Genomic DNA, 72,089 nt, shown 5'->3' with positions numbered 1-72,089 from the left:
ATGTCCTGCATTGAAATTACATAATAAAATATCAAAATTCTACTAAAATAACCAATAAACTATAACTAAGAATAGGGTAAAATATATGGTATAATATGGACTCATCAATGATATTTATAGGATGATTTATAATATGAACGGTTCTGATTATAAACATGAAATTCTATAAATTGACAACGAACAATTTTGAAATTTTTTGAGTAAAAGCTCCTACTCATCTTTGAGTAGCCAAGTATTACTCCCAGAAAAAATCCAAAACGAAAAGTTAATCATTGAGAATGCTATGGAGATTCTGACAAAAAAAAATGCTAATGACATTCTTTTAAAAGATGGATTTCAATGGATTTTCTATCATCTTTTTTTTTTTTTCCACAATGTTAATGTTTGGGACGGAATTAATACTCCCAGAAAAAATCCAAAACGAAAAGTTAATCATTGAGAATGCTATGGAGATTCTGACAAAAAAAAATGCTAATGACATTCTTTTAAAAGATGGATTTCAATGGATTTTCTATCATCTTTTTTTTTTTTTTCCACAATGTTAATGTTTGGGACGGAATTAATGTCTGTAAGATGACAGACGGTCTATAATTAAAGAGCCTCACTTTAAGGATCGAGTAGGGCCAGCATGAATAATATGAAGTGTTTTCTTAGAAACTTCTCTATGTTGCATTACAAATTTCAATTGTCACATTGTTCTACAAAAGAAAAAGAATAATGATAGAGGCTACAACTAGTGTTTAAAATATTGGTATCGATGGAAATAACGATGAATATATCGTATATTGATATTGATTGTCTTCGATGTAAATGATGAAAATTTGCTTAAACACATGAAAATTTAAAATTATTTTTTAGGGAATGTCATATGAAGTCACAACACACGTATGAATCAAGAATGAATGATTAGATACTGTGTAAACAATAAGTATGTAATATGCGAGAAGAAAAACTTCCTTCTAATGGCAAGTAATAAGATAAAGTATTTCACTAGAAAGAATAAATTATACATAACTTGATTGAAATTTTTGTCATGAAAGCAGTATAAATTTTGTTGAAGTAAACTAATACCATAAAGAAAGAAGGTTTTTATCACAAATGGTCCCTAGAATTGACCTACTCCATCAAGATAGTTCATGAAATTGAAAATCAATCCATGTAGTCCCTCACAAATTAATGTGGTCATTCTGTTAGAATTCCGTCAATATTTATGTTATGTGCTGACGTGACATATAAATAGGTCCCACAAGTCTAATTAATTATTACCATGTGGATTAAAAATGTTTAAAGAATAAAAAACAATTTTTAGTTTTATATAATTAGAAACTTAAAAAAAAGAAGAAAGAAGAAGAAGAAGAAGAAGATGAAATGTTCATCTTCTTTTTCCCCTCCCACTCGAGCAACCTCAACAACCCATCCCACCTTGTCGCACATGAAACCGCAGTGGACAATTCCCTTGTAGGTGCTACTCTGGTCGAACTGGAACCGGGTCTTGATGACGCTGATGGGTTGAAGACACACAGCCTCCATTGCCTCCAAGCAAGCTCGACAGCGCCTTCACATATAGCAGAATGGGCGGCTTTTTGGATGGCGGTGGCAGTCTTGTTGGATTGGGAGTTTCATCCATGTTTTTTGAGAATTCAATTGCAAATTTCAAATTGAATTTGAAAAGAAATCTGGATTTTGTGAATGAGGAGAAGAGAAGGAGAAATTGGTCTTCAAGGTGAATTAGCAGGCATAGGGAGAATAATTAGAGGTAACTATTTAGTGGTTAAGTATGTGGATTAGAATGATACCATGTTATAAATATGTTCTGCAGATTTTTTTGGACTTGGATTTCTTTTCATCACCTAGAGAGGTTATTTTACCAAATTTAGGTGGCCTCTGCGTGTTTCTGGATGTGATGGGCCATCTGTTTGGTTGCAATTACATGTGCGACGGGGTGGGGACTGGGGTGGTTGCTCCGGTGGGAGGCGAAGAAGAAGATGAACAACTTAAAAAAACTATTATTTAAACATTTTAATTCATATAGTAACATTTAATTAGACTTGTGGGACCAATTATGTGCTACGTCAACACATAACAGAAATTTTGACGGAATTATAACAGAATGACCACATTGATTTGCGACACCCATTTTCAAGGACTACATTGATTGATTTTCAATTTCAATGATCATCTTGATGGGGTGAGTCAATTTCAGAGACAATTTGTGATAAAAACATAAGAAAGAATTTAGAAAATAAATAATATATAGGCTCATGGATATTTCTTGCAAACTTTTTGCAAATTGTCTACAAACACTGGATATTTCCTGAAAATATTGAGAAAAATGACTGATTTATGGAAATATCACGGATAAGGGGTCAAGTTTAGACTTCACCCTCTCTTTCCATATCGTTCCCTGAATTTTTGAATATTTCCGTGGAAATATTAAGCATATTCAGGATATTTCAAACATTGGCTACAACTAGCTAGTCAATGTGTAAAAAATTAAAAATACTTCTCTATCCTAGGATCGAATCTACTCTTTCCTTTTCACTTATCACATGATAGTGTACAACGTAAATTGCATGATAAATTAGAAAATAACCTTTTATTTTTATTACATAAGATTATAATTCTTTTTGGAAATATCAGAAACATGAGTTACGTGGTGTATTTTTTTACGTGTTATAATAAATTTTTATTTATAATAATGATAAAGTTAAAGTTATATACAAATAACCAAATACCATATACAGATAAAAAAGTTGAGTAATGGTGGAGATCAGAGGAGCAATTAGTTCAAATCAAGAGGTTAAAAGCTTGAAAATCACAATTGTAGTTGGTAAATGATGAGGAACATCTCGCTTCTCTAAGATATCCACCCTCCCCTTGGTTTTGTCAAAGATTCATGTGCAACGCATGTAATGGGCAGGATGAGTGTGACTTGACAAATATGTTTTTAGCTTTTGCATATTATTGAATATTGACCATAAAAATAAAATAAAAGGCGATGATAATCTCCTGTTTATGTGCAAGCATAATTAGTACCAATCCAATTATCATAAGCATGCTTTTTACTCTCAAGGCTTTCTTTGACGTAAAGAATCTACATCATCATGCATACCAGCTTTTCTTTCTTGTTTGCTGGCTGGCTTGAAATTCACAATCGACGTCTGTATTAAATTATTAATGCTCAAGGTTTACCAAAAAAAAAAAATTAATGCTCAAGACCCAACTAATACAAAGGTACTTTTGCGCACAGTTTTCACTTGTTGAATAAAATGTAAATGTCTTCATTTTAGCAAGGATATCATTAATGTCTTCTCATCTCATTTGACCAATGATTTTCTTTTGTATATAGGACTACCTAGATTTAGGAGTTAAAAACAGGGGTAAATCTCAGTTTACTATTTTTAAATTTCGTGGTTTTCAACATTTGATACATAAAATTTTTTTCGTCCCAGAGTCATACCTAAAGTGTTAATTTTGGAACAGTCTCATACATCTGTTAGTCTGGATGTTAAGTCTTTCGTTAACTGATGACGTGGTGTCCATATGGATAATGATTGGATGCCACGTGTTATTAAGATCCACATGAAAATTAAAAATTCAAAAAAAAAAAAAAAAAAAAAACCACCCATCTTCTACCTCTCCTCAACCCCTTCCCTTCCTTCTTCCCTCTGCAACTTGTACCCTCCCTTCTCCCCTCTACAACCCCCACCCATCCTCCCTCCATTCTCTCATCTGCAACCCGCACCACCCTCCTTCATCTCCTCTAATCCATAGCCTACCTCAGCTTATTTAGCCACCACCGTAATCGCCGCAGCGACATCAACAGCAAAACCACCATCAGCAGGATAAACTGCCTCGTCGCAGCCAAAGTGCCAACAGCAACAAGATGAAGGGGTTGTTCAAGTCCAAGCCCAAAACCCCCGCCGACATAATTTGGCAGACCCGAGATCTCCTTGTTTATGCTCAGTGCGCTCCCAATTCTCGTGAAAGCAAATGTGTGGAAAAAGTACATATTTTCCTTCCATTATTGAGTATGTCAATCAAAATCGATTCAATTCGATCCGATTGAAATTTTGATCAGATTCTTCCTTGCTTCTATATTCTATTATCTTAAAACATTGAGAAAATTGGGATCATTGGTGTTTTCGATGAGCAAAGTTGATTGGGATCGGTTCAAGATCAAAGTTTATATTTTTGAAGTTTTTTGTTCATACGAATTTCATTGAAATTGATGATTTTGAATTATGAAATCGTTAAATTGGTTTGTGAATTCTTCAGTTTCATTAGTTTTTTCAAATGCAAATTGTGATCAGAGGAGATAAGGGAGGGTGGTGCAGGTTGCAGAGGAGATAAGGAGGGAGGATGGGTGAGGGTTGCAAAGGAGAGAAGATAGGGTACGGGTTGCAGAGGAAAGAAGGGAGGGAGGGGGTTGGGGGGAGACGGGTGAGTTTTTTTTTTTTTTTTGAATTTTTAATTTCCATGTGGACCCTTAATGACATGTGGCGCACAATCATTGTCCACATGGCACCACGTCATCAGTTAACGGGAGGCTTAACAGTCAGACTAACGGATGTATGAAATTGTCCCAAAATTAACACTTTAGGTATGACTCTGGGACAAAAAAAACTTAATGTACTCAATGTTAAAAATCACAAAACTTGAAGGTCGTAAACTGAGAATTACCCTAAAAACAGATTAGGAATTGTTTGTGACGTGTCTTTATCGACTATACATAGAGTTTAAATTTTCTGCACATATTTTGTGTGTAATATTTAGTCTTTATCTGTCTATTATTGATTGACACGTATAAATAAATTGAACTTTCATTAACTTTGTTGTTATAAACATAACACGTATCAATCAATAATAAAAGCTACAAAAAAAGCCGCACACAAAATAGAAGCAAAAAATTTAATCTCCTAAACATTGTTTAGAGTTTTTAATACGTGTTTACTAGCTAGCTCTTAATATATATATGTGTGTGTGTGTGTATTTTAATGTTAGAAGAGATCATAAAATTGACTTTCCTTTCTCCAATGTTTTACTAAGCTGAGCATCTGCAAAGCTAAATGAAACAATAATTGACTACTCGAAGCGAGGAACTGGAGCGCATATTAATAGTGCCAAGGCTTTGCAATTGATCAAGGATTATGAACTTTTTTTATGTTATTGTTATTAAGGGAATGAAGATGATTCGAAACTATTACAATAGTTTAGAAGAGGGAGAAGTTTCGAACTCGAAACGTATGGATAGAAGCTCAACACTCTCTCCACGAAGATATTGGAAAAATCACAATGGTACTTTCTCCATTCCTTGACAATCAAGACTACAAAGCATGTACGTACTTGCAAAGTTTGGCTGCCTTCTCCATTCCTTTATCATTCTTTATAGTTTATGTAGATTTGTGTTACTCCCAATGGGGATACTTACGCATCTTTATCGTCATGCCGTTCTAAGAGTTGTAGCTTTCTTTTTTAGACATGGATCAAATGTTAATCTCTTTGTTTACTATAAACTCTTTTTGCCTCGTAGGTGCATTATCATTGCTCTAATCTTTGAACATACCTCGGTCTACTTTTTCATTGTTTGGTATTCAGTCTACCTGACGTCTCGAAAGCAGGGCATTAGTAGTCAATATATATATACACACACACACGCACACAGGCATATTGGCGCGCTCAAACCCCTAGATGAGCGATTAATGTACCAAACTATTGCTATTTTTTGTTGAGGTTGTGAGATTCTGTGAAGTGTTGGGTTTTCACTTAAGGATCATAGTTTGAACTCTCTCCTCTTCTAATTTAAGAAATAGTTTCGAATTCTTTCCTTCCCGAAAATAATAATAAAAAAAAATTACTCCTACTTTTTTACTTTTTGAGTAAATATTATTTAGAGCATGAGGAATATTTTAAGTTGAAGTTTGAGTAGTTGAAGTAAACTTTGTTCATGCGCCCTTGAGATATTTCCACTAGTATGTTTGTACGTGTACCATATTCTGTTTCCCGCAAACTCTAATGGCGTGTTTACAAACCCATCACCGATATCAAATTGCAGAATTAAATGTCGATTAAAGAATTCAATTTCTCATTTTGAATGAATTGGACTCCTTGATTGGAGGTGGTTATCCAATTCCGAGAGTATGGAGGAATTGGAACCAATTTTTCTTACCCATTATGTCTTTAGGTCTTTACTATAATTTCACTTTTGATGGCTACCACTATCCACTGCTAGCAAAGGTTTTTTTTTTTTTTTGAACAAACGATATTATCTACATTAACAGGGAAGGGGTGAGCTTGGACTCATAATAGACTAACAATAATGTGGTTCAAATTCACCTTTGGCGACAATCAAACCTAAAACCTCTCACTTACAAGTGAAGAGGAAGACCACTAGAATGTAGTACTAAGTAGCACTAGCAAAGGATCTTTTGCTGGGTTGATTTTTTTTTTAATTTCATGTTTCTTTAATAAACATATGAATTTAAAAAATTACAAATAATTAATGTTTTTTTTAATAAACGATATTATTTACACTAAGGGAAATGGGTGATCTTAGCCTCACAACGGGCTAACAATAATATGGTTCAAATTCGCCTTTGGCGAGAATCGAACCTAAAATATCTCACTTACAAGTAAAGAAGAATACCACTAGACCGTAGTACTAAGTGGCACGAATAACTAATGTTTATAAGGTAATTATTTTATTAAGGTTTTATTTTGTTCCAAAAAATAATAAGGTATTTTAGTATCATAGTCACTTATATTCTTATTCAAGTGAATTAGTAAACAACTTATGTGAACTCAAGTTCATTCTTATTCTGATTTCAAAATATTTAAGTAAACAGTTTCAACTGAAATCTGATTCTGACTCCTCGTCATTCCAGCTTATCCTCAATTTAATTCCTCCTCTATCGAATCTTCCTATTTTGATCACGATTACGTAAACGTGCCATTTTACACATGTTCTCGCAGTGTGTGCACTCCACCAAAATGGTGGAAAGTAAACAAAAGAAAAGCAGTCCATCTTGGTATGGATTTATGTTACCTTTATTAAAGGTGTTAGATTAACATCATCTGAAGAAAATATACTAATTCCTTTCTCGATGTCGGCGTGGGGTTAAAGATAAACTCGATCTTGATTATCATGAGATCAAGCATACGTGTCATTCAACGTCCATCGCGCTTTCGGGCATAAAGCTTTGAATTATGGAGAAGGATTATCTCCCCTCCTAATCTCTCTCATCTTCATTTTTTTTTTATTTGAACGGTTACGGTTTAATCATATCAACATCTTATATTGATTTTTTTATAAAGACAAAAAGCAATAGGTGAGAGAAGGGGATGAGAATAGGAGAGGAGAGAATCATACTCCTTCAATTTTTGCATCATTCATGGGTAACATCTCCTATATATTGATAAATGTCATCAAAAAGTTCAAATGGTGGTTTTGAGGTGGGTAGAAACTCTAAGGCGATGTTTGGGTGATAGAATTTTACTTAGGTTTTAAGGGATTAATGTTAAATTAGTTAGAGACGAATTATAAAATGTGAGCATGAGAAATTAGAAATGCACAATATGAGTGTGATTTCAGGGATTTACGAGTTACTGACACATGCCGTTATAATTAATGCTCTTATGATTAATTTCTAATCTCTCATATCTAATACTTTGTAATCCATTCTTTACTAAATTGACGTCATTTTTTTTAGAATTTGAATATTCCTCTTGTATCGTCTAGTATAAATATATTAATTGTAATTAAAAAAAAAAAAACTTAACCTCAATCTCTTTATATTTGAAAATTCCTCACCCAATAATAACCTAACGAAATTGTCTTAAAACATAATATTTTAGAATTTCAATGGAGGAGCTTATACAAACCCACACAAAGAAAAAGATAGTGGTAATCATTGAGGCCCCATTGATTAGCAATGAACACCAAATAGCGAGTCTTGGTCAACTTTGAGTAAATTAATTAAAGGAAAGTAGGAAATCCAAGAAAAACATTTATAGGGTTTAGCCTTTTGAGCAAGTTATAACTGGTCTCATAATTCACAGTGGACCTTGTGGCCAAGCTGCATAAGCTGTAGTGATTAGGTCACCCAAAGGAATGTGCTTCATGAATTCTATTGGACCACCATGTGTACGGGCAGGTGTCTGTAATAAGTGTAGAGTACTGCTCTTCCACACTCCCATATGGCCAAAAGTTGAAGATGAAATTGTTAAGATTTTATATAGACGGCCGCCTCAACATGAGATTTTGCCGGTGGTTGCCTCGACATACTAGCCTTTTTACAAGCGCTCGTATGTGCATAGATTATTTTTCTTTTAATCACGTGTTGTCCAGGTTTATTCATTTTAAATTTGCTTTAATTTAGTGTGAGGAGCAAGAGGATACTAAGGAGCAAATACTTTTAAGTACGTAGTCTTGTGGAAGGATTGTATCATGTAATTAATTAGGATATCTTTCTCGTTTTAAATAAACCTCCAGTTATATCCAAGATTTTGGAATTCATGTGAAACCAAAAGTTTTGAGGTCCCTCCTTCTTTTTTACTGGTGAGTTTATCAGAATATTGGGCTTTAGGGTTTCTCACATGGAACCAGTTGATTCAATTTTTTTTATTTTCTTGATGGAACCTGTTGTAATATGAATGGATGACAAAATTCACATGACCCACTACTAGGACATATTACTCACATGCCTTGTAAATTTCATCTTTTTGCCCATTTTCAACAATCACTATCAATCCTACCATTCTCATCTCGGGCAAGCTGCATAAAACTTGGACATCGTCTCCTACATTGCATTTTGGCCTATCAAATATGTTACAAACGGTAATCGGGAACTGCGTATGTACCAGCCATTGTTGACTCCAGCAGCCTGTGGTTCTCTACCTTGGTTCTACTTATCAGCGAAGAGGCGGAATGTGTATCGCAGGGCTTGCTTGTAGAATCTTGGTGCGCAGATTTTCTTTTCAAAAGTTGTGCAGAAGTTCATAACCCGTTTTCAGTTATCTAATAATTTAGTAAGTGATGTGAATGATTTCACGAAGATAAAACAAATGAAGAAATGGTAGTTTGACTTGTAGATTACCTCAAAATATTTTCTTCAATTTCCGGCAGACGAGATTCTTCAACAAAATTGAATGTATCAAAATTGATATCACAACTGGATGCCACTATCTTGTAGAATAACTGTATGGTGGGAGGGGGGAGGGGGGAGGGGGGAGGGAGAGAGAGTTCAAAATGAAAGCAAACCGCTGCTTGCATAAATGTTGTGTGCTTTGTAACATTTAGCTATCAAATACTAGTCTCCATCTGTTCAAACTTTCACCCAAAAACTCTCTCTCTCTCTCAGACAAACCCTAGCCGTCTACCCCACCGTCGCCGGCCTCTTGCTATGGCTGGGGGCCGGTGGTAGCCTCTTCCTTTCTTTTCCTAGCTCTTCCCCCCTTCCTCTTCCCCATCCCAGCCATCCTCCACACCTTGCCATACTCGATTCTTCCCACCACCTCACGCCGAACACTCCTTCCCGGCCTTTACCTACCTCCTCTCCCCTCCCTTGCTTCTCTCCCACCATTTTGGGTGCAGATTTCCATTGATCTATGCCCTATACCCTAACCCTGGCCATGCCCTTACAAGATTTCTTTGATTTGGTGCTCGTTCTCTTGGTGTGGGGTTTAGATTTGGGCTGCAGATGGGTTGGATCCCCCTTTGTCAACTCGTTTCCATGGTGGCGTCACCTTCCTCTATGGGTTTGATGGGGTAGCGTTTGGTACGCAGATGGGAAGGAACGGAACGAAACGGGACGGGATGGGACGGGATGGGACGGGATGGGACGGGACGGAACGAAGATTCTGTGTCATGTTTGGTACGCACAGGACGGAACAGAACAGTTGTTACGTTCTGTGTTTGGTACTCGCAGGACGGAACAGAACCTAAAGATTAAAAGACTAACTTACCCATGCATGCCTTACAATAAGCACAAGAAAACCCCAATTAATTAAAAACCAGAAAACTTTCAACAAGCTATCAATCCTAGATTATCTTGGATGTAAGCTGCACAAAGGTTAAAGATAGGACCAGTAATTTTGTGGGCAATTTCAGGATTGAACATAATCTGACTTCGATGATCTGGTCGAAGATAATGAAATTCTTCGGGCAGATGGTAGAGGTTTGAAATTCAACACCAAGGAAAGGTTTAAAGTTTACTTCTTCAATTCCAAATCAATAGTAAATGCCCTCACTCTTCCACAGGAAAAACTAAATGGAAACAAAATCCCAGAGTCAATCAAACATTATCCAACACTTCGCACAATTAAAAATTACTTGAACAGAAGCTAATTACACAGAAACACCCAGAAAATAGACAATCAGCAGAATTAAAAATTACTTGAACAATTAATCCCAATTCAAAACCCTAGATTATGAATCCAAACCAAACTAGATCATTCATTATATCGTATCATCCAATCCTTTCAAGCTCCATCACCAACTGTAACTTTTTTGTGTGCAAACTCTTCTCTTGATCAGCAGCAGCCACCCTGGTAAGATCTAGAGCCTCTCGAGCCTCTTCCTTGCGGAATCGGAGCTGGACAACCTCGCCCTGAATTTCAAAAATGTCATTCTCAGCCTCTATGCGCTCCATACGTCGTCGTCGTCGTTGTCAGCCTGGCTATGGTGACGGCGCCGGAGAAACCGAGAGGCTACACAATCACAATGGTGACGGCGCCGTCCCATGTACCAAACACACCTAAGAGGAGAGTTCCCAAGCTATAGGGGTAGAATCGTCTCTGAAATTGGAGAGGTTGAGGTAGTTTCTACCGCATGCGACAGGGTAGACGACGAGCTGGTCCTCGAGGATGAAGGAGCCGTACTTGATCACTTGGTGGACGGCGATAAGGCACTTGAAGGTGACGGCTGAGTCGTGGGTGGTTTGGAGATGGTCCATAAGAGATTTGACGGCAGCGGTGGAGTGTGAGCTGTTGCCAAAGGTGAGGAGATTGGTGAGGTGTTTTGGGGTGGGGTTGTGAAAGGGTCGTGGGTTAGGAGGCTCGGGAGGGAGAAATGATAGTTTTTTAGGAGGATGAAATGAAGACAGCGGCAGAGAGAAGAGAAGATTGTTTTTAGGGTTTGTTGAATGATTTAGATGGTGTAATTTTTGAAAAAGACATGGGGTATATTTGTCTTAAAATGGTAAACATTGTGTTCCACAGACGTGGAACAAACCCATTCCAGGGGGGGAGGTGGGACGCAAAAACACCCAAAATCTATCCCATGGAACAGCCCGTTCCACCCATTTTTGGCGCACCAAACGCGGGACGGAACGCCTCGTCCTGTTCCGTCCCGTTCCGTCCCATGTACCAAACGCACCCTGGATGCACAAACTTGTGCTCTCAGATCTGGCATCTTGGCTTGTGCGGCTCGACTTGTACGTCTCGATGCGGTTCGATTTGTGCACCTCAGTCTGGGCTCGGCTCGTGCGCCTCGGTCTGAAACTTGTAGGTGGCCTAGGCTTGAGTGCCTTACCCCCCACTGTAATGAGTTGCACAACGGATCCTTTCTCGGTGTTGTTTAGTTGTGTTTCACTCACCTTTTGTGCATTGTGGTGGCGCTGTTGTTTTGGCTAATTTGGTCTTCGCCTATGTGCGTTGTGTGTTGTTAGTCTCGTCTCTTAGTGATGACTTGATGTGGCCTCGCTCTAATGCGATAACTTTTTGTGGCCTCACAATTCAGCGATGACCATTGTGGCTACCTGTATCTCTATGTTGCAGCTATCGTTTATTTCAACAGATTTGTACAAGTAGTTTTTGTGCACTTGGCGAATGAATGTTTGCGCTTGTGGTTGTCTATTACTGGTTTATTATTTGTATGTTATACAAATTCATTCCAGATCAATTTATTGGTCACTGGAATTTTGTACTGAATGACATCCTTGTAATGTTTGTGTTGATTAATGAAATATTACGCTATCGTTCCTGTCAAATAAAAAATAAAAAAATAAAAACTATCAAATACTAGAGAAATTCTAGGTACCTTCATCATAGTCTCAATTTTTCCACTTCTTCCGAGAATATGCAGAGGTTGATTCACAACACCAGTTGAAACTAGTGAGGGCTCAATCAACTTAATCAATTCCATTGTTGTTCTCCAGTCTTGTAATCTTCATTCCAAGTTCAATTTTCAGTTTCTTAACTAACATAAAAGAAGTCGCCCAAAACAAAAACTAATACAAAAAAAGAACTTAAGGCAAAAACATAGAAACTATATTTAATTCCACTGAAGCAAATTTAATAACTGGGAACATAAATGAAGCGAAAAGCTTGCAAGTATAGAACATGGAACTACAGAATATGGACATATGACGCTAAGAAAAGTTATTCATCAAACATTATTGTTTGGGCAATTTTTGAAATGTACAGTTCCATCTTATGTAAGGTAATGTTGTATCAGTCAATTAGCTGCTAAAAGTGTGCATATTGATACAATGTTTGGATGAATTCCATCTCACGCAAGACTTGTACAGCTTCATCTAATAAACCATTCCATAAGCATTAATCAGCGTGTTATAGCTCACAGATTTGGCTTCAAGTTGTTTTTCTTCATCATGTCAAAAACGTCCCCGGCCATTTGAGGTTGCCGTGATCTTCCAAAAGCATTGAGCAGGGATGTATAAGACAAAACATCAGGCCGGAAACTACTTTTCTTAATCTCATTAAAAACTGATACGCCTCTTTGCTCATCCCATGTGAAGCATATGCACCTAATAGTGCATTATATGAAACAGTGTTAGGTTTTAGCTAGGGCTCCTGCAAGTATTGTACTGAATACAGCTGTGTGCAATTTTCTATCTGCCCGGACATAGAATACAGATGAATGTCACAATGGCAGGGCCGCATTCATCCAATGCTGTATTGTTTCATAACCTTAATCTCAAGATTAAAATTACAATTAAAAGTTAGAAAGCATTTAGGAAGTGTTATCTAACTAGCCTAACAAAATGCGATGGTTTGACCTATAAAGTTAAGGTATTCCACGAGAAGAAGCTTGTTTTCTGTATGGAAATTAAAGAGCTATGAAGCTGCAGGGTATAACAGCTCAAGAAGTTCCATTCCAGACTAAATTGAATAGGTGAAGACGTAACTCAATCAACACTCAGAAGTTCCATCTGATTTTTTTTTTTTTGAACAAATGATATTATCTACACTAATGAGCTTGCAATAATGTGGTTAAGGATGGACAAAATACCCATGGGTATGGGTAACCATGGTTACCCGTCCATTTAAAGTTGACGGTTATGGTTATGGGTAACCGTTTAGACAAATAAAAGGTTATGGATATAACCGTTTATCCATGAAATTTAAATGAGCGGTTATAGGTATTATCCACGGTTATAACGGGTATCAATTGGTTATGTGTAATATTCGCGGTTATAACGAGTATCCATTAACCTATTTAATTTAATATATGTAAAATTTAAAAAAAAAATTAAAAACCCTCAGAGAACTTACAACTTGTAAGTTACAACTCTGTCGCTCTCTCTCTCCGTCCCTTTCTCTCTCCGTCACTCTCTCTCCGCCTCTCAACTTTGACTCGACCACACCTCGACGACCTCGCTCAGACAACCTCACCACCCTCCTCGACCTCACCTTAGACAACCTCCTCACCTCAAAATCCGGCCACACCCACATCACACAGACCATCTGATCTCTCTCTCGACTTCGTCACTCTCTCTCTCCATCACTCTCTCTCTCTCCGTCGCTCTCTCTCTCCGCCTCTCGACTTCGACTCAACCACACCTCGGCGATCTCGCTCAGACAACCTCACCACCCTTCTCGACCTCACCTTAGACAACCTCCTCACCTCAGAATCCGGCCACACCCACATCAGGTAAATTTTGGAATAAATTTAGGGTTTGAGATTTAGGGTTTGTGAAATTTAAATTAGGGTTTGTGAAATCTAGTCTTGATTAGGCATTGTTCTTGATTTTATTAAAAATTTGCATTGTTCTTGATTTTATTAAAAATGTTGGTTGATTTTTAGTTTAGATGTCTAAAGTAATTCAATTTCTGGAGAGATTTTTAGTTTAGCTGTACTCTCATCTAGTTCCAAACCTTGTTGATTCGACTTGATTCACCTGATGGTTGCTATGTGACCGTTAGTCCGTGTACCCTCAAGTTAATATAGGAAAACCGTTTGGTAACCTTTTTCGTTTCTAGTTTTGATACGTATTTCCTTGTTAGAAAGAGAGGGGAAATATACGGGAGAAAGGGGGAGCGAAGAAGGGGAAAAAAAAGGGTGATGAGAAGCAGTTGGAAGAAATGTGTAGAGAGTGCACATAAAATGGGAACTAGAAACGATTTTGAGCTGCTTTTGTTTTCATACATTATCTTTCATTCTCCCTCCCCTTACTCCTGTCACCCTTATGTACCAGAAAATACTATATATTTTCCTCTGTTGCAACTTGCATCTATCACAAAGTATAACCAAATAGTATATTGACCTTGGGTTTTATGACAGTATAGTGTTCTTTTGTTCAATTGCTTTCCTGTTTTTCTTTTATATTATGAACTCTATATCTTCATTTTTTTTCCTGCTTAAACATTTCATCATTGTTCCGTGGTGGTGATGTTTGTATGCATCCGTCCACATTCTCTTACACGACATATAAGCATTTTTCATGTCTTATCAAGTAGCCTAAAAACACTAGAGTATTTCCCCAAAGAGGGAAAAATAGAAAATCTTGCTGGTCTTTACTTGTATAGAGACACTCTCAGACCATTAGTTAGTATATGGTGTGTGGACACTCCCTAACTAATAGCGTTTGAATTGGATCGATTTTCAAGCATAATCATTCCCTTTACGTTCTCTTGCCTCAACTTTTTGATATCTGCATCTCGTTTGTTATATGTACACTATTTTCACCTGTAATATAATTTGTGAATTGATTATCTGTATTTGTTTCAGCAAGAACTCTTTTCGTATGAATTATTTGAAGATCTTTAGATCTTCAAAAAGTCTTGTATCCAACTGTTTCAACTAGTTCCAAGATGGAGACTCAAAGCGAGAACCATGATATTGAACCCATTAATCTTGATCAAGAATTGGACCTAAGTGAATCAAGCTTTGATGACACTGGTAGGAAGAGAAAAAGAACCTCAGTTGTCTAGCAGCATTTTGAGGAAAAAAGTTTTTGTGGGGAGGTGAAAGCTGTCTGTAACCATTGTAAAGCTTTTTTTTTTTTTATCTTTCGCCAAGTGACTGAGTTAATTTATGGGATCAAAGTATCCCACATCAAATCTTTATTTTCCAAATGTGTGTCATATTAGGATTGCAATCTGTAAGTGGCTTGAGTCTGACCATGTTGAAGTTAAGTTAATGGCAACAAAGATGTCAATCAAGTTTGAAAAGTATTGGCATAAAATTCATGGTGTTATGGCAATTGCAACTATTCTGGATCCAAGGTTCAAGATGAAATTGATCGAGTATTATTTTTCTCTTATTTATAAAGAGAATGCTCCATCGGAAATTGAGAAAGTCTTTGACTTGGCTGTTAAGTTGGTCAAAGAGTATGAATTGAAGCATAGACCTGGGCTTCGGTCATCTGAATCTTCTTCTTCAACTAATTTTCCACCACAGTCATGTGATTTCAGAGTTGGTGATCCTTTAACATCTTATGACCAGTTTGTTATGGATTCTACCATCGGTAATGAACAATTTGACTTAGACCTATATTTGGGGGAGAAAGTCTTGCCTAGGACTCAAGATTTTGATATATTGTCGTGGTGGAAGACAAATGGGATTAAATATCCTATTTTGCATCAGATAGCTTGAGATATTTTGGCTATTCCTGTATCTACAGTAGCTTCAGAGTCTTCATTTAGTACTGGTGGTAGGATTATTAGTCCACACCATAGCTGACTTCATTCAAGCACAGTGGAAGCACTCATGTGTTCTCGAGACTGGTTGTGGAGTCAGATGCGAGGTACTTACTGTAAAAGTTCATATAAATTATGTATATGTTCAAAAATGTACTATTTTAGCCTAATTTTAATTTTTACTATTGAACCAGATTCAAACTCTACTTGTGTTGAAGATTCTTCATTCGGTGATGATACTGATGTGAATGTGGTAAAAACTAATCTTTATTTTTGTTTTTTACTTTGGAGTTATTGGTGATACTCATTCAATTTCTGCATACTAATTCAATTATACATTTCTTTTGTAGGCCTCTTTTGGTGACAACGAGTCGATGATACTTTGTGATTGAACGTGTTTGAAAGTGTTTAGTTTCAGAATATTTTGGAGCTTTGAATTCTAGTATTCAAGATAATGACTACTTTTTGTTTTTAGAAGCTTTGCTTTTTAATCATATGGATTATAATTAAAGACTTGCTTGGGTGTAGCAGAAAAATATCGTTCGTAAACTATTATTTCAAATATTAGAATTATATGAGGACTTAAATGATTAAAATAGGGAAATGTATGCTAAAATGTACTTATAACAGTGTTTAATTGTCAGAAAATGAAAATTATGACAAATTTTTCTTTTGTAATTTTCAAATTGTTAAAAAATTTAATGTAGACGGGCGAAAAAAGGGTAAATGCGTAAAAAAAAGGATAAACGGGCGAAAAAACGGGTAAACGGGTAAATGGTTATGGTTATGGTTAAATGGGTAAATGGTTATGGTTAAATGGGTACACGGTTATGGGTATAACCATTTATGTAATTACCCAATGGGTAAACGGTTATGCGGGTATGAACATAAACGGTTATGGGTAAATAACCGCGGTTACCCACCCGCCATAATCGTTGCCCATCCCTAAATGTGGTTCAAATTCACCTTTAGCTAGAGAATGTAAGACCTCTCACTTACAAGTGAAGATAAATATCACTAAACTATGGTATTAAATAACAGTTCTATCTGAATTTTAAAGCAGTAAAATTAAGAAGTCGAATATGTCTTTGTCGATTATATGGAGACAATGTCGCCGTTGCTCACTTTAGATGGAGTGACTTACACTACTAGCAAGCTGATGGCTCTTCATTTCTTTGTAAAGCTTTAATTTATAAGGTTTTTTCACTAAACCCCACTAGTCATGAGGGTGGTTAGACTAATTGTGTAAAAAAAGGAGTCTGTTTTCGTTGTCCCAATCACGCTGTGTGTTCCAAATTCATCATGTGACGCCATGCCAAAAACTTCACACACATTAGTCAAGCATGTCACAGTGGGATCCCAAAAGGTGTGGGTGAGTAATATTAAGGGTACAAGTTAGAAATACAATTAGTAAGTTTGTTAGTATTTGGTTACAGTTGTTAGGTTTTCTTTTATAAAAATAGAATTGTGTATTCTTCATTTTTCAGTTAATACAAATCATATTTCTCTCTCTAAACTTTCTCTCTAAAATTTCTGTGTTCATCATTCTTCATTTTCCTTCTTGATTTTCTCTTCGATTCTCAAATATTTCAATGTAGTTAACATGGTATTAGAGCCGCCAGGCTCACGCCATGGATTATGGTGGTTCCTCTTCCTATTATTTTTCATATGTTTCTAGCTTAGTTCTTTTCAAATTTTCATTAGATGTTCGGATAAGTTTCTGGGTGCTTCCGTGATCATTATTTTACTTTTGGTTTGATTTTTCTTGACTGTGATCAGAGATTTCTCTACTCCGTTCTCCACTTTGGATCAGAGTAATGTTAATCAGGGTTGGGATATTATCCAATCGTCGGCCTGTGATTCCAATTCCAACATGGTTTCTGATGTTCCTGATGCCAAGAACATGGTCGAATGGTCCCATATCATCTGTTTACTGGGCTCGAGAAGGTTCGTTTCTTTCTCTGTCAGGTTGAACTTTGTTCTTGATCGGATTCTTGGAGATCATAAAGGTTTGAAGCCTGTGACAATCTTTCTTCCGCCAAGCTTGGAGCTTGAAGTGTATCTTTCCCCTTTGCTCGAGAAGATTGTGAGGTTTCATATTATGCCTTAGAGGTATACAACCAGAGAGCTTGAATCGATGCCTGCTAGAACACTGCTCAGGACCTTGCTTCAAGATCAATGTTTGTGATATTTGGGGGATTTGGATTCAAGAATATTGGTCATTGCTACTTCCGTTGTGCTATCTTGAATGGTTGTTGATCTCCAGTGTGTTTTATGGGTTTTGTCGCTCAAGAACTGAAGATTCTACACTTAAACTGTTTGTTTGATTGTCTCAGTGAAAAAAAAAATTGTTTTAATTTGTGTATTAAGGTCAATTTCCATTTACTGATTCGTAGAATTGGAAGGCCAATTGCCATTAATTGATTGAAAAGAAAATGAAGGTTGATTGCCATTACTGAAAGATTGATTCTTTGATTGATTGTTGGGTATTTTACACTCAAGAAGACCGAGTGCCAAGAGTGTATTAGTTTTTTATTCTGGAAAAAAAAATTGTTCATTTGTTGAAACTGTGTTCATTGGTGAAGATATGGCGTCAAGCAATGTTAAAATTGAAAGTCTTTTGGGAATCAACAAGGTGAATTGTCGTGAAATGTGAATGAAAGGTGTGATCTTAAAGATGGGTTTTGATGGTTTTGAAGATGGGTTTTTGGATTCTCGTCTCTCTGCTTCACTGAAATTATGCTTTGTTTCTTTTGTTGGGTTTGGTTTTTTATACAACTCTTTGGCTTGTACAAGTTTGTGACTATTCGGATTATGGTTTGTGCCAAACTGAGAAATGTGATATTTGAGAAGATTGTTCTGGAGCTTACAGAGGAGTTTGTGCAATATCTTTCCTTATCATAGCATATAATTTTGAGTCTAACCAGCTCAGTTGTTAGCATTTATCTACTATAAGTCAAGTTATACGATGAATTTTGAAGAAGTTGTTAACAGTAAATCCCACGAATGGGTAATTCCATGATGTGAGTAGATAAATCCCACGAAGGGTAGAAGAAGTTGTTAACAGTAAATCCCACAAAGAGTAATTTCGTGATGTGAGTAGGTAAATCCCACGAAGGGTAATCCTACATAGATGTTGATTTTTTGCTGTTGAAATTATGAAGGCTGATGCTATTGTTAAGAGTAGTTGTTTTTTGGTAAAATCCACAAAGGGCAATCCCGTTGTACTATAGTTAAGGCTGATGCCACACTATAGTTTGTTAATTTTCTGTTTTGAATGCCGAAGTCAATGTTAAATGATGTTGTTAACGGTAAATCCCACGAAGGGTAATCCTGCAAGAAATTGTGATAACTGGCATGAGAGTGTGTTACAACTTTATAAGAGGTTGTTCTTTGATTGAAGCTCTTGCGAAAGGTAAAGGAATATTGGACTTTTGGATGTGTGCGGCATAGTTCATGAAATTGACCTCTTAACCACCGACCTAGTTTGCAAGGGATGAGTGTTGCAGGGATTCTGTCACACACAAGTTACTTTCTTAATTTGCCCACTTGAAGGTTTTCTGCCATATATGAAGAGGATTGCCAGGAGGGCAAGATTGCAAAGTAGAACAATATTGAAAGGTAAACTACCAACAACTAGATTGAAAGAAGGCAATTAAAGGGTAGCTGAATGCAAGGTTTTTTGCCATATTGTTCTAGACATGGAATGAATTTGAAAGGTGGATGAAGTGGGATTGCAAGATTGCATATTGTTCAACTCTGTGTTCTGTTTTTTGGTTTCATAGCAATTATTGCAGATGTTCTTCCAAACTCAAACTGGGTTTCCCCAGTTGAGATTAAGGGGAAGTATTAAGGGTACAAGTCAGCAATACAGTTAGAAATACAATTAGCAATACAGTTAGTAAGTTTGTTAGTATTTGATTAGAGTTGTTAGGTTTTCTTTTATAAAAACAGAATTATGTATTCTTCATTTTTCAATTAATACAAATCATATTTCTCTCTCTAAAATCTATGTGTTCATCCTTCTTCATCTTCCTTCTTGATTTTCTCTTCAATTCTCAATTATTTCAATGTAGTTAATAGGTAAGTCCTCCACCCGCCAGAGGCCTTACCATAGGTCTAAATTAGGTGAAATTCTTGCATAAGACACCCAGTGGGATTCATATGTATAGGTGTCACATACGGATATCTATACGCTAAAATTTCTACTACGTTAAGCTTCATATTTTACATCATACAAAAACACGTCCAATAGTCATACTAGTCTAGTAAACAAATCCGTCTTCATCTCATTCAACGGCCCCTCAATGCCCATAAAATGCCTCCTCAATGAAGACAAAGGAATCACACTCAAAAGTTCAAAACTCAAATTACTGAAAAATTGTAGATGATTACTACGCCGACAAACATTCACCAACCAGTATTGTTTCCAAATATAAGCATAAATCATATGCTAATTCACACAAACTTTTCATTAAAATACACCAAACCGGTCGCCATTGAATCTTGATCATATATCATCACTAAAAACCACCAAACACAACGACACTTATTTAATAAGAAGACTTCTTGTTCTAAAAGACTGACATAACTTAGAAATTACAAATGCATTTGTCTCCACTGCATTCTATCTATTAATTCCTCACAATACCCAGAGGGCAGTTTTTAGTCGCGTGGTATTTCTCCTTTCCACAAGATTCACAAGGACCATATCAAAGTTTGGCTTCTTCTTCTTCAGGTGTGAGTCTAGTCCCAGAGCCAGCAGCCCTTCGTTCATTGACTTCTTCCACTTTGTTTGTGGTTCCGTTGTTAAATACCAACCAATAAACAAAAACAATAACAACATAATATATATATATATATATATATATATATATATATATACAGAGAGCTTAAGGGGAGGGATCCCCATTTTTTGAAAAAAATGGGGATTAGGTGTGGGGCCCACTTCACCTCAAATTTCAACGATCCGAACCGTCTATTTTGTTAGTCTCGATTCATAGATCATCCTTGCAAAAATTCAATTCAATCCGAAACCATTTGCCTATTTAATTATCAATATCAAATTTCATATTTTCTTATATAACAAAGTATTCGTTCATTTCCTTGAACCCAATTAGATGTCTTAAACATTTCCAATTTAGCTAATATTTTGCAAGGATGATCTATGAATCGAAACTAACAAAATAGACGATTCGGATCGTTGAAATTAGATGTGAAGTGGGCCCCACACCTAATCCCCATTTTTTTCAAAAGATGGGGATCCCTTCCCTTAAGCTCTCTGTGTATATATATATATATATATATATATATATATATATATATATATATATGACTTTTAAGGGAAGGGATCCTATTTTTCAAAAAAAATGAGAACACCCTCTTAACCATTAAATTTAACTTTAATGAAATTCTATGGTTGAGATTAAATCACAAGTCACAAAATCTCTCGACCACATGATTTCATTAAAGTCAAATCTAACAGTCAAGAGGATATCCTTTTTTTTTTTTAAATGAGAATCCCTTCCCTTAATTCCTATATATATATATATATATATATATATAGAGAGAGAGAGAGAGAGAGAGAGAGAGAGAGAGAGAGAGAGAGAACCAAAAAAGAAAACAAATAAACAGTCAGTATATGAATTGGCTAAATATTTAGATGTTTATTCTTCTCGGAGATGGAGGCACTCACAGTAAATATAATGAAACAATTATGGGGTGTGTTATCCACATATCTATTTTTACTTTTCACACATCCTTGTTAATTTCTGTCCGTTGATATTTTTCAATTCATCTGATCCAATCGCCGAAAACCAAAAAAGAATAGAAGAAGTAAAAAGGGGTGTGTAGATATCACACCCCAACAATTATATGTCAAACGCGGAAATGAGCATTGAAAAGCAACTAGAATTAGGAAACATAAGGAAACTACAAAACTATGCATGTACAAATAGTCAAACTATTTAGCCAGTTACACAAATTCCCAGGCAGATAATCCCTGGCACGATTTCAATGGGACGCAAGCTTTAGACATAACGACTCAACATATATTTTCTCGATTTCATTCAAATACTGCAAACAGAAATTTTACTACATAAACCCTGAAAGTAATAACTGCAACGATAGTTGGGTCCAACTGAGTTCTAATCCAATGGACGGAGAGATGTTATAGCATATCGGGAGGTATTAATGGGATTTGGATTCCATCTAGATTCTTTTTGTGAGGATCCTAGGAATCCAAACGACTTATCCATTCATCATACATCGTGCAGTCAAAAATTATTTTAATTTTTTAATTTGAAATTAAACACAAACAGTTTCTAATGAAAGTTGGTCGCACGATGTACGATGAATAGATAAGATGTGAAAACCTAGAGAGGATCCTCACAAAGATGATCCGGAGAAGATCCTCATCCGTATTAATGCAGCCAATTTACCAGTTTCCAGGAAGGAGATGATTTTGTTTGGATTTAATATTCAAACTTCTAATACAACGGATGTCGAGACTGATAGAGTTATTCCTATAGAGAGTAAATATATTGTTTGAAATTCCTCTTCTTCTGTTTGGTGTAAATATATCGTTAGTAATTAATAAAAACCTTTGAGCTCATTCTCTTTGAATTTGAAAAAAACTCCTCACGATTATAGCCTAACAAAATTGTTTTGAAACATAATATTTTCAAATTTCAATAGAGGAGCATATCCTACACAGAGAAAAAGATAGTGGTAATCATTGAGGCCCCATTGATTAGCAATGAACATCATATAGCAACTCTTGGTCAACTTTGAGTAAATTAATTGAAGGAAAGTGGGAAATCAAAGAAAGAAAAACATTTATAGGGTTCCAGCCTTTTGAGCAAGTTATTATCTGGTCTCATTATTCACAGTGGACCTTGTGGCCAAAACTGCTTAATGTCTAAGGAGCAAGAGGATACTAGTAAGCAAATACTTTTTAAGTCGTCTTGTGGAGAGATTGTACCTTGTAATTAGGATATATCCTATCTTTCTATCCCTCTCGTTTCAGATATACCTCCCGTTGTATCCAAATTTTGGCGTTCATTTGAAACCCAAAATTTTTTGTTTTGGGGTCTCTTTCTTTTATATTGGTAAGTTTATCAGAATATTGGGCTTTAGGGTTTCTCTTGGTTACTCTTGGGTTATGATTGGTGTTTAGTTGTATATTCCTGTTAGGCCCAAGTTTTAATAACAATTACCGGCCCCTACTGGGTATATTAGCATGGTAGAGGAGAAGGAGAAGAGAGAATGGTACCAAGGGAAAAGAGGAGCTTAGCAGAGGCCGCGAGGCCATAGGACCCAAACAACGTGAAGGCCCAACTTCTTCGGTATGGAGTTCAAAGGTGACGTCGGCCTTTGTGTTTTTCAAATGCAGAATGATACGATTTAATTATAGTACATGTTATATGATTTAACAAACGCTAATGGGAAGCCTTTTCGTTTGACTATTAAATGTGCAAAACAGAGCAATTAATATAATTATAGTACATGTTATATGATTTAACAAACGTTAATGGGAAGCCTTTTCGTTTGACTATTAAATGTGCAAAACAGAGCAATTAATCCAAATGCATGCGTCACAATGTTTTTTCAAGAGACATTTACGATTTTGATTATCTTTTAGTTGTTTTAAAAATAGTGCTAAACGAGCCATAAAGTTTATTAAGTCGAAAACATGCACATTCGGGTAGTGATAATACTTTGGCCAAATCGGATTAATGATCTTTGTGGTAACATGGTATTCGGAAGATAGTCCCTATACTACAAAAATTAGGATTTAAACCCTTGTGGTGGAGATTGATAGCAAATTTAATCCAAGCTGACATTTCTGTCAAATGTCAATTAGATGTAGGGATAAAATTGTAAAAACGCAGCATTGAAAGTCAGAAGAGTCGCCTGCGATCACAAACAGATGAAGATCGCGTTTCACCAAATCAAATCTCAAATCCCAGTCGGTCTCCTCCAAGTATCCATCCATCTAATTTGTCTCATTTTCTCAAATTTCTCACACCTATTTCTGTATTTAATGGATACTTGGTGAAATGGGTGTCAGACCCGATAACCTGGAAACGGTATCCGAGGATTTCAAGCTGGTTTTTCCAGAATTCTAGAGAGACGGTTTTTTGTTGAAGTTTTCTGGTTGGTTTTTAGAGAGAGAGGAGAGAGAGAAGGGAAGGTGCGTGTGACTTTGGGCTCTGAACACTCTGACTTGGGTTTGGGAATTTGGGTTTGTGTGTGCGTGCGACTTTTCTAACTTCTAGAGAGAGATGGAAGAGGAGCAGAGAGAACCAAAATTTGCAGTCTTCGTGGGACTACAGTTTCTAGTCTTACCCATGAAAAGACAAGATGTTTAGGGTTTAGGTGAGAGACAAGACGTTGGAGGCCGAAGAAGTCTTTGCATCTCTCACAATTCCATTGATGAAGCTTGTAGGTCTCCAGACGCCGAAGATGGCGACGGAGGGCCGGTTCTCCACCATCGTCATCCAAATAGACCAATTCTCCGCATTATGTTTCAATTTCAAAACAATTCAATTGAAATTTCTAAAAAAATATGAATTAATAAAATTTAGAATTGAGATTATTTGCAAAATTTATCGTCGGATTGGAATTGCCACGGGGATTCATTATTCATTTGAAAATGTTGGTGGAGACACAGATTAGAGAGAGAATGGAGATGAAGAGAGAACGTGAACAGAAGGAAGCGTGGTTGGACAAAATTACATATTTATCCCTTTATTTAACGGACATTGGATGGAAATGTTACTTTTGGGTTAAATTTGCTAACATTATTCACCACGGGGGTTTAAATCCTAATTTTTTTACCACATGGGCTATCATCCGAACACTCTATCACCACGAGGATCATTAATCCAATTTGTCCTAATACTTTTACCCTTTGGATTATTGTCTTCTTCTACTCATTGGTTCTCCTTTGATATATTCAGTCTAAAAGCAATTTACACTCAAAATTGGTGAGGTCAATAAAAACTAGAATAGTCATGTGTCGGTCCTTAGTGGGCTCGAGATTTGCAATTAAAAAATGAACAACATGATTTAAGTGGTTCACCCCTCAAAACTAGATTACATCCATTGAGTCTTTTGAATAGATATACTGCCTTGCTACGTATAGCACTCGACTTAATACAATCTAATTTCTCACCTAACTCGTCCGACCCTCTCTAAGGAATATTTGTCCTCCTTATATAGGCCATTTTCTGAGCCATCAGTCTCTGAGCTCAAATCTATCACTTCATTTGCATTTATGTGCCGAATGCATATATTTGACATTCTAGCTGTCCCTCCGCCCTTTCGCTGACATGTGGCAAGGAGGTGACATTTGTGCAGGTCCACTTGCGTCCTTTTTTGGGACGACGCGACCTAGTGCCTTGCTTAGCCCTATGGTTGGTGTAAACCTGTACCCGAGCGCCCTATCTGTTAGTCTTTACGTCCCTTTGTAGGCATTCATCCACTCGATTAGCCGTCACATGGCTTAGAGTTGATGCTATAGTAGGCCCACCTTCTATTCCTAGGACCTCGTGCCACAAAGCTGTTAGTGCACCAACTTGCCCCTTATCGGTCAGAAAGTACATTATTAGGAAGCACTCGACTTACTTGTTGATAGGACATCTAGAGCCATGGGCTCTTAAAGGGCTCGGCTTCATCTTTCCAAGTTCTTCAAGCCTTAACCTTCTTTTGTGCTGGTGTTCCTTTAGGCCTATCGAGGTCAAGAAGGACCATGCGTTAACAAAAACTATAAAAATAAAAAAAATAAAAAGGAGTTTTAAGAGGAGTGTGAGAATTTTGTTTAACGCTTCACCCTTATCATCTTCTTTCACCTCTAAATCTAATAAGTGGCAACCATCTAGCTAGCTAAATTTTTTATATAAACAGTATATGAGGTTCATAAAGTAAACATGCATGCATGGTAAGAAAATGGATCGTACGTAATTAACGATTAACAAGAAAACAACAAAGATATGGAAATTTTTATGAGTCAGAAGTATGGTATTAAACGTACATCAAAGATATGGAAATTTTTTTGAGTCAGAAGTATGGAATTTTTGTGAGTCAGAAGTATGGTTCTATTAACAGTGTAAATCATTTCTGTTAGTTTGTTAACGGAATGGCTAAGTGTTAGTTAGTTTTGTTAGAGTGCACATGTCAACAATTAGTTAGCTTAGTCACTAAGTTTTGACAGCTGGTGTATAACTATATATATACTTACTCAACTACTTGTAAAGATAAGATTTTGCAGATTAAAAAAGGGTTGTGCTATCCACACACCCCTTTTTACTTCTCACACACCCTTGTTAATTTCTATCCGTTAGATCTTTTTCATTTCATCCGATCCGATAGTCGAAAATTAGAAGGGTGTGTGAGAAGTAAAAAAGGGTGTGTGGATATCACACCCCTTGAAAAATACAAGTGTGCATTACAAGCTTTCCACTCTTTTCTCTTCCTCTCTTTACTCTCCTTTTGTGCTTGTTCGCTTCATAATTCTCAATCTTCTTGGAAATCATGATTTCTCTTTAGTTATCATGGTATCCAGAGCTTTGGTTCAGTAAATCGGAGATGAGGATCCTGGTTTTCTGATTAAGCAGTGGAAGAATTCGTTGTGCAATGTAGCCGATATCTGATTGGATCGCTTCAATTTTTTTTTGTCGTCGAATGATTGAAGTTGTGTTGTGCGAATCAGGTTTATGCTTCTCTGCCAATTCTTCGTAGTTATGATAGATCTTTATGGATTTTTCAGGAGTTCTCTATTGTTGGAGTTGAATTGTGGCTTGAAGATTGATCTGGTGAATTTCTAGGGCACTGAGCCTTTAATTGATTGTTGAATTTTTTGTTGAATCTGAGAATTTTGAGCACGAAGCTCTCTGATATATAAGATTTGTTTGTGCATTATGTATACGAATTGGAATTTATTGAGAAGTATAAGGCGATGATTGATCTGGTGAATTTCTAGGGCACGAAGCCTTCAATTGATTGTTGAGGTTTGTGAAGATCTGAGTAATTTAAGCACGAAACTATTTGATTTCTATAATTCATTTGTTATTTTGTCTGTGTGTGGTGAATTAATTTTCTTAGCATGAAGCCTGTTGATAAAATTAGAGCACGAAGCTCTGCAGAAGGAAGAAGTGTGTGCTTGATCCATAGTGGTGTGTTGCTATAATTACCATAATGGCTATGAATGCTATCAAGATGGTTATGATCTGTTTGATCATTTTGATGGTTATTCAGTTTGTTATCCTAAGTTTGTCTTTATTGAGGATAGTGGAATTACTACTGAGGTTACACAAGCCTATAAGGAATGGATAAAACAAGATAGAGCTCTTGTTAGTTTGTTGCTGGCCACACTAGGTGATGAAGCTGTGGAGTATGTCGTAGGATGTAAGACTACTCATGAGGTCTGGACAAATCTTTAAGATCGGTATGCTACAGTTTCTAGGGCTCGGATCAATCATTTAAAAACAGAATTGCACACTATCAAGAAAGGTGCTGATATTGTGGAGAAGTATATGCTCAGACTCAAAGCTCTTAAAGATCAACTCACTGCAACTGGGGAAGTAGTATCAGACAATGATCTCATTGTAGCTGCTTTAGCTGGTTTGCCTGCAGAATTCAACGTCATTCGTACTGTCATTGTTGCTCGAGAGACTCCAATTTCTTTAAAAGAATTTAGAGCACAATTATTGTCTGCTGAAAGAACAGCTGAGGAATCACAATCCACATTGACTTTTCCCATGTCAGCTATGTACTGTCAGGGTGAATCATCTAATGTTGCTTCTAATTCTCAGGGGTCTTCTCAATATTTCAATAGTGGATATGGATTTGTTAATGAATCTAATAATGCGTCTCAGAATTGTGTCTCCAGATCAACTGGTGGGAATGTCTCTCAAGCTGACTTGCCTCAATTTCATCAACAAGGCAATGGCAATTTTCCAAGTTAGAGAAGCTATCAAAATTATGGTGGGAATAATGGAAGGTTTAATAACAGGCCAAGGTATAATGGTGGCAATTCTGGGAGGTTTACTGGGAGTTCAAACTTTTTCTCTGGAAATTCAAGCAATCATGGAGGTTCTAATTCTGGCTCAAAGGGAAGTTCTACTTGGCAGAACTGGAATGGCAACAATGGTTCCAAAACTAAATGACCTGGGGCAATTGAAAACTACAGGAATAAAGCTCTTTTTCTCTCCGTTGGTGAGAGTCGTTCTCTCCGTTGGTGAGAGTCCTCCATTGTGAGTGGGTTCTTCTCCGTGCTGTGTCAAAAGGGATACTCCGCTTTTACTTTCTACTTTAGGAATTTTCTGCTTTTCTGGAATATGTTTGGTGGCCTTTCCTGCTGATGTAGGGGGATGGAAGGGTTATTAATTCCTATGCCTGACGACAACTGGAGGAAGGAAACTGCCAGAGTTAAATATAGATCTGAAGAATCGGCTGAACACAACACGCATAAATGCTCCAACCATCTCAGAAGCAGTAAATATCCTCAACTACCAGAGTCGACCAAGGAAAAGACAGACATTTATTCCATCAGATCTGGAAGTAATGGCACCGATAGCAAAAGGGCAGAGAACAGGTACTTGCAAACCTCATTTATTATTCTGGTCTTTTTGTATCTGCAACACAACCACCAATTCGCGGAATCGAGAAAAGGAACTAGATCTGTTCAGTACAAAAAAGTGGGGGGTGAAACTCAGATCTACTTGTATTCTACTTGTGGGAGTTTTGATCTGTGGCATAAAGGCAAGCGAAGACAAATGACGACTCAGGATGTTGAGGAACTGGTAGTTAATTTGGAAAGGACCATGGATTTAACGACCATGGAAAATGGGGTAAAATTAGTGGGGATGGCTTTGGTTAACAGGAATCTCAATAGATGGGGAGTGAGAAACATCCTTAGATCTGCATGGAAGGAGTTAGGGGAGGTTGATATAAAATGGGTCAAGGATAATATGTTCTTAATCAATGCTCAAGATGAGAGCACAGCATCAAAAATCCTCCAGCAAGTTCCATGGGCGGTTATGAAGAAGAATTTCTCTGTCAAAAGATGGCCTCTTGATCTGGCTCTGGAAGAAATTCAAATGGAAATCCTGCCATTTTGGGTGCAGATCAGAGGGGTTCCACTCTACCTTAGTTCAAAGGAGAATGCCTTACGAATAGCCAAGGAGATTGGGGAGGTTGTTGAGATTGAAGATCTGTCAAAGAACAGAGGCTTTCTCAGAGTCAAGGTTATGGTGAATAGTCATAACCCCCTCATTGCAGGATGCTGGCTGCCGCGGGGAAAGAACGAGGACACTTGGATTGAATTTCGCTATGAAAGACTTCAAGATTTTTGCTATCGGTGTGGGAGAATAGGTCACGCGAATACGGAATGTGCATTCGAACCTACGAAGGGTGGGGCAGCAGGCTATGGCGAGTGGACAAGAACGGCGCCAGTAAGGGATATAGTGACGACACAAAATCCTGTGGCAATTAGTTTTGGTGCTCAGAGAAGGGCGGGTACTAGAAGAAGTGGGTTGGGACCTGGCTCGTCGCACAGTGGGCAAATTAAGGAGGGGGAAATGTGATTACGAAGGAACTCTTCAGTGGGTCATCTAAATTGGCGGAATACGGTGGTAGTAAGGAGAGCCCAAAACGCTGGCATAGATTTGCAAATAGGAAGCTGGGGGTGCCAAGAGAGCCGACACAATGGATTGTGAATGTGAATAATCCATTTACGACTAATCACGGGGGATCACTTCAACCCCAATTCATGGAAATGATTAACAAGTTTGCCAGGAATTCATCTGTAACTCTGGAAGAGATACCTGGGGTGGCACGGTCTCAACATACCGGATCGCATTTGGTGGGATACAGGGAGGATAAAAATCTTCGCCACTATACTGAGCACGGGGAAGCCGATTGTAGCACTACGAAGCGGGGAGCGGAGGACGGAGATAGTGAACTGAATCAAACCTCATTGAAAAAATGCAAACCCACTCGTGCAGTGAAGATATCGAGAGATAATTCAAGAGGTGGTGGCGGCTGGCCTTCAACAGCCGCAAGGACATCATGATTCACTTGTTTTGGAACTGCCGTGGTCTTGGGTCGGACACGGCGGTTAGAGCCCTTCATGGGTTAATAAGGAAGTATAGGCCCTCTATGATCTTTCTTTCGGAAATGAAGATGAAAGATCATAGAATCGACGGTGTTAGAAGGAGGATGGGTTTTTTGAATGGCATTAATGTTGCTCCGATTGGCAAGGCTGGAGGTCTAAGCCTTTGGTGGGATGACTCGATTGTTTTGGAAGGAGTGGACTCTGAGAAGCACTATATTGATGCCCAATGTCGGTGTAAGGATTCTCAGGTGGTTTTTCGTTTCACTGGAGTTTATGGTACTTCTTATAGAGCTGAGAAAGCGGTCTTTTGGAGCGGGATGTTAAACGACTTCAATCCCTCTACCATTCCTTGGATTTGCGGAGGTGATTTCAATGAGTATCTATGGGAATGGGAGAAGAAAGGAGGCTCGGAGTCTAGGTCCAATCGTCACAGATATCTGGATGACTTTATGAGGGAAATGGAGTTATTTGATTTGGATTTCAATGGCCCGCCTTTCACTTGGCGTGGAATTCGTAATGGAACTTTGGTGGAGGAAATGTTGGACCGTGGGTTGATAAATAAGCAGTGGCAGGATTGCTGGCCTAATTCCTCGCTGATCCATGGTGTTGTCCTGGGATCAGACCATTGCCCAGTGATTGTTCAAAGGGAGCCAAGAGGGGGAAGGGGTAAACGCCTTTTCAAGTTCGAAGCGTTCTGGGTCAGGGATCCTGAGTGCAGGAGCATTGTGAAGAATTGTTGGGAGAGTCCGTGTGCGGGTGGAAACATGGAGAAATGGATCAGGAAAATTAATGACTGCCGTTCTTCGCTTTCGAGATGGAGCAGGAAAAAATTTAAGTATAGGGGGCAGCAGATTGAGGAGATGATGTCCCAGTTGGGGAAGCTGCAAGAAAATTGGGGTCAGAATGGTAAGCAGATTGAGGAGCTTTCAATCCGTGTAGACAAACTTTGGAGCCAAGAAGAAAGCTTTTGGCAACAAAGATCCAGAGTGAAATGGTTGAAAGAAGGAGATGCCAACACGGCCTTTTTTCATCAATCCACCCTACAGAGGCGTAGGAGAAATAAGGTGATAAAGATTAAAGATTCAAATGATGCTTGGATTGACTGCCCAAGAAAGGTGAGGGACACCATTGATAACCATTTTATTAACCTTTTCACTTCGGTGGGGGCTAGGAATTGGGGGTCTATTTTGGATTGTGTTACTCATAGGGTGACTACTGAAATGAACGCATCCCTCGTCGCCCCGATTACAATGGAGGAGATTAAAGATGCGGCGATGCTTATGGGGGGATTAAAGGCTCCTGGCCCGGATGGATTCCAGGGCATATTCTATCAATCTTTTTGGGAGAATTTGGCGGGGAAGATCAATGGTTTTATTGAGGATATTTGGAATGGAAATGGCAGCTCCCTTAAAATCAACGCTACTTTTGTTGTTCTGATCCCAAAAGTCCCCAACCCGGAATCTGTTTCCCAATTTAGGCCAATCAGTCTGTGCAACTATTCGTACAAAATTCTATCAAAAATTCTGGCAAACAGGCTCAAGCCCCTGCTACCGGATCTGATCTCTCCCTCGCAGAATGCTTTCGTTGCGGGAAGACAAATACAGGATAATATTGGCATTGCGCATGAGCTATTCCACTTTCTCAAGTCTCGGAAAGCTAAGCGGAAATTTGAACTTGGGATTAAACTCGACATGCACAAGGCCTATGATAGGGTGGAGTGGGATTTTTTGATGGCAATTATGGAGAAGATGGGGTTTGCTCCTATGTGGCGTAACCTGGTTTTGGGGTGCATTTCAACTGTGAACTTTGCTATCATGCTGAATGGCCAACCTGGGTCGAAATTTGCTCCAACCCGTGGCCTTAGACAAGGAGATCCACTTTCTCCATATTTGTTCCTGTTGGTTAGTGAAGTTTTATCCTTATTAATTCAAAAGGCGAGTGATACTAAAATGATCAATGGTGTTCAATTTAATCCTATGGGGTCGTGCATTTCTCATATATTCTTTGCGGATGACACCCTAATTTTTTTGAGGGCAGATAAGAAGAATTGTTCTAATTTGGGGAGTCTCATCCAGGAGTATTGTCTGGCTTCTGGACAACAGGTTAATTTGCAAAAGTCCAGTGTGTTCTTTGGTGCTAATATTCCAGGTGCTCTTAGAGGGGAACTTGCTGGTATATTGGGGATGCCTACGGTGGAGACTCCGGGATGCTATCTAGGTGTGCCCACCATATGGGGAAGGTCTAAGAAGGGGGGATTGGCATATGTGAAGGACAGGGTTTTGGAAAAAGTTCAGGGATGGAAGCAATCAACTCTCTCTTCGGCAGGAAAAGAAGTTTTGATTAAAGCGGTGATTCAAGCCATCCCGGCCTACCCAATGAATATTTTTAAATTCCCCGCCAATTTTTGCAATGAGCTTGATGAAGGATTTATTTTGAAAAACATGTTCATTTGAGCAACATCATATAGCATGCAATTAACATTTAAAAGGCGGAATCATGCTTGCATGCACTCAAAAACAAAACATTACCATGAAATTCAAAGCCTAGTAGATTGGTGAACCAATAATCAACTCAAAACAAAGTGAGTTGAAATTATTACCTTTGTAGATTCCTCTTTGCATAAGCAAAGGCTAATCACCCAAAGAGATAGGGCCTTCATTCCTTGCTTCTTAGATCCATGGATTTGGATGGAAAAATAGGTTTCTCCAAGTTCCCAAAATAGGGAACCTCTAAGTCTCTTCACCAAGGTTTGATTGTAGAAGAAAAATGAGTGACCTTGGAGTAGTAGGATTGCTAGATGTACCCTCCAAGGTGTTGGCCTCTTTAGAGAGAAAATGGAGAGACAATTCTCACCCATTTTCACCCAAAATAAACCCTTAATCTTTCCTTAATGAATTTTGGCTATAAAGTCATTTATATAGTCACTTCTTTAAGTAACCTAAACAACCAAAACCCTAATTCATCTAATATGGCCGGCCATTTAGGGATGTTTGGGCTTTTGGGCTTTAATGAATCTTTATTCATTAAATTGTCATACAACTTAAGTTAATGGGCTTGACGTTCGAAGCCCATTGGGCTTTAAGGTCCAAAACTATCCCGAAGTCTTTAACGAATTTATTCGTTTGATTAATTAACATATTAATTAATCCTTGCCATAAATAAATGATTAAACCATTTAATCATTCTTACTCATTTCCGTTTAATCTCCAATCTCTACCTTTTACGGTGTGCGATCCATTAGGTTCCTTTTAGCGAGGTAGTGGGCGATTAAAAACCATTTTACATCGATTGTGAATTGAAACTATTTTCAATTCTCCCTTTAGTGATTACACACGTTTAGGGCTTCCACAAACCATGAGTGACACCTAGCAGCATATCATGGTTACCCAAGCTAATCAGAAGAGGTGGAGAACCTATTCAGTTCGGGATTACAAATGCAATACGGTCCTTCTCTAATCTAATACTCTTGACCACATTGTTTGGTATGATAGTTTATTTACTCATGTCTACTATCCAATGTGAATCGTTTGCTTATATGATTTCCTTGAATGTGATTTGGAACGCATTCCCCAATCTCATTCATACTCTGGCCAGAGATTCCAAATCATATCATAGAGTATTCTCCCTCAATTGTTTGAAGGTTAGAGATCCCTTGTTGCGCATTCACTTCTCTCCATAGCTAAGTGGCTTAACCCCAACGATGCCGTGACACCCCGAGGGGGTGAATTAGACATAATCAAAGATTAAGGACTTAACCACAAGACAACTGTGATGCCTCAGGTCAAAGGACTACTTTGCATTATCCCAACCATGAGTTCTCATGTGACATGGAATATAAGAACTCTTCGTTGATCACGTTCAGTGAACTCATTCTCTTATTGAGCACCTACGTACTTGTCTTGATGTCACACACACCAATGACTCGAGACTAGTCACTCTCCCTGAGAGAAGACACAGTACGTACTGATCTTAACGGACTGTCAATGCCCAATTGGTAATCCTATGATCAGGAACATTTAGGAAGTGTCTACGAAAGAATGGTCTCATTAATCTAACTTCATTAGATTGCATTCTCCCAATCACATATTCCTTGGACTTTATCGTTTAAGCATATAACATTTATATGAGACGACTCAAACAATAATCTTTGCCCTTTATATGTTAAACTAGATTAGTTTAACATTTGAAATGTCCGTAAAGTATCATCATATGATTGGTTTTAGGGCACATTTCCAACACTTGATTCTATCATTTCAAATTTCTGGTGGGGCCATAAAGGAAACAAAAGGCGAATTCATTGGGTTTCTAAGAATATTATGGGTTTACCGAAGGCTGAGGGAGGTTTGGGATTTCGTAGCTTCAGAGATTTCAACGATGCCCTGCTCGCAAAACAATGTTGGAGGTTGCTTCATGATAAACACTCTCTTTGGGCTCGGGTTATGAAAGCTCGCTATTTCCCTCATTGTTCCTTCCTTGATGCTAAGCGTGGTGGGCGTGCTTCCTGGGCGTGGTCAAGCCTTCTTTCAGGACGGGATCTTCTTTTGAATGAGTCCCATTGGCAAATTTTCAATGGTAAAGAGGTTCGGGTTTGGCTTGACAGGTGGCTCCCCACTCTCCCAGTTGGGCACCCTCTTCCTCGAGGTGATGTTCAGGTTAGTAGGAATACTCCTGTGTCAAGGTTACTGAGTCCTGAAAATGATGGATGGGATATCGACTTCCTTAAACCTTTCATCTCGGCATTTGAGTTTGTCGCCATTCAGGAGACTCAAATTGGGGTCCCTTGTTTGGATGACAGGTTGGTTTGGCCTTTTGATCGTTGTGGGCTTTATACGGTTAAATCGGGATACCACTGTGTGCATGCTAAGCGTGAGCAAAGGGTCAATTTTGGCTCCTCCTCCTCCGTGACTGTTCCTGGTAAGTTATGGAAAGCCATCTGGAATCTTAATACCCCGCCGAAGCTTCGTGTTTTCTTGTGGAAGACGGTTCATAACGCGCTGGCAACGTTGGCGGGCCTTTTTAGGAGGTTGGTGGCGCCATCTCCTCTGTGTCCTATTTGCCAAATCCACGAGGAGACCATTGAACATCTATTTCTGCTCTGCCCGTGGGTTGAGGTGATTTGGTTCGGTGGGATGTTGAGTCACAGAATTATTCGTAGTTCTATTTCTTCTTGGGTGAATTGGCTTGTCAACATCACTAATACCACTTTGAATTCGAAGGCTGAGATGGTTCGGGTGTTATCTTATGTGGCTTTTACGTGTTGGCACATTTGGAAGAGTAGATGCAATTTCCTTTTTCAAAATGGATCTATTAACCCCAGGAATGTGCTTGCTGCCATTGACACCTCTGTTAGTGCGTTCAGTGAAGCTTCCAGAAACAAGGTGATTAGACCTTCCATGCCCAACCCAGCTGCTCAAGTGCCAGCCCGGTGGTGTCTCCCACCTCCTCCGTTCGTTAAGATCAATGTCGATGCAAGTTGGGAGCAGGGTACAAACTCGGGCTTCTCGGGGGTTGTGGTTCGGGACTCGGCCGGAACCTTTATCGCGGCTAGGAGAGGTTGCTTTGCTGCGCATTCTGCGGCAGTGGCTGAGGCCATTGCGATCCGCCACGGCTGTGAGTTGGGTGTAGCTATGGGATTTAATTTGATTGTGATCGAATCTGATTCCCAGGATTCTATTTCTTACCTTATGGGTAAGACTTCAAATGGCAGGTGGGAGGCTTTTCCGGTGTTGACGAAATGTAAGCTGATTGGAAACTCCTTTCAAGACTGTCGCTGGTCTTGGATTCCAAGATCAGCCAATTTGGCGGCGGATTGTTTGGCGTCGCGTAGAAATAGGGAGATGTGTGATTTTACTTGGGTCAATAGGCCTCCATCTTCTTTGGTTCATGTTTTATGTAATGATGGACTCCCTTGTCCTCCTTGAGTTTGCTTGGTAATGGGAGGGGGGACGCGGGTTGTTGTTTGATGCGTCTGGGTATTTCATCCCCTTGCATTACCAGGTTGTCTCTGCTGTTTGCCTCTGGGTAGGCTTCTGTTGTTCTTGTGGCTTCTGTGCCCTGGTTTAATCGATTCCATTTTATCCAAAAAAAAAACTACATTAATTCTTGAATGTCAGATATGCAATAAGCGTGGTCACACTGCACCAAATTGCTACTCATGTTGCTCTTATTGCTCAATCTAGCTTTGCTTCTTCTTTTTCATAACCAAATTGGGTGCTGGACACTGGTGCCAACACCATATGACTACTGATCTGGATAACTTGACTTTGGTTACTCCTTTTGATAGCAATGAAAGAATAACAGTGGGCAATGGTGAAAGGCTTCCTATTGTTAACACTGGTTTGGGTTTAATTCCAACTTCATCTAAACTTTTAACATTGCAAATGGTCTTACATGTTCCTAGTTTGGCTGCTAGTGTGACGTCCCACATCGCCCAGGGGAGTGGAACTTGTAAGTTTTATATGTATATTCTCATCTTTACCTAGAACGAGGCATTTTGAGAGCTCACTGGCTTCGGGTTCTGTAGGAACTCCGAAGTTAAGTGAGTTCGTGCGAGAGCAATCCTAGGATGGGTGACCCATTGAGAAGTTCTCGTGTGAGTTCCCAGAAACAAAACCGTGAGGGTGTGGTCGGGGCCCAAAAAGAACAATATCGTGCTACGGTAGAGTTGAGCCTGGGTTGTGGTAGGGGCCCGGGTCGGGATGTGACAATTTGGTATCAGAGCCAATCCCTGGCCGGATGTGTGCCGACGAGAACGCCAGGCCCCTAAGGGAGGTGGATTGTGACATCTCACATTGCCCAGGGGAGTGGATCTTGTAAGCTTTATATGTATATTCCCATCTCTACCTAGCACGAAACCTTTTGGGAGCTCACTGGCTTCGGGTTCCGTAGGAATTTCGAAGTTAAGCGAGTTCGCGCGAGAGCAATCCCAAGATGGGTGACCCACTGGGAAATTCTCGTGTAAGTTCCCAGAAAAAAAACCGTGAGGGTGTGGTTAGGGCCCAAAGCGAACAATATCGTGCTACGGCAGAGTCGAGCTCGGGTTGTGGTGGGGGCCCGGGTCGGGATGTGACAGCTAGTTTACTATCTGTGTATCAGCTATGTAAAAATAACAATTGTTATGTTATTCTTGATGAGTTTGGTTTTTGAAAGCAGGATAAGGCAACAAAGAAAATCATCCTAAGAGGAATGAGTAGTAATACTGGCTTGTATTACATTCCTCAGCAACAATTCTTCAAGTATTCTAAGCTTTTGGGTACTACACCTTAAGAACTTTTGGGGTAACTTGTGAAAACTTCTATATGGCATCATAGGCTTGGCCATCCAACAAATGAAGTTCAAAATAAAATGCTTAAGGATTCTGCAATTTCTGTGAGTGTTAACGTTCATCCTTAGATATGTTCAAGCATGTATAAAGGGGAAAATGTCTAGATTACCATTTTCTTCTAGTAGTAATTGTAATATCCCACATCGCTCATGGAAGTGGATCTTGTAAGCCTTATATGTATATTTTCATCTCTACCTAGCACGAGGCCTTTTGGGAGCTCATTAGCTTCGGGTTCCATCAGAACTTTGAAGTTAAGCCAGTTTGCGCGAGAGCAATCCCATGATGGGTGACCCACTAGGAAGTTCTCGTGTGAGTTCCCAGAAACAAAATCGTAAGGGCATGGTCGGGGCCCAAAGTGGACAATATCGTGCTACGATGGAGTCGAGCTCGGGGTGTGGTAGGGGCTCGGGCTGGGATGTGACAATTTGGTATCAAAGCCAATTCCTGGCCAGAAGTGTGCAAACGAGAACGTTGGGCCCCTAAGGGGGTGGATTGTAACATCGCACATCGCCTAGGGAAGTGGATCTTGTAAGCCTTATATGTATATTCCTATTTCTACCTAGCACGAGACCTTTTGGGAACTCACTAGCTTCGGGTTCCATCGGAACTCCGAAGTTAAGCGAGTTTATGCGAAAGCAATCCCATGATGGGTGACCCACTGGGAAGTTCTCGTGTGAGTTCCCAAAAACAAAACCGTAAGGGCGTGATCGGGGTCCAAATCGGACAATATCGTGCTACGATGAAGTCGAGCCTGGGATGTGGTAGGAGCCCGGGGCGGAATGTGACAGTAATAAGTCAAGTATTCCATTTGAAAGAGTATATACTGATGTATAGGGGCATTCACCCACGTTGTCTGTTGAAGGTTACAAGTACTATGTAATCTTTGTTGATGAATGCACAAGGTTTTTTTGGATTTTCCCTTTTGTGAATGAATGTAATGTGTATCAAGTGTTTCTTAAATTTCATGCTCTTTTTGTGAATCAATTTAAAACCACTATTAAGTTTTTACAGTCTGATGGGGGATGAGAATATATGAGTGGTTTATTTCAAAAGTTTCTACAATCACATGGCATTTTTACATTTTCTATCATGTCCATATACACCAACAAAATGGGTTAGCAAAACGAAAGAATAAGCATGTCATAAAGACTGTTGTCACCTTATTAAGTGCTACTTCTTTACCTCATCAGTTTTGTTTTCATGCTTGTAGTCATGTTGTCTTCCTTATAAATAGAATGCCCTGTCATAATTTGCAGATGTCTTCTCCTTATGCCAAATTGTTTGGTCAATCTCCATCTTTAGCAAACCTTAAGGTTTTTGGTACAACAATTTATCCTTATTTGAGACCTTATAGTGCTAATAAGTTGCAAGCAATGAGTGATCAATGTGTTTTCTTGGGATATTCAATTGGTTATAAAGGTGTTTTGTGCTATAATAGAGTTACAAAGAGGTTATTGTTGTCTAGGCATGTAGTACATGATGAAGGTGTTTTTCCTTTCAAAGTATCTTATGAGAATAATCTTAGTTCTTCACTGCATAATTCCACTTCTCAGAGAAAGTCATCTCCAATAGTGCCTATTATTTTACCTGGAACTTCACATGTGTCTAAAGAACAACTACAGGGTAATAATGTGGATAGTTACAGTATGGAAGTACCATCCTTGTCTTCTCAAAGTTCAAATGCATCTACCAGTTCAGAAAATGTTCCTTTATAAGCTACTACTCACTTACTACTCTACTATCAAGCTCTATATCCTCTCAGATATTGCCTATCCATGCAAGCCCTCCAACTTAGGTATCTTTTCCATCTGAAGATCTCTCTCATACTCTTGATGTGTCTAGGGATGTATCAGTGCATTTAGAGAATGATTCTATGTTACATAATCTAGTCATTTCAAGTACTAGGTCAATTGTTTCTTCTGGACATAATATGGTTACAAGGTTAAAAAGTGGAGCAATTCAAAGACAAGATTATGTAGCTTATCATGCTCATATTTCTGATACTCAAATTAAATTTCAGTTTCATGTTGATGATGTTGTTTTTAGTGGTTTTACTGTTGTATTTGATATTCATGAACACTATGAGCCTTCACACTATAAACAAGCTATTATGTCTGAAATTTGGAGAAATGCTATGACAAAGGAGTTTACTGCATTACAAAAACAAGGTACTTGGGAATTAGTACCTCCTCCAGAAAATAGGAATGTGATTGGGAGTAAATGAGTCTATAAGATAAAAAAGGACCAAGAAGGAAAAGTGTCTAATGCAAAGCTAGACTAATTGCCCAAGGCTACAGTCAAGAACAAGGCTTAGACTATGAAGAAACCTTCAGTCCAGTAGTTAAACATATAACTGTCAGACTTGTTATGTCACTTGTTGCAATGTACAAATGGGAATTAAGGCAATTGGACATAAAAAATGCATTTTTACATGGAGAATTACAAGAAGATGTCTTTATGAAACAACCCCAAGGTTTTCAAGATTCTAGGTATCCTCATCATATATGTAAACTTCTCAAATCTTTGTATGGACTGAAGCAGGCTCCAAGAGCATGGAATAAGTTTACTAGCTATCTTCCAACTTTGGAATTTCAACCTTCATAGTCAGATCCAAGTTTATTCGTCAAAGTCATTGGCAGTGATGTGGTCATTCTCTTACTTTATGTTGATGATATCATCATCACTGGCTCTTGTTTCAAGTTAGTCCAGACAATCATTGATGATTTGGTTAGTGTGTTTGACATGAAAGATATGAGAAAGTTGACTTATTTCCTTGGTTTTCAAGTTACTTATAGAGAGAATGGGGATATATTTCTCAATCAGTCAAAGTATGTAACTGATCTTCTTAACAAGGCATGAATGGTGAATTGCAGACCTTGTTCCACTCCCAGTAAACCACATACTCAAGTATTGAAAGATGAAGGAGATCCTCTTAATGATCTAACTATGTATAGGAGTTTGGTGGGAGCATTGCAATATTTGACCTTTACTAGGCCAGATATTGCAAATGTTGTTAACTATGCATGCCAATTTGTGACAACTCCTACTGAAGCTCATTTTTGTTTGGTGAAGAGAATTCTAAGGTACTTAAAGGGTACACTAACTTGTGGACTTACTTATTCTGGTGCTGAGAATCTTGAACTATATGCATATAGTGATGCTGATTGGGTGATTGATATTAATACTAGGAGATCTACAACTGGATATATCGTTTTTCTGGGTTCTAATCCTATCTCATGGCAATCAAATAAGCAGGGAAGTGTTTCTCGCAGTTCAATAGAGGCTGAATATAAAACTTTAGCAAATGCAGCAGCTGATATTGCCTGGATACGATTGGTCTTAAGAGATCTTCATGTGTTTCTTCCTTCTGCACCATTGCTGCATTGTGATAATCTTTCCACATTAGTTTTGTGTTCTAATCCGGTCTTTCATACCATGATTAAACACTTAGACATGGATTTTCATTTTCTTAAGGAAAGAGTACAAAAGGAGATTTGAAAGTTCATTATATTCCCACAGAAGCTCTGGTTGCTGATGTATTGACTAAGGGGCTTCACATTCCTTTATAGTTGCTGATGTATTGACTAAGCTGGTGTATAGCTATATATATAGTTGCTCAACTACTTGTAAAGATAAGATTTTGCAGATCAGAAAAATACAAGCGTGCATGACAAGCTTTTCACTCTTATCTCTCTCTCTCTCTCTCTCTCTCTCTCTCTCTCTCTCTCTCTCTCTCTCTCTCTCTCTCTCCCCTTTTGTGCTTGTTCTTCAGCTTCATAATTCTCAATCTTCATGGAAATCATGATTTCTCTTTAGTTATCAGGTTCCAACTTCATAGACAGAAATTGTATTAATTATGTTTCATTAGATGTTAGTCGCATATAACATGACAGATACATTCATTTGTTCCTTGTAAATTATAGAGTTGATTCTCAATTCTTGATTCTTGAAGATGCTCTAATGGTATGACCTAAAAGCTACCTGACATTTCCATTGGAAGGGTTAACATTGAATTATCAATTTTATTTTTGTGGGGAGGGGGGGATATAATAATATATTTATTAAAAAACGTGAAAAATTTAGAATAACCACTTGTTTGGAACTACTTTTAAAATAGCTACTTTTAGTGAAAGTGTTTTTATACTTGAAGTGCTTCCTGCAAGATTACCAGTTATGTGAAGTGCTTTTTCAAAATTCATTTGCATTTTTACTAAGAATTAGTTCAAAAAACACTCTTATCAAAAACGTTTTCAGTCATTTTAAAAACATTCCAAACGAGCCCAATACTTCAAATTATTGTTGTTTAAACCACATTGAATTATCAATTATTCGGTGCCTGTTAGCTGCACACATCAAGTAAGCTTGATGCTGTTGGGCATCTAAATTGCTTTCTTCTCCTTATCCAGCAGGTAGAAATGCATTTTCAGATTTTTGTAGGTCAAGCCTTTTTATTATTTTATCTCATATTGTTCCTTTTATTTGAATGAAAAGTATTTCTATGTCAGTATAGAAAATTAAAACAAAGAGAAAAAACGAATATATATGTGTGTGTGTATATATATATATATATATCAAATTATAAAAGAATATAAGCACATGACATGTTACTGGAAAGCCAAGCAAAGCAGCTGTTTGGTTGTCCTGTATTTTTCCTCAAGATTTTCGTCACTCTCCAAAAATTTTGAGTGAAGACTTTACAAGGAGGAGGTTTTGAATCCGAATAGATGATGAAACACTCTGTCCATTCAAATATTGGACTATATGTAGACTTTACACCAATTTATTACTAAAGAAATTAACACAAATTGGCAATATTTTAATCGTAATGAATAAAACCTCCATTAGGGTTTCCTTTGTGTTTCTCGTCAACCAAGGCTTAGCTAACTGTCGTTCGTCCAAAACAGGAAAATAAAACCCTACGCTGACCAAACACAGCAAACTCCAGCGTTCTTTCTCGCCCACTCCCAAAACCCCCTTGGGATTGTAAGACGTGCAAAAAGCCAAACGGACAAAACCTCCTTAGATACATCATTTTACCAAAATATATGTCATCTTTGAAATCATTTATTTCTTTTATCATCATCTAAATGATTATCGTAGATAAGTAAGAAGTTTTATTATGTTCGAATTTTATGAATGACAAGTTTGCAACAAATTTAAACAAAATAAAAAGTTTCAATTTATACAATAAAATGATGTTACGTTAAAAATGAATGAGGACTGTGTTTTGTGGGAATAATGAAAGTATTACTCAAGCCAAAATGCATATTAAGGTTTTTCTTCTTTGGTTAGGTCAAAAAAGTATAATCCTAGTCTAGTTGACGTGAGTCTTGGATCGTTGCTCCAAACCCTAGATTCCGTACTCTATGGTCTAGATTAACGTTTAAATCAAGTCAATGCACAACTCCCGAAAACCAATTATTACGCACTGTTGCTATTTCTAAATAATTAACGTTCTTTTTTTAAGATTAAACGTTATTTTCACAAATTAACAATGATTAACATTCGTAATGACTGGGGTGTTGATGTGTCAGCTGCTGCATGCTCCACATATGGCAGATTATGAGTCACAGTGAAAAACGCAGGAATGAAAGAGACTAAAGTCCAACACAGAGAGAGAAGACTCAGCTATTTTATTTATTTTTTAATTCGGAATTTGGTCGACATAATGTATAGTAGTAGCACATTGACTCATAGATTAGGGTTTTTTGGATGGATTTTGATTCATATCCTAGTTCACAGTTGACCCGTCGTCCTGGAATCGTTCCAACCTGTAACAAACACTACTTGTTTAAGGATTAAGACCAAAAAATTGCCCCCCAAAAAAAAAAGGATTTAGACCAAAAAATGATTGGTTGAATTGTCCACCCATCTTAGGTCATCTCCAATCGAAAGGTCTAGAGGGCCAGAGAGTCGAAAATAACTCAAAAACTATCTCCAACCGAGGGTTAGGCCAAAAGGCTCTGGAACCTAGGAGGGCATCATGGAATCGGAGAGGGCTGGAGGCTGGCCATTTTTTTTTAATGTTTTGTTATTTCTATCGGTTATAGCCGACATAAATAATATACACTATATTATTAGTGTCGGTTATAACCAACACTAATAGCAATGTTAATATAATATCAGTTTGAACAGTGTCGGTTAAAACCGACACTAATTTGAATTTGAATTCTAACGGCTAGCCAGTCACTAGCCGTTGTAATCAATTTTTTTTTTTTATGAATTTAAACCCTTTTTTTTATAACTTTCTATAACTTATTTTTCTATAACTTATATTTTACAAAATTTGGTTCATATTTTTTTTCGTATAACTTCTATTTTACAAAATTTGTTTCATATTTTTTTTAAATTCCATTTTTTTCTTATAACTTATATTTCACAAAATTTGTTTCATATTTTTTTTGTAAATTTCATTTTTTCCTATAACTTCTATTTCACAAAATTTGTTTCATATTTTTTTTTAAATTCCATTTTTTTCCTATAACTTCTAGTTGTTGGATTTGAATTTAAGTTGTAATTTTTAAATAATAAATTATGTTTGGCCCTCAGTTGGAAACGGTTTTTTGTGACAGGGCTAAAATGAGCCATTTGGCCCTCTGGCCCTCGGTTGGAGACGGAGGCAAATATGACAATGTACTGTTCATTAAAATATTAATATCTTGGAGAATCTTGGAGGGCCAGAGGGCTAAAACGAGCCCTCTAGCCAGCCATCGGTTGGAGATGGCCTTAGTTGTCCTTAGCATGAAAACTATTTAATAAGGATTTTGAAAGTAAAGATCAAAGTACGTAGAAATGTTGTTTGCCAAAGAAAGTAACTTGCTTGCTAAGTTGGATTTTGGAGAATGAGATGTTTAAATTAAAAGGATTAACGAAAAAAACTTAAAAACTTTGGGTTTTAACGATAAGGATAAAATAAAGGGTAGTAAATAGTACCAGGATTGACTTTTTAGTATAAAAATGTGTTTTTCGTTAAAATGAGCAGTACCGGAAGTTTTTCGTTAAAATTTCCTAAATTAAATGGCTTCATGAATATATTCAATGTGACGTTTTTGTACCCGACAGTTTTGAGTAACAAAATTGCAACATGTTTTGAGATTATAAAGTAGAAACAGAGAACGAAGATGCATTTTACTTTTAAACTATTATAAAAGAAATTATAAAATAATGAACTAAACCATTGAAAAAACAATATTAGAAGGAGGGAGAGAGGAATAACTTGGCAAGGACTTTGGTAACCCCTTCCACCAGAGTCAGGAGAGATTTTTTAATATGATCGGAACACGGTTTACATTACGTATCAGTATACAAATGATGCGATATGTGTGTTAAAAAATTACTAACTTAAAAAATATAATTTTTCATCACTTATATAAAAACACATGATATACTATCCATCTTCCGATCAGAATGAAAATTTTCTCCATAGTCACCACCTTTCACGCATATTCATAACCATAAACCCTAAAAAACTGAAAGAAAAGATAGAGGAGTTCAGGATTATTGGGAAACATAATAATAATAAAGACGACTTGATAGCTTTCAAAAAAGAAAAATAAATAAAGACGACTTGATTAGTTAAGAGTAATTAAATTATTAGTAAATAATGCATAGTTGATCAAGATATTTTAATTTTATAGTGTAACACAATGAATGTACAGTACAATGATTATATAACCGATGTGCTGCTCTGGCATCAAATGGCCTCTAATATTCTAGTCACCTACCATCTAATCCAATGTAACCCCTCCATTGGAAACCTAACCAATCCAACGAAAGGTAACCCTCGCGGTGGGACCCACGAGTTCCCTAAACACTTCAGAATTTTCAACCGTTAAATTTCGTTTATTACATATTATTATAGATTTAACGGTTAAAAATACTCAGGTATAAAATATCTCGGTAATATAAAGTATCAAGTTACATATTTATAGCGTAATGTACAGTTGAATTTCACTAATCTGTTGGATCCAAGGCCCATAAAGGGCCCAAAAAGGTCTCCGACCGAGAAATGTGCGGCACTAAACAAGATATTAATCCCAAGGACAGCGAGCCACGTGTCCCTAACGAGACCTGGCTGGCTGGAAGTAGCAACGCACCAATTGTCAGCAAAATCTAAAAGGGACGACACATCGTCATGGCGTTATTGTCATAGAGAGAGCCTCACAGCACCGCGTGGCCCCCCACCCATTGAAACAAGGAGGTGGATTGTCTACCCCCCATTTTCATAATCTTCCTATCTCTTTTTGTTTTATGTGGTCACGGTTAAGCTACGTCAACATTTTATATTCCTATTACTTTTTGTTTATTATTTTTATAAAAAAAATCAATATAAAATGTTGATGTGGCTTAACCGTGACCACACAAACATGATGAGATATGAAGAGTATGGAAATGGAAGGGCAAACAATCCACCTCCTTGAAACAAACCGACTTTCCACCCTGCACGATAAGTTTTTCAACGTGTCAAAACACTCATGTCATTATATAATTGGAAAACATTGAAACAAAATGCATTTTTTCAATTGTATAGAAATATGTGATGTTTTGCCTTATGTTTCGGATACTGAAAAAAAATTCCGACGTGAACCCAGCCGTACCGTTTCCTTCCCACGTTCCCCCACGCCTCCTCCGCACAATGACATCAACACCCCTCACCTCCCCCCGTCACTTCCCGGATTAATTAAGGAACAAGTACATGGGTATTGTTGTAAAATCAAGATAAAGAGGAAAAATTAGATTTTTTTTCTTCCTTAAAAGAAGAAAATAATTAATTATATAACATAGTAAAACATATCTGTTTGAGACCAACAATATCCCTCAGTTCTTAACAACCGAGAATAAGACATTCGACGTCACGATAATAGTGTATCAGCTAAAAGTTGATCATCCTAATTACAAGAGGGTATCAAATATATGTCATAGGTCGTAGGTCGTAGGTCTTAGAGCTTAAATATTATGGTAGAACTATTCTTATGTCCAAAACCCTACTACTTGAATTATTGATAAGATATACAATGTTTCAAATATTTCACATTACTACATGAATAAGAATTATTAATATTTGAGGAATAAAAGAATTACAAACTACATTTAACGTTTGGAGTACTTTCAATAAGGGATACAAAGTTTCAATTGTTTTTTCACAATACTACTCAAATATTAAAATTCCGAGACTAACTACGATACATGAATTTCTTCGTGTCCAATCAAAATCCAACAAGGAAACAAACTAAATTTGGAGTGCAATTTAATTGTGTTTGTAAAAGTGATTTCCACACCTGCTAAAGTCGCCAAGCAGCAAAAGTTTCTACACTAAGACACAAGAAAAGTTTTCTTTTTGTTAAACAACGGGACTAAACGCCCAACAAAGGAAAGCTACAATAATACATTAGGTCATCTCCAACCGAAGGGTCCAAAGGGCCAGAGGGCCGAAAATAGCCCTAAAACCGTCTCCAACCGAGGGCTAGGCCAGAGGGCTTTGGAATCTGGGAGGGCCCCACGGGATCGGAGAGGGCTGGAGGGCTGGCTGCTTTCGGCCAGCCAACCAGCCCCGGGCTGGCTATTTTTTTTTTAATGTTTTCCTATTGCTGTCGGTTATAACCGACAGCATTAAAGAGTTTTTTTTTTTTTTTAATAGTTCTACTATTAGTGTCGGTTATAACCGACACTAATAGTTTGAATGTTTTTTAATATAACGGCTAGTAGCCGTTGTATTATTAGGCCCTTTTTTTTTAATGAATTTAAACTTTTTTTTTCCCTTTTTTTTTCCTTTTCATATGAATCAAATTTTGTTTCATATTTTTTTTCAATTCTACTTTACAAAATTTTGTTTCATATTTTTTTTAAATTCTATTTTTTTCCTATAACTTCTATTTTACAAAATTTGATTCATATTTTTTTTCCTATAACTTCTATTTCACAAAATTTGTTTCATAATTTTTTTCAATTCTATTTTTTTCCTAGTCCATTTATACAACATTAAATTAAATTAAGTAACATGAAACAACATTAAACAATATGAAATAACATTAAATAACATTAACCAACATACAAATTATACAACATAAAAAAACATTTAACAACATGAAACTTAAACAACATTTTTAAAAACATTTAACAACATAAAACTTAAAAGCCTACTCCATGCTTCTTTTGGCCCAAAGATGTGCAACAAGATCCTGTTGTAGGTACGTATTTGTGGCACGAGAACGTATCATTCTATAGCGCCTCATATACTCATTTATAGAGATACTACCAGTTCTTGGATTGAAAGGCAAATTAGGCTCATCATATATTTTTGCTAGAGCCCTTCTTGACCTATTTGGATATTCTTGGTCATCATCGGACTCTCCATCAATATACTCATCTCGCTCATCCTCCACTATCATATTGTGTAATATGATGCAAGACATCATGATGGAGTTCAAATTTTCTCGACTCCACCCTCTTGCCGGTTCGCTGATAATCTTCCACCGTGCTTGTAGAATACCGAAAGCTCTCTCAACATCTTTCCGGTATGCCTCTTGGTGTAAGGTAAACAACTTTTCTGCATCATTCCTAGGGTTTGGAATTGCTTGGACAAGAGATTGAATTGAAATAGATTGAATTTAAAGTTGTGTGAATTATAGCCCAATATCCACCCTATTTATAGCAAACAAAATTCAAATCCAACGGCTAGCTGACGTCAGCATGATGTCAGCTACCAACGGCTAGCTGACATCATGTTGACGTCACCTAGCCGTTAGATTTGAATTTAAATTGTAGTTTTTAAATAATAAATTATGTTTGGCCCTCGGTTGGAGATGGTTTTTTGTGACAGGGCTAAAACGAGCCATTTGGCCCTCTGGCCCTCGGTTGGAGACGGAGGCAAATATGGTCCTGTACTGTTCATTAAAATATTAATATCTTGAGGAATCTTGGAGGGCCAGAGGGCTCAAACGAGCCATCTGGCCAGCCCTCGGTTGGAGATGGCCTTACGAGGCCTAGAGGTCTCAGAAGTGTCTGTCATTAGAAAATATCAACATGAGACTATAACTTGATCAAAACACGAATAATTTGAACTGTTTATAACATAAAACTTGGAAGCAATAATTAAAAAAATAAAAATAAAGACCATATCCCTTGTCGATAATGAATCCAAATTTGCAATCAACTCTAAAAACCAAGTCTAAATATTATTATTGATAAATTTAGTCAATTTAGATGTGAATTTCAAAGAAAATATAAGTAGGAGGAGGGGAGGTGTGGGGTAGACGACAAGTGAAACGGCTCAATTCGGTGTAGGTGTTTGAGTGTTGCGTTGTGTGGACAACTGCCACCCAATACCAGAGAGGCCACAGCCCACAAACACAACGCCCTCCTTTCCCCTTCCCCTTCTTCCACTTCTCCTTCATTTTTTTCTCCCAAACCCAACAGAAAGGCTCATACTTTTGGAAATTCTTAGGCATCTCTGATCTGTTGATTCTCTTCCCCGAGTGATACACAAGCTTCAGCTCGCCTGCTTAACCAGAGGAGATCGGGGAAGCAAACAAATCTGGGATAAAGTTCCGATTTTGCCATCGGCTTTCTGGTGGGACATTCTGGTAATTTTACAAGCCCGATCGATCTGCCGTGGTCGGAACTCCGGTGGGTCGTGGAGGTACTGAGAGGAGGAAGATACAAAATGTGGTGGATGATGGGCGAGGGAGGAGGCCAGTACTGCTCCAAGAAGACTGATGATATCTGCGACAATGTTTGCGGCCAGGTACTTAAATTTCTTTTCATTTTCTTTCATTTTTTTTTCGAATTAAAGTTTTGTGCTTTTTGTTCTTCTGTGTATATTGTTTGGTGATTTGATTGTTTTTGTTTTCTGGGTTTGCGTATTTGGTTGCTCTGGTAATGTAGCAGCAATGGGATTATTGGGAAATTGTGAAAATTTGGTATATCCGGAAATTTGAGTTAAAAAGCTATGAACTTTTTGAGGGAATTTTAGAATTTAGCCCATTTTATGAATAAAGTTTTTCACTTGTTTCCCTGAGTTTTCTTAGCAACCAAAGGTAATCTGTGTGTTTTTTCATGAAGTATGGCTAATCAGATCGGATAGATTTTCCTAATCCATGCTTTGTTAATTTGAAATTTTGCATACCAAGAGGTCTTGGTTTTTCGATCCATTACACCTTTGTACTGGAATTTTCTTGAATTTTAGGTATCGGATTACTTTCAGCCTTTGGTTTGGAATGGACAATTGTTTTTGCTAATTAAAAAGATATTATAGCTGTCATATTTTTATCGAAAAGATCGTCGCTTGTAAACCATGAATTATTTGGAGTATTATCATCTGCCGTTGTGTTTGCGTTGTAAATTGATTGCGCATTGAATCTATGCCTGAATTACTGCAAGTTCTTGGAATTTCTTGATCGGTGGATTTCACGTTTGTCTTGCGTCTGACAAATATTGCCTTTACGATTGTGCAGGAATCAGGCAGAATGTTGAGCATGGCAAGAGTTCGCTGCATTCTACGTGGAGTTGACTTCAAAGTTCTCCTCATTCTGTTTACACTTATTCCGTTGTGTATCTTTGGCATTTACGTGCATGGACAGAAGATCTCATACTTCTTGCGGCCGCTATGGGAATCACCACCCAAACCTTTCCATGATATTCCACACTACTATCACGAGAATGTGTCCATGGAGAACCTCTGCAAGCTTCATGGTTGGGGGATCCGTGAGTACCCTAGGCGTGTCTTTGATGCTGTGTTGTTCAGTAATGAGATGGACATCCTTACCATAAGATGGAAAGAATTGTACCCCTACATAACACAGTTTGTTCTCCTTGAGTCAAATTCAACATTTACTGGATTTCCAAAGCCTCTGTTCTTCTCCCGTTATCGCGAGCAGTTCAAGTTTGTGGAGCCCCGGTTAACTTATGGGACTTTTGGAGGAAGATTCAAGAGAGGGGAAAATCCATTTGTTGAGGAGGCATATCAACGGGTAGCACTGGACCAGCTTCTCAAAATAGCTGGTATTACTGAGGACGACTTGTTGATAATGTCTGACGTCGATGAGATCCCAAGCAGACACACCATCAATCTTCTCAGGTGGTGTGATGAAGTTCCTCAAATCTTACATCTTCAGTTGAAGAACTATCTCTATTCCTTTGAATTTCTGGTGGACAATAACAGTTGGAGAGCTTCAGTACACAGGTATCGGGAAGGGGTGACAAAGTATGCGCACTATCGCCAGACGGATGACATCTTAGCAGATGCAGGGTGGCATTGTAGCTTTTGTTTCCGCTATATCACTGAGTTCATCTTCAAGATGAAAGCATACAGCCATTATGATAGAGTCAGGTTTTCAAAGTATCTAAACCCAACAAGAGTTCAGAAAGTGATCTGCAAGGGGTCTGATTTATTTGATATGCTTCCCGAAGAGTACACCTTCAAGGAAATCATCGGGAAAATGGGACCTATTCCTCATTCCTTCTCTGGTGTCCATCTTCCTTCCTTTCTGTTGGAGAATGCAGAGAAGTATAAATTTCTCTTGCCTGGGAATTGCAGAAGAGAGAGTGAGTGACCTTTGTTTCAGCAAGGTTTGATGTCTGTTTCTGTAAAGATAGTTGGCCATGCAGCTTCTGTGCCTACTCACGAAGGGTTCAACTGAACAACGATGACTGGTGTGTCGCTGACATAGCTATGCCTCATGCTCGGCTAAATTTACATCATTCTTTGGAAATGTTTGGGGGCTGGACAGACTTATGAGTTCTTAGGGTAATGGTTTTGTACATAACTTTTACCGGAGTTGGGTTTAGTATAAGCGGGCGGAGCATGTCTATCTAGTATCTACTGAGAGGGAGCCTGCTGTGCTGGGAACAGTTTCACAGCGTGCTGGTGTATCATGTGATTCCCCAGATATCCCGAAAAGATAGTACAACAGCCCTGCATTCCCCTTGCTGGGAAGTTTTGTTTATGAGACAAATTCTTTGTTTATGCGATGAACTGACTTTATTTGTGACATCTGAATTGCTTGTAGATCTTTTTATTGATCAAAATGCATCACTAGATAGTGCAGTATGTGCAATTTTGCATGTTCTGTTTTCCTGTCAATCTTCTTTTGGTTCAAGATATTCAGTGGAACTAATATTTTTTTCTCCATTGGTTATGTCAATGATCTGCATTTCCCTGCAAGTTATTCGTTTTCTTTGTCGAGTTTCGCTTTTTATGGTTTGTGCGCAAGTCGGAAAGGGCTTACCAACACCAGGGGTGCCACTGTACGTATGTCTCTTTTGTTCGAGTAAGGTGGATATCTAGTTAATCAAATGTTCGAAACATCATAGAAGCATTCGCCCTGTTCGTTTCTTGAAAATGAAATAAGGATCCTTAGCTACAATGAGAATCTATCCCTTTTCTGGTGTAGTTATTTTATTATCCAATTGACTGGAATATGTTCAATGCTATCCATACATTATCAAATATACGGATTTGATATGCATTCTTAACAAATTACAACTTTTATTTACATTTAAAACAAACCTTATAAATTGCACCCAAACAAGAGGGAGAGAACCCAGATTGAAGTCATACAGATATACGCAGCAATCGGAAGAAAAATGCGTCGTGCCTTCGGGTTTCAGCAGCAGCATCAGAGCTACGGCATGCGCCAAGAGGCTCAAGAGAGCAGCTACTCCATGCACAAGGAGGCAGCTTGGGACTCAAAAGATGACTATCACTATCATAGCAGCCATATTTCAGGTGTGCCAATTGTGCCTTCTTTACGCCTCGACTCTCAGTTCATAAAGCGAAATTCCATGTTTGACGGGAGGCAGGCTCTGCAGCTGCATGGCGGCAGCTGGCGTGCCGAAAACACAAACCAATACAGATGGTCGGGCCAAAAGTTACTTCCCGAGTTTTCTCATGGTGCTGGTGGTGCTATGAACTTCAACACTGCATTAATGGAATTGGAGAACGCTGAATATGAAGCTAGTTTCCAGGAGGTGCAGCTTCTTCCGGCAACGATGAGAGTGCAGGAAACCAGATACGAGCGCAGGATATGGGGTGACTGTGATGAGGATCATGGCCTTCAGTACTGCCATGGATTTGATGACAATGTGAGATGGAAACGCAATGGAGTGTGGAAAGCTGAGTGGATATCAAAAGGAGCTTAAAAAGATTAAGTGTCAAGTCATTGCAAACCTCTCTGCACTGATGTTTTAGGGTAACAATATGCTCAGTTACTGAACCGAAAGGTCCAAAACTATAAATAAAAAGCTTTAATTACCTGCTGAAAGAAAATCCGAAATGTCTTAAAAACTTGTTTGGTAGGACTATTTTTAAAAACTGAACTCAAGACTAACTAAAAACTATAGTTTATTCTCTAAAAATAGAAAAAAGTAAGTTTATAGAGTTTTTAAACTTAAACGGATTCTTTTTTTTTCTCTCCCTCCTCCCCTCTCACTCCAAATCTCTCTCTTTTATTCTCTCTCTCACCCTTCTCTTTCTTTTTTTTTTTTTACCTTTTTTTTCTCTCCTCCAATCCGCTCTCTTCATTCTCTCGGTTCTTTTTCTCGCTCATCTTCCTCTCTATCTCCTCCGATCCTCTCACTTCTTTCTCATTCCTCCAATTATCTCTTACTTTCTTTCCTCTTCTATCCTCTTTCTCTCTCAGACCCCCTCTTTTTGGATCTCTTTGTCCAGTTTAAGTTGTAAGATTTAGAATTTTTAAATCACAAACCAAATAAGTTTTTGAGTCTTAAAGAAAATTGTTTTCAAGAAAAATGGTTAAGAAATACACGCACTCCCTGTCTTCTCTCCCTCTCGTAGCATTCTCTGTCTCTCTCCCTCGACCTCACACACACACACACCCAAACCCTCCAAAAACTCGACGGATCGAGGCAACCAAGGTATGCATCTTCATCCTTTCGACGTTCTGAGTTCATTGGTACTAGTTTTAGGAAGTGAAACCCTCGGAATCACGGGAAACCCGAACCTCCATTTTTTAGTTACTGTTCATGCACACGTAAAATGTCGTGTTTCAGGGAATTCTAAGCTTGTAGTGAGCTTAGTGAAGTCCTAAGGAGGCTCGGAGTACTTCGTTTGAAGGATTTGGACGTCGGGATCACGTGGTTCCATTTTGGCCGAATTTCTTGGGAATTTTCCGGTGAGATTTCTTAATTTTTAGAGCCTTAAACTAGTCTATCGTGATTCTACATGTTTGGGGCTTCAATTTGATATAAAATACGAAGAAAATGGGTGAAAAACGAAGGAGAACAAGAGGTTTTAAAATTGGCCGGAAAACGGTCGCCAAAAAAACCAGTCCGGCGACCCAAGGAAGAAGAAGGGCGCGTGGGGGCGCGTGGCACATCAAAAAAATAATCTAAAAATATATCGACGTTCGTGACGTCGAGTAGATCACTGTGGTATATTCATATACCCAAATTGAGCATCGTATGAGAAAGTTATTACGATTATTGGTTAGGTGCTTTAAATAACGTTTTATAGTTTTCGCATTTAGGTGAAAATGTGAATTGACGATCCAACCGTTGGATCGTCACCAAACATTGATACGTTGTAATACGTAATATTTGAGGATTATTGGAACTTACGGATTGGGAATCCGAGTTACGGATCGTCCAGAATTGGAGTTGTAAGTTCATAAAATAAAATGTTAACCGTCACTTAGTTTTGGAAATTGACGGAGATCCGACCGTTGGATGGTAATGAAATTTCAGGATGTTGTCCTAGAGATATATTGTGGACCTCTGGAAGTTATGGATTTAAAATCTGAGTTACAGATCTTTCGGATCGAACTGCGTAATGATGTGTTTTATATAAGTTATATTCTATCGATATGATTTCTGAGGTTGGATTTGATTATTGTTCTAGGCGGCGATCGTCATGACGCCTTGATGTGTTGTGCTAGGGAGTTGTAGGGCGAACTCCAGGTGAGTGGGCAGTTTTGTTTTCGTATTACCTATATACTATTGAGTTTTCCCAGAAATTGAATTTAAATGAAAGTATGATTTAAAATGCCATGGATAGATTTATATGAAAAGTATGATTTGAAATGCCATGCATAGAAGTATATGAAAAGCATGAATTGATGTATGATGCATATATATATGTGAATTGGTGCTGTGGACGCACAAGTAAGTATCAAGTGAGTTTTATATTATTCATGTGCATTGTTGATGTGTATATTGTGGATAGCTCATAACCTGCAATCATGGTGTTTGTGCTTATATTATTCACCACACCGCACGCTCGTCTTGGATCCAAGTAGGTGGATGTCGTACAGACCAAGTGAGGGTTCCGACATGCTAGTCGTATAGATTACTAGATGTGATTCCGACTAGTGGGTGACCTTAGATTATGTGCACAGATGATTGATGAGAGAAGCACTAGAGCGTATTATTACACCATCCATGTCGTACAGACTACTTCAGGTAGTTCCGACTTATCTGCAGTGTAGTGCCGTACAGGTCATCGAGGTGACTCCGGTTGGATTGGATGTTGAGCTATGGAATTAACCGTACAGGACCAACTGCAGGGTCTCCGGTTAATTCAACTTTTCACCTGTTACATTGATGCATCATTTATTTTGTTTTCGAAATTAAAACATGGCATACTTTCGGGTTTTAAAGAAAAATTGATGATTCGAGATTTATGAAAAGTATTATGTTATTATACTATTTTCTGGGAAAATTATACAGGTTTTACAGTGAGGGGTTAGAATTATTTTTGGCGAAATGTTTTTGAAAAGCTTGGTTTTACTGACCCACTCAATTTTGTTTTTCGCCCCTCCAGATTCTTGATAGCAGAGTTTTGGTGGCCACGAGGAATCCAACGGTATTCTGACAGAATTCACAAAAGTAGGACTCACCCTCGAGGGTTTCCATTTTAATAATTGTATTTTAAAAGCTTCCGAACTGTGTAAATGGTTACGTCACTCTCATGTGACGGCCAGCATGCCCTCCTTCGGGACGGGGTGTGTCAGTAAATATTGAAAAAATAATAAAACTCAATAGTGGACCATTGAGCAAGAAAAAAAAGGGAAAAGAGAGAAGGTTGTTTTGAAAAGAGTGATGTTAGGAGACTAAATTTGGTAAACTAATTGACATAAAAATTGATAATTGAATTATTACGTAGGTGGTGTTGTTGACTATTAAAAGTGAAATTGATTGGTTGAAATAGTTGTTGAATATTAAAAGTTATATTGATTGGTTGAAATAGTTTGTTTTGAGACTCTTCACTTATAAGTTTAACTGAAAATTTGAAATTTCTCTTGAAAATGCTCTAAATTAGACATGCCGAATTCTTGAAGACATGTTAACACCCACTTTTTTTTTTTAATGTGGTAGGTAAATACTTTAGATCCACATTATCGATAAGTTTTTTAATTTATTAAAAACATGACTTAATATAACAAATGTCATAATATATATGAAAAAGGTTTTTTTTTTTTTTTTAAATGTATAACTTGTACAACCACATACAATGTACCGATCCATTTTTAATATGTTGCAATCTTTGAGTGTACCGCACCTTATTAAGAATACGATAAAAGAAGCTCTCCATTTTATCCAATTCCCAATCCCCAAGTCCCATACTTTTTCTGCCCCCTACAGATGAAGATTTGGCTGCAGAAAAGAAAACACACGGCAATAGATAAACCAAAACCCTAAAAAAATGGATGCCCCAATTCCTTCCTTATTTTTTATCTTTTAATCCTCTTGGTACTTGGACGCACACACAAATAAACCAAAAGGCAAACACTTTCTCTATTTTATGCTAAAAATAACAAGATAATATAAGCAAAAAAAAAAGTACAGCCGATGAACCCAAAACTCCATAACACACAAACCTCAAAAACCAAAAAACCCTCATCTTTTCAGTCAAAGGAGCGGCAAAGAGGGCAAGTTGTACGGTGGTTGTGGTCGAACCACTTTTCCAGACAACCTTTGTGGAAGAAGTGCTTGCAGGACAACTCACTCACTTCTTGCTCTGCTTCGAACCCACAGAGACAGACACAACACTGTGTTTTTCCCCCGTTTCTGCAGAAAGATTTAAACTGTGTTATGGAGATTCTTCTCTCTCTAGAAATTTCCTCAGGACACCCATCTGAGTTCTCGTCGAAAGTGTGGGAATTGATATTGGCACGCATCACTTGAAGCACAGATCTTGCCATGTTTTTTAGCAGAGCCACGGAAAAAACTGTGTTCATTACTAGCAATGGCAGCACGCCTTCTGCTGCACTTGGGAAATTCGAGAGCCCCATTTGAGAAAGTGCTTCTGCTGTTTTCTTAAGAGAGAGGGAGAGAGAACACAGAAGCCAGAAGCCAAAAGCCAAAAACTAGAAGCTGGGAATGGTTTTAACCATGGGCTTATGTTTTAGGTTGGGCTTTGCTGCTGATAAATACACATAGGCACTTAACATTGTTAACCGTGGTTAGATGGGGCGTGGGTTCAGTTTTAACCACGGTTCGGTGGCCACGGATGCAAACGTGGCGACACGTGTAGGGTTTTGGGAGAGACAGTGACTTGGTTGATATACGAGGGTGAAAACAGCAAGGGGAAGAGAGAACTGACATTTTCACTGGCACAAAAAGGGTAAATTTGACGTAGCAACGTGTCCGCGGAACTTGAAGTTTCTTGATTCCCGGAGGAGGAGCTGAAATACTATGGTGGTAGCACGCAAAGCCAGCTCAAGGGCAATGCAAACTAGGCATGTGCATTCAGTCAAACTGATTTCCGCATGTTTTTTTTCATATCTTTTATGTTACTGTACAACAACAACAACAAAATTATCATATTAAAAAAAGTTTGCTTGAATCCTACCATATAACTTCACTCGATTTTACGTCAAGTTTTTTGTTAATTCTAAATACTTTATATATATTTTTTTAGTTTATTTCCAAGTCTAATTCATTGTTTTCTAACAAAATAAAAGTAAAAGGATTTTCCTAAATCAAATGTAATGTCCTCAAGTTTGTACTATTTTAGAGATTGTTAGTAGATTAGATTGAAATTTTTTCTAATTTTACTATTAAAGACAAATATTTATATAATGATATGGAATTTGGAAGATCTCATTGCGTTTTGTCCGACAACTCTCTTGTAAATATAATAAAGAATAAGATTCTTTCTCCTCTAATTATTCATCCCGACAATTCCTTTCTATTTGAACAGCTAAGTCGCATATATATCTTTTATTGACTTCTTTATATAAAATAAAAATAAATAAAAAAAAAAAAGACAAAAAAGAAAGTTTGAGAGAAAGTGACAGAAAAAAAAATAAATTTGGGAGAGAAGATAATCCTACTACGTATAACAGTAAAACAGAGCTCGACGAGGTGATAGTCACTCTGAAAAGTGAGGGTTGTGTCGGTATTTATGAAAAATTTGATACACATGTAACGTAATAAATAGTAATGGTGTGATTCTGATGACTGAATGATTGATATCTAGCTTTCTCTCTCTAGGAACCATGGTCTGAAATGCCGATATTATCGGCGATATTTCGCCGACAATATCGGTTTTGTGAAAGAGCGATATTTTAATACTTATCCACTGAATTTTCATCAAAATATCGCGATATTATCGATAATATCGACAATATCGCGATATTACCGATAATATCACGATATTTTAGGCTGGTGTGAATCGGAGAAGAACACCGGAGCTTCTACAACTTCAGCCGATTGTAAAAGAACACCTTAGACTCCGATCTAGGTATCAAAATGAAATACAAGAGGAGAGGAATATGTTTATAACTTCCGTTTGCCGTGAAACGGTCGGAGCTAACTCAGACCACCTCCTCCATCAGAACCTTGAAGGGGAACTACGGATCGGCGGCGACTCGGGATCTCCACCCATTAAGAAACATACCCAGAACTCCGAATCACGAAACTGACGACGACGACGAAGACGAGTCGTCGGAGTTCCCATCTCCGCCCCGACTCCATCCCCGGCTGTTTCCTCCCGTTCCTCCGCCGCTGTTCCCATCTCCGCCCCAGCTCCATCCCCTGCTGTTTTTGTTTCAAAGAAAAAAACAAAGGTAAAGCCTAGATCTGAGAGGAGTGAGAGAGAGGTAGGGATAGATGAACATATGATTTTGTTTGGCTGAGAAAGAGAGTGATGTGGGCAAGAGAGAGAGAGAGACACAGGTGGATGATAGAAATTTGTGTGGTGTGGGTGCGTTTAGGGAAGAGAGAAGATGTATGTGGATGTTGGCATAAGTCTTTGAGAAAGTAATAAAATACTAATATAATTGTGTTTTTTTTTTGGGAAACTAATATAATTTTGTCTTTAAAACACCAAGGGGATTCGAACCCCTCCCATTTTACTCCTTCAACACCTTGACTACCATATCACTTATGTTTTTGTGAAAATATGCTAAAATACACTTACTCTACATATAAAGATGATGAAGATAGTGAAAATTTTGAACCTCATAGGAACTCTATGTGATACTAAGTCACTCATGTATCTTACCATGCAATGTATAAAGTGTAAAATATTGTACTAATTCATTATATATAAATGATTATGGTGTGTTTAAACTTCTTTCATTAATTACTACATATTTTCTACACTCACAATGTTTGACAGCTCGCTATATAATCAACTTAAATCAGTTTAATTCATCATGCAATGCATTTCCTTTCAATTGTTTGTGATAAACTAATAGATAATTGACTAAATAAACATACTGCAAAGTTTCAATAAAAATTTCCCAGTTTTTCTTACAATTTCCGTGGTTTTTATTCAATTTTTATCGATATCGATAATATCTCGATATTTCCATCGAAATTTCCGTGTTTTTGGACTACCAATATTTCCGATATCATGGATATTTTATACCTTGCTAGGAACCAAGCGAGTGGTCCACCTTTTTGTGACTCAAAAATCATCTTCCCAAAACCAGAAAACAAAACTTGGTTCGTTTAATACCGCCACAGCTATGGCTGCTTGCTTCCACACAGGGAATTGGCACTGTATGTTTCTAATCGTTTGTGCAGTTGCAGTGATACATCACATTCATCAGCTGCAGGATTCTTGGCAAAAAGATGAATTGAAAACCACCAGAATATAAAAAATATCAGGATACTTGACGTTATTGCAACATGTTTTCAAAGATTGATGGCGATTCAGAGATGTTCCTAACTTCGATGCTTGCTAGATGCCTACTATTTAGAGAAATGTGCCTAACTTGGAGAAACCAGTTTCATGTAAACCGTTTTCATACCTCTAATAGGAGAGACAAGAGACACAATACATTTCCAGAATGTTGAAGTAACCTCTTCTAATACTAAGAAGAAGTTCGGTTTTACCATAAATTCATGACAATACGAATAATAGCATAACCACTTGCAAAGTCTTTTAATTATATTCGTGCACTTTGTACGACCATTGATACAAACCTGAGGATATCGGTACGTGCGACTTTTTATCTCCTTTTGCGAGATACTAAGAATTTTGCACTTTTGATGACCGTGATACCAGCAAATTTCTTTGTAGATCTTGGCTCCTCATGAAACACAAAGTCACGTGAAATGAGGTGGTCGACAAATCTACAATAATCCAGCTCTAGGTTAAATTAACAAACACAACAGTATGATTCATGTTTTCCCGGCAATGGCGGGATCCATGGCCGGTTTAAATATTAAGCCCATTTGATGGGTTGGATGACTGATTAATTAAAATGGACTTGAGTTTAATCAAGGAAACTTTAACGAAAAGCTCCCGGTACTGTTCACTTTAACGAAAAACCACATTTTTACACTAAAAAGTCAATCATGGTACTATTCAATTTACCCTTTATTTTGTCCTTATCGTTAAAATTCAAAGTTTTCAAACCCTTTTCATTAGTTTTCCTTTTAATCAATTGTTTGTTGTGTCAAAATGTGATATGAGTAGTGGACATGAAAGGTTATGAATCCACAATAGTGTGGGTTATCTAACTTATCCTTATACATAGGTTACAAATCATGTCTTACAAGTCCTTGTCAATCCATTATTATCCCTAAGGCTCAATCTCATCCAGACCACCAAACAATGTTTAGTGGGCTGGTTGGGATAAGTTGTGACAAAATAAAATAGACTTTAGTCTAATTCGTTATTTTTTGTGTCAAAATGTGAGATGGACATGACTGGATATGATGAGTTATGAATCCATAATGAAGTGGGTTATCTTGTAGAATTATTAGAGAGACGGGCCATACGGCCCACTTTCAACAACATTGATATTGTCCTCAACTTGACAATTACCATCTGCACAATCCGTTAGGTGTGGAGTTTTATCACAAAAAGGCCTAGGTATTAGTTGGAGTAGGGTTACGATATTTAAACTCTTCTTTTCTCATTGATACGGTCGATGTGGGACATTTCAACACGTCATCTCACGTGGGACCCAATTAGTGGGTCACACGTGTGAGATCCACACATCGACAACCACAACCACGTGGAGCCAAAAGGACTCACCCATCACATGGCAGTACAGTACGGGCTTGTTCCCTGCTCTGATACCATGTAGAGTTATCAAAGAGATGGACCATACAACTCACTTCCAACAACACCGATATTGTCCCCAACTTGGTGATTACCACATGCACAATCCGTCAAGTGTGGAGTTTTATCATAAAAGGTCTCGGTATTAGTTGGAGTGGGTTGTGATATTTAAACTCTTTTTTCTCATTGATATGGTCGATGTGGGATATTTCAACATATCTAATCTATAATTGTATGGGTTACAAATTTGTCTTACATGTCCCTACCAATTCAATCATATTCTTCAAATCCATCTAGCCCACCAAACGGGCCAAGTGAATAGGGGTGGGAAATTTTACCACAAACCGACTTACCAACCGAACCGTATCGGTTGGTTCATAATGGTATGGTAGAGTTTTGGCATTTTTTTATAATCAGTTGGCATTATACCGAACTGACTATTAAAGGTATGGCTTTGGTATTGGATTTTAAATATCGGTAGTATACCATATAGACCAATATATATAGACATTTAAGGTTTTTTTTTTTACATACATGACTCTTTAGGCTTGAAAAATAAATGACTCCTTAGTTTTAGGATTTAGAAAAGGCTTTTTAACCAAAATGGTTCCTGAGATTTGCATAACACATCATTTTGGTCCCTGAGATTGAAAATCAATATAAATGGTCCCTGAGATTGTCCACCATCCATTATTTTGGTCCTTCCGTTAAAAACTCTGTTAAGTGTCCCAGAGCTCTTGGCCGGAAGTTTGGGCAATTTTCAATGATTCGTAACTCAATCGTTTCTTAACCAAATTCAACCCATAATATATCCAAATGAAGATAGGAAAGTGTAGAATAAGATTATACCTATTTGGAAGCCCAATGGTTTTTAGAGATGACGGAAAATATCCTGAAAGGTGACTGGTCCGCAGGAAAACTGGAAAACTCGCGGGAAACTGGGTAAACTTTAAACATTCATAACTTCTTCAATACTCAGCGAAATCAAGTGATTCAAAAAAGAAAATCATACTTCTCGACGTGACGAAGAAAAATGTACCTTTTTTGAAGGCTAATTCGCCATGGTTTGGCCGGAAAATGGCTCCAAAATAGCTAACTCGAGACCTAGATAACCACTTTCAAGCTATTTTCCAACCAAACAACGGCGATTTAGCTGTCGAGAAAGGCACCATTCTCTTCATATCATCGAGAAGTATGATTTTTGTTTTTGAATCACTCGATTTCTGTAATACCCTGTATTTAAAAAAAATGGTTATATATATATGGGTGTATGTTGGGTAATTATTTTTACGTAATGATTTTATTTGATTTATTCTTATGCAACAACCTGTTTTCGGGATGTAAAATAGTTTCAATGTAAAATCCTTTTTCCTACAAATTATTTCAAAAACTAGCTATTTCATGTTCATATGTAATTAGAGATATTTTTAGTTTGAATTGGAGAAGGGAGATTAAATGAGTTTGGTTTGATTTTCCTCACAAGGGGCCGAGAGTTTGAGGTTGGACTAAATGAGTTGTTTTGTTTTGTTATTTTCTCTCACAGATAAGGTGGAGACTTTGTGACATTAGGAGTTAATGATTTGGTGATTACTCACCACTCTAAATGTGGAGTGGAAGTCTATGTGGCATATGTGCATGTGTCTAAGTGCATGAGTTTGGCTTTATTTTCTCACAAAGGCTAAGTAGAGTTTTGCCAACCATTACATAATAAAGATGAGGGGTTAGTCACCACTCTAGATAGGTTAAGGTGGAAGTTGGTAATAAATAGAAGCTAATAATTAGGGTGTGGAGGTGGGAAGCCTTTAGTTTATACGTGTGGCTAAGTGTTGAGTTTGGTATGATATCTTTACCAAGTAGGAGTGAGCTGACAAGTTGAGTTAATGTAGAGAGATTACTCACCCCTAAACATTGGAGAGGTGTGAGTCTATATAGAGCCATAGATTAGGTATGTGTATGTATTGACATGCATGTGTGTTGACCCTAAAAACTACCAAGCCTATATGCCGCGCAGGCCGAGTAATTAATAAGCTAACTACATCCTTCGGTTGTGTGCGAGGCGTGCTAACTCGATGGTCGAGCTTGGCCGGTGAGTAATATTTGTTGATGTTGCGTTGGGCGCGCTGCTGACTTCTAAATCTCGCGATTGCGGTCGAGGAAGGAACATGTATCGGCCTTCGGATTTTAGAGTCTGAAGACAAGGCTGCTAGTTCTGCAAAGTTCAATATCAAATTCGGCTCTCAGGGTGCCGAATGTAGTAACCTGGTAACACCTCACTTCGTCGAGAAGGCTAATGAGATGACCTCTGCCAATAAGGATTCGAAAATCCTTCTCGACCGAGACTTTGATAGATAACCAGTCTGCATCGTCGTAGTGCTGTTTAGCCAAACTGAAGGTGCTTCGCGGTCGGCTGATTCTACGACAACAATGATGTTTATCCAAACTGAAGATGTTTACTGATTGCCTTCACAGTGTTGTTTATCCAAATTGAAGATGTGTTGGCGAAAAAGAAAATAAAAATCTCAAGGTTGTAGAGAGGTTTCGCGTAAAGCGAGAGTTTGCATAGGGCAGTTTATGTGTTGAGTTTGGGAGGCTTTGAATGGTGCACACCGCCTTGTATTTATAGTACTGCTATACTGGCTTTGGTGGCTAACACTTGTTAAACACTTGTTGCATAATCCAATCGTTTTTCAAACTCATAAAGCAATTTACATTACGCAGGCCAAAGCCCATGCTTTAGTCGTACCATCTCATGTAAACTGAAGCCACGTGTTTATTTGTAGCAACCTGATATATTGCGATTTTATCTCTAAGTTTTGCAGATGTTGCCATCTGACTAAAAATTCTTGGCAACCTGCCAAGGATATTCGATCCCACCATCATAATCTTTTATCTCTTCATGCATGGTAAACCTCTTGCATCACTTCACTATTTCCATGTTCATCTAAAGTCTAAAACCTTTTATCCAAATGACTAGCTTTCCAAACAAGATAAAAGCCCATCATAACTTTTCAAACTCATAATCAAAAGTCTAGCCTATCTAGGCTTTTTACCTCATCATAACTCCATCACCAACAAATCCTAGGCTTATCACATCACCACCAAAAGTCATACAAATATTAGGTTTAAATAATTTAACATATTACTACGAGATAATATCATGATTAAAATCACAACATTATTTCTCAATAATAATTGAAAATCATTCAACCACTTTGTCATTCAACAGTCTAAGATTATGTTCATTGAACGGCCTCGATTACTCGGGCCGATAGCGTAATTTTAGGTCCAAACATTGCCCCCCAATTTCCTTGAGCTTCGGCCCGAAAGCCGAATGGTTAAGGAAATTAATTGTTTGTAGCCAGCAAAAATCCCGTATCGCCGGAAAAAAAAACTTTGTTCCTCGGCAACAACATCTTTGTGTGTGTGTGTGTATATATATATATATATATATATATATATATATATATATATATATATATATATATGGCAAGCCGAATGACCCCATGGTCGAGCACCAGTACTCTAGGCTGAATGGCCATAGAAATTTATATTATATATATATATGTATATACACATGGCAGGCCGAATGACCTAATGGTCGAGGACCAGCACTCGGTAATAATACCTCGCCGAGCTCGGGAATGTTCATTGGCCTTAAAATCACCTATGTTCTGCCAATGTTGTAAAGCAGGGCCGAGGCCGAAAGTAATTGGGGTTGAGGTCAATAAAAACCGTTCATGGGGCTCTGTTGACCCTATATACATACATATATATATATACACACACACCTGATTGCCTGATGTAATATGTCGGACATATATATATATTAATCCTAATGCAACGCAACACATAATCTCAACCGCCGATTTCGGTCGAATCCTTATCTTATTATCTTATGCATCGACCTAAAGGCCGACTCATCGCCCTTTTTTTTTTGTTTTTCTTTTTTTTTTTAGTATTGCACACTGCACCAAGCATCAATATTGCACACTGCGGGGCCAAGACAAACCATTAGGCCGAAGTCAAGAAAAGTATCAAGCCCTCACCGCTTAAATTTCATCGAGGAGCTTATTGAGAGCAAGCTTACAAAATGTCTGCCCCCCATTTTCTTTACATTGGCTTGCATAACAGTATGTTTAAGAAAATAATTTATTCATTATATATATATTTTTTTAGCAAACGAAAAGGAGAGTGGCCGAACTATAATCAGGAAGAAGCCAACGATACTTTATTCCAAGTTGAGATCTTGTAATAACAAAATTTTCAAATTGATTTCGCTCTAGACCAAATAAAGAATTTTCTCCAAATATTTTTGACTGGGCGAAATATTTTTCATTTTTGGCTGCCGAATGTGTTGAACAATTATTATGCCCCCCAAGCATAATTACTCCGTTAATATCGGCTTTTAACTCGAACAACGTAGTTGAATGGGATTTCTCCATATCACCTTTATCGCCAATAATTATATCAATTGGCGTAGTTTTGACGTCTAAGACTATGTCTTGGCCCTGTTCATTATTGGAACACTTATCTGACAAATCATTTTCTAAGTTAATTTGTGGCTCATAAACTTGAACGTTTTCTTATAGGCCCACAATTTCAGTCTCGACCGAACCAACAAGTGGCCTAGGTTCTTCTTCAGCCGTCTGGATAATCTCTTAGGCCAAATGTTGGTTGTCGCCGGAGCGAATAATTGCCCCCCGGCCTTTTGATCCAATCATTCTTCAAATGGAATTGATTTGAACCCAAATGACGTTTTCTTATCGAGCCACTCATAAAATCGAGCTCTATCTTCATTTAACCATTGATCTTGTAAGCTGTGTTAAACCTTCACCTTTATAATTTGAGAGAAAGATTTTTTGCCTTTCTTCATTCGCTTCAACGATCTGGTCAAAAAGTTTTTGTTGCTCGACAATTTCCTTGAATAAGCGCCAAATCTCATCCTGAATGAGATCTTGATATCTTATAACTTCGTAGTTTTAGCACTGTGTCCCATTGGGTGTGCCAAAATGTTGACTCTAAAAACTACCAAGTCTACGTGGCGCACAGGCCGAGTAATTAATAAGCTAACTACGTCTTCCGGTTGTGTGCGGGGCGTGCCAACTCGACGGCCGAGCTCGGTCGGTGAGTAAAATTTGTTGATGTTACGTTGGGTGCGCTGTTAACTTCTAAATCTCGCGACTGAGGCCAAAAAAGAAACATGTCTTGACCTTCGGGTTCTAGAACTTGAAGACAAAGCTGCTAGTTCTGCGGAGTTTAATATCAAATTCCGCTCTCAGGGTGCCGAATGTAGTAACCTCGTAACACATCACTTCGTCGAGAAGGCTGATGAGATGACCTCTGCCAATAAGGATTCGAAAATCTTTCTCGACAGAGACTTGGATAGATAATCAGTCGCAGTGCTGTTTATCCAAAATGAAGGTGCTTCACGGTCGGCTGATTCTACGGCAACAGTGCTGTTTATTCAAACTGAAGATGTTCACCGGTTGCCTTCACAGTGCTGTTTATCCAAAGTGAAGATGTGTTGGCAAAAAAGAAAATAAAAATCTCAAGGTTGTTGAGATGTTTCGCATAGAGCGAGAGTTTGCGCATGGCAGTATGTGTGTTGAGTTGGGAAGGCTTCGAATGGTGCACGCTGCCTTGTATTTATAGTACTGCTATACTGCCTTTGGTGGCTGACACTTATTGGACACTTGTTGCAGAATCCAATCGCTTGTCAAACTTAAAAAGCAATTTACATTACGCAGGCCAAAGCCCATGCTTTAGTCGTACCATCTCATGCAAACTGAAGCCACGTGTTCATTTGTAGCAACCTGATATACTGCGATTTTATCTTCAAGTCTTACAGGTGTTGCCATCTGACTAAAATTATTGGCATTCTACCAAGGATATTCGGTCCCACCATCATAATCTTTAATCTTTTCATGCATGGTAAGCCTTCTCCTGCATCACGTCACTATTTCCATGTTCATCTAAAGTCTGAAACCTTTCATCCAAATGACTAGCTTTCCAAACAAGATAAAAGCCCATCTTGACTTTTCAAACTCATAATAAAAAATCTAGCCTATCTAGGCTTCTTACCTCATCATAACTCCATCACCAACAAATCCTAGGCTTATCACATCACCACCAAAAGCCAGACAAATATTAGGTTTAAATAATTTAACATATTACTACGAGATAATATCATGATTAAAATCACAACATTATTTCTCAATAATAATTGAAAATCATTTCAACCACTTTATCATTCAACGGTCTAAAATTATGTTCATTCAACGGCCTCAATTACTCGGGCCGATAGCGTAATTTTGGGTCCATACATTGCCCCTCAATTTCCTTGAGTTTTGGCCCGAAAGCTGAATGGTTAAGGAAATTAATTGTTTGTAGCCAGCAAAATCCTGTATCACCGGAAAAAAACTTTGTTCCTCGACAACATCTCTGTATACATATATACATGGCAGACCGAATGACCTCATGGTCGAGGACCAGCACTCGGCAATAATACCTCGCCAAGCTCGGGAATGTTCCTCGGCTTTAAAATCACCTATGTTTTGCCAATGTTGTAAAGCGGGGCCGAGGCCAAGAGTAATTGGGGTCGAGGTCAATAAAAGCCGTTCCTGGGGCTCTGTTATATATATAAACCTGATTGCCTGATGTGATCTGTCGACCATATATATAAACCTGATTACCTGATGTGATCTGTCGGTCATATATATATATATATATATATATATATATATATATATATATTAATGCCAATGCAACGCATCACATAATCTTAACCGCCGATTTCGGCCGAATCCTTATCTTATTATCTTATGCATCGACCTGAAAGGCCGGCTTATCGCCTTTTTTTTCTTTTCTTTTTTCCTTTTTTTTAGTATTGCACATTGCACCAAGGATCAGTATTGCACATTGCGGGGCCGAGACAAACCATTAGGCTGAAGTCAAGAAAAGTATCAAGCCATCACCGCTTAAATTTCACCGAGGAGCTTATTAAGAGCAAACATACAAAATGTCTGCCCCCCATTTTCTTTGCATCGGCTTGCATAGCTGTATGTTTAAAAAAATAATTTATTCATTATATATATATATATTAGCAAACGAAAAGGAGAGTGGTCGAACCATAATCAGGAGGAGGCCAACGATGCTTTATTCCAAGTCGAGATCTTGTAATAACAAAATTTTCAAATTGATTTCGCTCTAGGCCGAATAAAGAATTTTCTCCAAATATTTTTGACTGGGCGAAATATTTTTCATTTTCGGCTGCTGAATGTGTTGAACAATTATTATGCCCCCCAGGCATAATTACTCCGTTAATATCGACTTTTAACTCGAACAACGTAGCTGAATGGGATTTCTCCATATCGGCTTTATCGCCAATAATCATATCGATTGGCGTAGTTTCGGCGTCTAAGACCATGTCTTGGTCCTGTTCATCATTGGAACACTCATCTGACGAATCATTTTCTAAATTAATTTGTGGCTCATAAACTTGAACTTTTTCTTCTAGGCCCACAATTGACCGAACCAACAAGTGGCCTAGGTTCTTCTTTGGCCGTCTCGAGAATCTTCTTAGGCCGAATGTTGGTTGTGGCCGGAATGAAAAATTGCCCCCCGGCCTTTTGATCTAACCATTCTTCAAATGGAATTGATTTGAACCCAAATGACGTTTTCTTATCGAGCCACTCGTAAAATCGAGCTCTATCTTCATTTAACCATTAATCTTGTAAGTTGTGATGAACCTTCACCTTTATCATTTGAGAGAAAGATTTTTGCCTTCCTTCATTCGCTTCAACGATCCAGTCAAGAAGTTTTTGTTGCTTGACAATTTCCTTGAATAAGTGCCAAATCTCATCCTGATTGAGATCTTGATATCTCATGTGAACTTTGTAGGTTTAGCACTGTGTCCCACTGGGCGTGCCAAAATGTTGACCCTAAAAACTACCAAGCCTACGTAGCGCGCATGCCGAGTAATGAATAAGTTAACTACGCCATTCGGTTGTGTGCGGGGCGTGCCAACTCGACGGTCGAGCTCGGACGGTGAGTAAAATTTCTTGATGTTGCGCTGGGCGCGCTGCTGACTTCTAAATCTCGCAACTGGGGCCGAGGAAGGAACATGTCTCGGCCTTTGAGTTCTAGAGCCTGAAGACAAGGCTGCTAGTTCTACAAAGTTCAATATCAAATTCGGCTCTCAGGGTGTCGAATGTAGTAACCTGGTAACACCTCACTTCGTCGAGAATGCTGATGAGATGACCTCCGCCAATAAGGATTCGAAAATCCTTCTCGACCGAGACTTGGATAGATAACCAGTCGACTTTGTTGCAGTGCTGTTTATCTAAATTGAAGGTGCTTCGCGGTCGGCTGACTCTACGGCAACAGTTCTGTTTATCCAAACTGAAGATGTTTGCCGTTGCCTTCATAGTGATGTTTAACCACACTAAAGATGTGTTGGCGAAAAAAAAAAAAAATCTCAAGGTTGTTGAGAGGTTTCGTGTAGAGCGAGAGTTTGCGCAGGGCAATATGTGTGTTGAGTTGGGGAGGCTTCGAATGGTGCACGCCGCCTTGTATTTATAGTACTACTATACTGCCTTTGGTGGCTGACACTTGTTGGACACTTGTTGCAGAATCCAATCGCTTTTTAAACTCATAAAGCAATTTACATTACGCAGGCAAAATCCCATGCTTTAGTCGTACCATTTCATGCAAACTGAAGCCACGTGTTCATTTGTAACAACTTGATATACTGTTATTTTATCTCCAAGTCTTACAGGTGTTGCCATCTGCCTAAAATTATTGGCATCCTACCAAGGATATTCGGTCCCACCATCATAATCTTTTATCTCTTCATGCATGGTAAACCTCCTACTGCATCACGTCACTATTTCCATGTTCATCAAGTCTGAAACCTTTCATCCAAATGACTAGCTTTCCAAACAAGATAAAAGCCCATCTTGACTTTTCAAACTCATAATCAAAAGTCTAGCCTATCTAGGCTTCTTACCTCATCATAACTCCATCACCAACAAATCCTAAGCTTATCACATCACCACCAAAAGCCAGACAAATATTTGGGTTAAATAATTTAACATATTACTACGAGATAATATCATGATTAAAATCACAACATTATTTCTCAATAATAATTGAAAATCATTTCAACCACTTTGTCATTCAACGGTCTAAAATTCTGTTCATTCAACGGCCTCGATTACTCGGGCCGATAGCGTAATTTTGGGTCCAAACAATGTGGCAATATGTTGTTGTTGTTTTAGAGTACTTACTCACCAGCCTAGGGGAATTTCAATTAATTTCAATGTTTTACAAATCTCAGGGAACATTTTGGCTAAAAAGCCTTTTGAAAATAAAGGACTCTTCAATGTTTTTTCTACTCTTGCACGGCTTCTAGCAGCCTTGCTTTCTCAATTTTCTTCATCTCTTCAATGAACCAACACCTCCTTGTCATAGCACCAGCTGACAGCCCTGCCATACAGATTGCAAAAATCTTCTTCTTCTACATCGGATTTTAGATTTAGATAAATATTTGTAACGTATTTTGGATCGAAGTACCAAGAAATATTATCAAAATCAAATCTCTATGGATGAGAGGGTTGAAGTATTCAAATATTCTTTCTCCATGTATAATCATAAATAACATCCATGTATATTGATAAACATTGAAGTTAGGGTTTATGTTGTTGTTTAAAAATTAGGGTTTAAGGTTATGTTTTATGTTCTTGTTTAAAAATTATTGCTTTTCAAATATGTATGTTGATAAATATTATATATATGATTCATGTCATGATAAATATAGTAATATTGTTAACAAAATTGATGGCATGATGATTACTGATACTATAAGTACACATACATATATTTGATTAACCCAAAATGAACCGCTAATGTTCAACATAGATTAACCCAAAATGAACCACAAAATGTAATGGTAGAAGCACCCCAATCTGGAAATCAAGTTGAACCTGTGGAACTGGAAGATAGCAAAGACGAAGTGGATCATGTGAATAACAGGAGACCCAAACCTGGTCGTTCATTTGTCTGGGATCACTTGGTTAGAATTAAAAAGGTTGTTGATATTGTAGACCATCGGTTGTGCGATTTACCGACCAAACCAGCCAATAGTTTTGGCTGAACCAATTTTTGGCAACCACAAGATGACGGTTGACTAGTGGTAACTACTTTTCGATAATTATGTATATGTGACTGGCTGGTGGCACAAAGGATTTGGCACGGTTTGCCAATTAAACCCAGCCCTGCAAGTGAATATGAAATCCCAAGTTTTTGAAAGTGACCAAGTCGGGAAAAACATTTCCATCTTCGTTCCCTATCTCCTTCTGTATCGCTCTTCTCACGTGATATAGAGTCGAGATAATAAAACTGGGACGGGCATTAACCGCAGCTAAGGTAGCATGCACCAGAGAAAGCCAGGTGCCGGAGGTAAGCTCTATCCAGGGCAGTTATTCAATGATTCCTTATCAAAAATTCAAGTAATCTTCCATCTGAAAAGTGTGACTCGTAATCTCCTAAGAATTTTTCCTGCACTTTTCACACGACCGTGATACGATGATACGTACAAAGTTGTTCACATCGTTTTAAGAAACATAAAACCAGGTGAAACAAGAGATTCATGTGCTTCCGGCAATGGCAAAATCGATCGCCTCTTCAAAATTCCGATTTATTAGTCTCTGGTATATGTTCAACAAGCACAATATCTGATACAGGAGTAATGATATGAATCCTAGTAAGAATATGTTACACCGATTCAAACGAGTTGTCACTAAAACACTGAAATTCTAAAGGATGATTTAATCGACGCTGGCGTTTTTACTCAAGGCCCGAACTCTGCGATTTGGTCAATTAATGAATATCACAAATTATAACGGATTTTACACAACTCTAATCAAGATGGTGGTCCTGACTCGTAGATTTGAGTACAGTACCTCTGTCATCGCTGCTGTTTGCCCTAATGGGCTGTCGAATTTGAAGGATCTACACCGATAGCCTTAAAATACGCATTTTCTGCATTTGCTACCCGCATCTGAAACATCGTCCATTCCTTTCTACACCTTTCCCTTACCTGGAATCAGTATAGACAATAGCGATATCAGCAAACTTAATTAAAAAAATTTGCGCGTTTTTGTTGTTTATAAGATACTTTTGTGTGAGTAGTTGCTGTTTATAAGATAAAAATGTGAAACAATGGCTCGTTGGAATAAGTGTTCTTGCATACCCCTTGCCATGGCGCCTTTCCATTTTGCGATTCACCC

The 72,089-nt window shown here is 37.9% G+C and overlaps 4 protein-coding genes and 1 long non-coding RNA gene across 10 annotated transcripts in view; 2 read left to right on the top strand and 3 right to left on the bottom strand.

Moving 5' to 3' along the window:
* The window catches only part of LOC108170962 (uncharacterized), a 1,722-nt gene extending 166 nt beyond the window's left edge, over positions 1 to 1,556 (bottom strand). The window contains exons 1-2 of the long non-coding RNA XR_001787415.3: positions 1,423 to 1,556; positions 1 to 5 (exon numbers count right to left, since the gene is read on the bottom strand). The exon at positions 1 to 5 is cut by the window's left edge and continues 166 nt beyond it. This is a non-coding gene — a long non-coding RNA (uncharacterized lncRNA). The remainder of the gene's footprint in view (positions 6 to 1,422) is intronic.
* A 26,697-nt stretch (positions 1,557 to 28,253) lies between these two features.
* Positions 28,254 to 41,010, top strand: LOC139190330 (uncharacterized). Its single transcript, XM_070810364.1, has one exon. The coding sequence runs from the start codon at positions 28,254 to 28,256 to the stop codon at positions 29,466 to 29,468; it is 1,215 nt and encodes a 404-aa protein (XP_070666465.1). The 3' UTR covers positions 29,469 to 41,010.
* Positions 41,011 to 48,566: 7,556 nt separating this feature from the next.
* On the top strand, positions 48,567 to 51,450 carry LOC103414319 (uncharacterized). Its single transcript, XM_070810363.1, has 2 exons — positions 48,567 to 49,065; positions 49,775 to 51,450. The coding sequence occupies exons 1-2, from the start codon at positions 48,985 to 48,987 to the stop codon at positions 50,870 to 50,872; spliced, it is 1,179 nt and encodes a 392-aa protein (XP_070666464.1). The 5' UTR covers positions 48,567 to 48,984; the 3' UTR covers positions 50,873 to 51,450.
* A 4,397-nt stretch (positions 51,451 to 55,847) lies between these two features.
* Positions 55,848 to 56,690, bottom strand: LOC103414318 (probable E3 ubiquitin-protein ligase XERICO). Its single transcript, XM_008352716.4, has one exon. It carries the CDS (start codon positions 56,567 to 56,569, stop codon positions 56,183 to 56,185), a length of 387 nt encoding a protein of 128 aa, XP_008350938.1. The 5' UTR covers positions 56,570 to 56,690; the 3' UTR covers positions 55,848 to 56,182.
* Positions 56,691 to 71,452: 14,762 nt separating this feature from the next.
* LOC103423810 (uncharacterized) overlaps positions 71,453 to 72,089 on the bottom strand; it is a 4,925-nt gene continuing 4,288 nt past the window's right edge. For 3 of the 6 annotated variants that reach the window (XM_070810358.1, XM_070810362.1, XM_070810360.1), the window contains 3 exons: positions 72,053 to 72,088; positions 71,763 to 71,899; positions 71,453 to 71,664 (listed from right to left, as the gene is read on the bottom strand). In XM_070810358.1, the coding sequence (XP_070666459.1) occupies positions 71,786 to 71,899; positions 72,053 to 72,088 (150 nt within the window). In that variant the 3' untranslated portion in view covers positions 71,453 to 71,664; positions 71,763 to 71,785. Of the gene's footprint in view, positions 71,900 to 72,052; position 72,089 lie in introns of all 6 variants that reach the window. The other 3 variants (XM_070810361.1, XM_070810359.1, XM_070810357.1) reach the window with 1 other exon arrangement.

This window comes from Malus domestica, chromosome 13, assembly GCF_042453785.1.
Source record: "Malus domestica chromosome 13, GDT2T_hap1".
Classification (NCBI taxonomy): domain Eukaryota; kingdom Viridiplantae; phylum Streptophyta; class Magnoliopsida; order Rosales; family Rosaceae; genus Malus; species Malus domestica.
This window is presented reverse-complemented; position numbering and strand designations above follow the sequence as displayed.

What these genes read in the sequence shown, in the direction of transcription:
- LOC139190330 (XM_070810364.1), top strand. Translation starts at nt 28,254, where the DNA reads ATGGAAGGGTTATTAATTCCTATGCCTGACGACAACTGGAGGAAGGAA.
- LOC103414319 (XM_070810363.1), top strand. Translation starts at nt 48,985, where the DNA reads ATGTGGTGGATGATGGGCGAGGGAGGAGGCCAGTACTGCTCCAAGAAG. An exon ending in GCGACAATGTTTGCGGCCAG is followed by an intron (nt 49,066 to 49,774) that starts GTACTTAAATTT and finishes ACGATTGTGCAG; the next exon opens with GAATCAGGCAGAATGTTGAG.
- LOC103414318 (XM_008352716.4), bottom strand. Translation starts at nt 56,569, where the DNA reads ATGGGGCTCTCGAATTTCCCAAGTGCAGCAGAAGGCGTGCTGCCATTG.